The sequence below is a fragment of the Sinocyclocheilus grahami genome, unplaced genomic scaffold, assembly GCF_001515645.1.
Source record: "Sinocyclocheilus grahami isolate Dianchi unplaced genomic scaffold, SAMN03320097.WGS_v1.1 scaffold10.1, whole genome shotgun sequence".
NCBI classification, from domain to species: domain Eukaryota; kingdom Metazoa; phylum Chordata; class Actinopteri; order Cypriniformes; family Cyprinidae; genus Sinocyclocheilus; species Sinocyclocheilus grahami.
The window spans coordinates 1,412,559-1,480,368 of NW_015505189.1; the positions used below are offsets into that span (position 1 = coordinate 1,412,559).

The window sequence follows — 67,810 nt, forward strand, 5'->3', positions numbered from 1 at the left end:
TTTGTAAATGTTTCAGAGCCATTCAACGGAAGATGAACGTTTCAATGGATAGCATGCGAGAGTATTAATGGTAAAGGCCATTATTTGGTGTCCATGAGGCTGAATCAGCTTATGCACTTCATTCCCCCATTTGCATACAAAATGCTTTATTTTGGCAATCAATGAAAGTGCTCCACTGTATGTGTGGCTTATCACATGCTTGCAGGGAATGGATTCCTTCGCCATCTCGTTAAATTCTGTTGATGCAGAACAATTTGAAACATGGCACAGGCTGCAATGACATTTAAAGATGCCTCGGCTTAATTATATTTTGCAAACATTTGGGTTGTTTGTCCTCGGGGATAAAGTGTCTCCACTACAAAGTTAACTTGTTAATAATTGTGTGAAGAAGCGCTCTCTCCTTCTTACTCTCTCTTTTCTATCTGTTCTTCGTTTCTTTTTTTAATAGAGCACTAATCATTATCACCTATTAAAGCTGGTTAAGGCCATTCAAGGTGCCTGCTCTACACACAAAGCACACACCAATGATATTCTGTCCTGTTACTCATTTAAACTCAGAGTTCAGATGCCTAGGATCCATCAGGGGCACAGCTGAAGCAAATATTCAACTGAATCAACTCTCTCTATATAAAATGTTCCTCTTGTATGGTTTAAATACATATGCTTGTTTTAAATGTGAATCACATACTCATCTGACTCATGCAGCAATTCATTTTCTATATATATGTAAAGTTTTAATGCCAAAGCACTCATGTCCTATTCACTTTCCTTTTAGTTGTTTGGGATGTTGCGTTTACAGTGGAAATTACATTTCATAAACACTCAACTTTAAGGGAATAGTTTTTACAAAATGTACAATTTTAACACAACTGTTTACCTGTACAATAACAGTTAATATTGACCATGGCTCCTAAAGGACAAATGAAAAGACTAGTGCATTTTACTCCAAGACTGAAGCTATATGGCAGCTTTATCAGAAGACCAAACTTCAGTATTTCCATTTTTATTGGCTAGTTTAAAAAAACTATAAATTTTTTTTAAAATCTCTTAAATGTTAAAAACTTTGGCTGTGAATAGAATTAATTTGTGATTGATCCATTTCTTTAAGACGGATACTATATGCAATCAATTATTTTATTGGGTCCAGAATGACTGTCAGACTGCACATCCTGACCTTGACTTGGGTAGAGAGAGACGTTCATAATAAGTACATCGACAACGACAAATAATGGTAAGGACAAGAAAGCCAACAACAAAACAGAAACACGAACATCATAAGCATTAATTATAAAAACACAGCAACACATCTGCAGTCTCTTTATCTCCTTTAAGAGAGCGAGCAGCGAAGACTTCATCCATCTGCGGTAAAATGTGAATATCGCTAGATTCTCACGATTACCCCTGTTGAAAAAAACAGCATATGCTGGTTAGGTATGTTTTGATGCTGGGATGCTGGTTTAAGCTGGTCCTTTGCTGGTTTAAGCTTGTCCTTTGCTGGTCCTTTGCTGGTTTATGCTGGTCATGTGCTGGCAAAGGACCAGCATAAACCAGCAAAAGGACCAGCATAAACCAGCAAAGGACCAGCATAAACCAGCATCCCAGCATCAAAACATACCTAACCAGCATATGCTGTTTTTTTCAACAAGCAGCAACCAAGCTTTTTTGTTGACTAAAGTATCCCTCCACTCGTATTGTGCTACTTTAAATTCAGTTAACAGAAAGAGTGCCTTTGAACTTAGAAAAGAAATATGCGGTCATTTTATTCCTGTTTTACAATCACTGTTGAAATATTACTACGCTTACGTGCTGGTTTTAACTTTTATATTGTACCCATTTTTTGACCATTTGATGTTATCACGCCAATTTCTGTAATTTTATTTTAAGGATGTAACATGTAAGAGCAAGATAAACAAGCAAAAATATATAAAAAAAATCAATGCTAATACTTACTCATTTTGGCCTGTTGTATTCACACCAAAAATTATGTCACTTCCTACATGATGATGTCATCAAGGACCTGACTTGCTAGTTAAAGGCTATTCCAACAAAAATTATAAAATACGATCTTTATTTCTTAAGAATCTGATTTCTGTTCCACCTGTGATTTCCTTTTGGAATAATTTGTTTGTTAACCTTAATTGGAAAAAAAAAATCTGGTCTCTACAGCAAAAATTCTTTCTCACAAACAAAGTGAAAGAAATGTCTTTTAAGCTCATACACAGGTTCTACCCTGTATTTCCTTTTGGAAAAATTTGTTTGTTAACCTTTATTGGAAAAAAAATCTGGTCTCTACAGCAAAAATTCTTTCTCACAAACAAAGTGAAAGAAATGTCTTTTAAGCTCATACACAGGTTCTACCCTGTAAAGAGGTTTATACAAAGATTTAAATCTGACATTGAGCTAACATGCTCTTTTTGTTCGAATTCTGAAGAAACTGTGGTACACTTATTTTGGTCATGTCACTACACTCAGAAGTTTTGGGATGATATTGGTGTGTTTGTCAAGTGTAAGATTTTGCCAGGCTTCTCAGTACATATGAAAAACATTATATTTGGGTATTATGACTCAGACCCCACAAACGAAAATATCTGTTTTGTTATTAATTACATTTTTTTCCTAAGCAAATTTCACATCCACAAATGCGAATGTAGACCTGTTTTCCTAAAAGAAATGGAAAATTATTTTCAGTATCAACTAATAAGAAAGCTATAAGGACTGTTAGGATTTGCTCTGCCTTTGATCTCTTCATGATCTCTTATCTTTATTTTTATTTAAAAAAATGTAGTGCTTTGATTCCATTTTATTTTTGTGGTTTATATTATGTGATGTATGCTTATTCTTCTGTATGTTCCCGTTCTCTGCAATAAAAAAAATGCTATTCCTAAAAGAAAATACTGTGATCCTCTATGTATGTATGTTATGTTCTTGTTATGCAATAAAAAAAAGGCTATTCCTAAAATGCTTTTTTCTTTTAGGAAGGAAATAAAGCGTTATATTGACACAATATGATTTTCTATGAAACAAAAATCAATTAAAACTGTGAAAGTTTTAGAAAGAGTTTGAAAGAGCTTAACATTGTATGCATTATATTAAGAAACATTTATTATGGGATATGAAAATACCATTCCATGATCATTTGGTTTGTTTCAAGTTCATGGAGTCTTTCAAGAAAATTTTTGTTCATGCACCTCTGAAATAATGGGGTTGATTATTGTTATGTATATAGGTACTGTATGATTATATATGCTGATGTTATGCTTGTCATTATTATACAGTGTAAAAAAACATAAATATCTAATCTAAAGTTTATCTCAAGTCTGAATTCTATTTTGTCTATCCCAAACTAAATTCATGGCCAGACATCCACTCTGAGTCAACCCATGTAAAAACAAACAGCTTTCTGTCACACTTGAAGAGTCCACATGTATCTGAAGCATTTACATTACTGAGGCATGTGTGTGCTTGTGATGCCGACTCGCTTGTGGGTAGGTTTCTGCTAATATGCTTGTCTGTGTGTTTATGCACAAGTGTGTGTGTGTGTCTGGCATTTCAGCCATGTGCAACTGAACCTGCAATTTCACAGCACAGCGAGAGCAGTGTCGTGCTGGTGAGGCACCTTAAATAATGTCATTTCCCCCCTGCTGTTTGAGATCAAAGCTTCTATCAGCTGAACCTCTGCACCTTCTCCCCCCTCACAGCGGCCCTCTCCGTCTGCCCACACTCTCTCCACCACATACAGCGTCCACAACAAAGATGCAATGCACTGGCAAACAACTCTAGATGTCAAACAAAGCCAATCAATTGCTTGTTTCCTGTGTGAAAAGAAAACACAATCGGTTATGGCTTACCTTTAAAACGATAGGTCGGGCACATGTAATTACCTTGCTGGAAGGAATTTGCACCAGTTTTAATACACTGACATTTGTGCCATATAGTTTGTCACTGAGCAGTTTAATGAAAACTGGCATGGGCTTCATAAACAACCATTTCAATGCAAATGCAACACTAGCTGTGGTAATTATTTGTTTATAGTATTTTTATAGTGTATGCATGCACTTGCAATTATCTGAAATCCACAGGGGCAATATAGTGGAGACAGGGACTAGATGTCACAATTTTTACTCCAGTGAATGTTACTCAGGTTAGGTTTTGAAAATTAATTACTGTATAGGCATGTATTCTAATGTCATATATACCCTACAGTTCAAAAGTTTGGGGTGAGTTTTTTTTTTTTTAAGAAATTACTAATTTTATTTAGCAAGGACACATTAAATTAACCAAAAATGACAGTAAATATATTTATAATGTATTAATATTTATCATTTATAATATTTATAAAGGTTTCAGTATTTCATATATATATTTTTTCCTGTGATATTGAAGTTCAATTCACATATCTATCTATCTATCTATCTATCTGTCTATCTGTCTGTCTGTCTGTCTGTCTGTCTATCTATTTCAACCTTCCTGTAATTTAATAATATAGATAAAGCTGGCTTCATCTGTATGCCAGATTGGTTTTATTGTGTTGACTTGTTTAACTGAGGATAAACTGTTTGGAGGATAAAATTCACAAAACAATATTCTAATATAGTTTACATACTGTTCAAAACATTTGCCAAAAATCATTCATGCATTTTGACCTTTGACCCCTTAAACTCTGGCTGAGTCAGGGGCGCAGTAGCGAGTAATGTGACATCTTGTGCTGGACATCAGTGCTCTCTGGCCAAGGCCCAAGCTGCTTTCCCACACGCACGGCGCAGCTACAGATCAGATTACTATTTACACTGCTTTTCAGCCTTAATCAGGATGCCCATCTGCCGCTTCTCTTCACCGCATAATACATCATCAACACATTCACAACTGTCTGTCTGTCTGTCTATCTATTTCAACCTTCCTGTAATTTAATAATATAGATAAAGCTGGCTTCATCTGTATGCCAGATTGGTTTTATTGTGTTGACTTGTTTATCTGAGGATAAACTGTTTGGAGGATAAAATTCACAAAACAATATTCTAATATAGTTTACATACTGTTCAAAACATTTGCCAAAAATCATTCATGCATTTTGACCTTTGACCCCTTAAACTCTGGCTGAGTCAGGGGCGCAGTAGCGAGTAATGTGACATCTTGTGCTGGACATCAGTGCTCTCTGGCCAAGGCCCAAGCTGCTTTCCCACACGCACGGCGCAGCTACAGATCAGATTACTATTTACACTGCTTTTCAGCCTTAATCAGGATGCCCATCTGCCGCTTCTCTTCACCGCATAATACATCATCAACACATTCACAATACTGTCCAGTTATGCTTTATTCTTACACGCTCACACACATGTCCGACATCACTTCCCCATTCCACAGTATGACAACAGGTTGAAGGTCTGGCAAGCATTTGAACTCAGATTATGAATCTACTTTTGAGCATCCACCTGATAATATCTCAGTTCAAGATTATTCAAAGTCTCATATGTGCCGTCCTGCTCTCCTCATGTTAACAAATGGAGGATGACAACTGGCTGGTGTCTCAAGGCCTGGCTCACACAGCCAAGCTTCCACAGGTTGCATTATTCCAGCACATTCACTCACCATCTCTGTCTCTCCTCCATGAATATAAAGGCCCCAGGATTTGTAACAGTACGACACTCAAAGTCAGCTTCATTCCCATCAATATTAAATAAAAATTAAAGCCCACTCGATATATGGGAGTGTGCATTGATTTAATATTTCATCCCAGCAGTGAAAGAAGCCCTTGCTCCCACACTCAACTTGCAATTTGGAAATAAATTGACTGATTTAGACAGAGCCAGAAAGAGAGAGAGAGCGAAAAGGGGTCAGATGCGAACCTGGTCTGCCAGTACTGAGAAAGGTGACATTGCACAACAAATCATTTGTATGAATATAGAGAAAGAAAACGATTGCTATTTCTGAAAGCAATTTTGTTTGGTGAAAGTGTGTAGATTGCCATGTATGTGAATTTATCGCTCACACGACAGGAAGGGACACAAGCGTTTCATAAGAGTCAATGGCATATTTTGCTTTTAGCAGAAACGATATATGCAAGTTTCATAGAAAAGCAGAAAAAACTTTTTTTTTGGAGAACATAAAAACAGCTTTCTGCACACAGCACAGGCCTTGTGGGTTTCTATGAGGCGACTTTTGTAGCAGTGCAAACATTGTACTTAAATTGAGCCTAATGGAGAATAATTAGGCAGTTAAAACGTTGATAACAGAGCAGCTCAGTAGACAGATAAAAGATGAGCTGGCCTGGAGAAAGAGTTTGAGCTCTGCAGGAAATATCAGCACTCATGTACATTCACATTATATCACCATGCCGAACTTAAGGACCAATTCACTTTTCCAATTGCCTCCATTTCTTTGAAAACTGGAAATGTTTTTTTCCCACATGCTCATTAAATCTGCATTGCCGTCAGTCTAATCTCACCCAGAACCAGAAGGCGGATTAATGTTTCCAGTCATATCCGCTTCAGCGAATCAACAGGAAATTTCGTAAAAGTGATGTCGTGACGCTTGTCACCGTTTGTTCTACAGCATCGACTTTCTCTGTCGTATCGATATGGCTGTTTCAACAAGTCAGAAGATCACCTTGATTTCTTGCATCGTCCTCTGTATGTCTTTATTTCTACCCAAATTATTTTTACCCAGAGTGAAGAAAGAAACAGCGCAGTCGAAGGGTAAGATGAGACAAAAATGTAATCCTTCATCATCCCTTCATTTAGTGTTTCAGTAAGGTCAGTGCTGATTTGACCATCCCTGTGATCTCTGTGCTCAGGTCCCCTGTTAACCTCTACCAGCTCCCCGTGTGTGGATTCATAATGTGAGGATCACATTCATTTCCAAAACAAATCTATCCTTATTTATTCCTACATCTTAAAAAAAGCAAAACACAGTAACATCATTAAAACATTATAAGGAGCTTTCATTGTCATTTAGTTTAGTTCTGTTTATTTTTGTCATTAATATTTTTGATAACCACAGAAAAATTGACTAGAAATTGCTCTTTTTAGTGCAGTCTCTATAAAATAATTGTATTTATTTTTGAAGTTGGACCAGGACATTTTCCTCCCCCACGACACAGACATTCATTCTCTGAAGATCATGATCACTGGGATACAGAATCTCATTACATCAAGCATTACAGCCCAGAGGCCATTGCCAGAGCCAAAGGTGTTGGCAAGCCGAATCTCCTGGGCCAGGTCATCCCCGTCTATGGCTTTGGGATTTTCCTTTATATCATCTACTTGTTCTTTAAAGTGAGTCTTATCAGAAGCTATTTGGAAAACGGCTCCGTTCAGCAGCTCTCCTGTAAGAATTATTCTCCTAGAGAAAAGATCTAACAGGTGCTTTAATATATACAGAAATGTTCAAAAGTTTGGGGTCAGTGAGATTTTTAATGTTTTTGAAAGAAGTCTCTTATTCTTACAAGGTTGCATTTATTTGATAAAAAAACAACAACAAAAAAACAGTAATATTGTGAAATGTTTAAAAGAACTGTTTTGTATTTTAATGTATTTTAAAATGTAATTAATTCCTGTGATGGCAAAGCTGAATTTTCAGCAGCAATTGTTACAATCTTCAGGGTCACATGATCTTTCAGAAATCAGTCCAGAAATGTCTTTACTGTCGCCTCTGATCAATTTAAAATATCCTAGCTGAAGAAAATAATTAATTTCTTCAAAAAAAATTCTGACCCCAAACTTTTTAATGGTGGGGTTACATCTGCTGTAATAATAAAAAAAAAAAAAGTATTTTATTGCCATTGGTTTTTAATGTGGTTGTGTGTATAAGTACACACACACACACACACACACACACACACACATATATATATATATATATATATATATATATGCTATCAGTAGCTGAATCAGTTATGCTTACTCTGATCTTTCAACAGCTGACCTCTAAGGACAAACCTCATCGACAAGGGTGCAGATTCCCTATGCTGCAGTCAGAATACACATTTGAAGAGATGCGTGAGTTTGCATATACATCAACCCTAGTTGGACAACATTATGTACCTAATAATGATGCTCATCTTAGTGGCGTGATATTGTCAGATTGTGACCTTTTTTAAAATCACATTTCTGTTTTACTCTTATTGCATGCATTCTCAGCATTTCAGTAGCTAACCCACATGCAACTCCAGATAAGGTAGATTAAGATCCTGTCCAAGACCTGGCAAGCTTTGTTCTCTCCCTTTTGTTCAACCCGGATTAACAATCAGAAGTAATGGTTTATAAGCCTAGCTACTCCTAATACCAATTAACTGATCTTTTGGATCAGTAGTAAGAGGTTTAGCTCTATTCAACAAATGGATGCCAAAGGGTGGAGGAGGCAACTGACAGAGCATCAGTACCGCACTTACTCCCTGTACAGCATGTGTATGAAAAGCTCAAACTATTCTTACAATTTTGCTATTTAAATGAATTTATGATTTAAATGAAACTACAAAGTGTGGCGGCCACATGTTTGAGTGAATCTCTGTATATTATGTGATTCTAAACCTCATTCAATTGTCTCCCTGGCAGCTACTTGTCAGCTGGTGCAGATGCAGGCCAGAATGAGTGAAAAAGGCAGAGAAAAGAGACTATCTAAAGTTGTCCACCCATCTGCCAGGTAATCAGATCATATTTCTCTCCTTGCACCATCCAGTATCTTACTGATCAAAGAGCTGACAGAGCACTGACATGATCTGCATGCAACTTCGAATGGAATCCATTTTAAAAAGGAAATGTGCTAGTTCACAGCATTATGAATTCCAGGAAATGCATTAACTGCTAAAATGCATACCTAGAGCAGTGTAAGTCGCTTTGGATAAAAGGATCTGCCAAATACAATGTATATATATATTTTTTTACATTCACAGAACATAGATCCATATTCTTCTGAGGAAATGTATTTGTTTCCTTTTCTATTTTTAGTATGTAATTAGTTAAGACAAGTTTTAATTACTTTTTAAAATAATGAGCAACAGTGGTATATTTGTTTTGCAGCTTCATAATTATAGCAAGAAATGTGTATGTGGTTTTTGCAGTGATTGTGATATGTTACTTGTATTAAAGTAGTTTCTGACTCACCACTTGTTCTGACTTCAGGTCACGCAGAGGCACACGGAAGCGTGAGGAGAGAAAGCTCAAACAGTTGAAGGAGATCACCCAAATGATGCGGGAGAGACAGTTGCGAGAGGAAGCTTCACCAGAGGAGGAGGCCGAGGAGGCCCCCTACACTGCAGACTGGGAAGGTATACTTCAAGGCTTTGTATTGGGTCCGCTGTTGTTTTTTGTTTCTTGAATTAAATTTTATTCACTGCTTCCCAAGGCTATCCAGAGGAGACCTACCCAGAGTATGACATGACCTCCCGCAGACGCAGATTGCCTAGTGTTATACTTGAAGAACCAGACCAAGTCATACTCACAGCAGAGGAGCTTGCTGAGAGAATGGAGAAGGAAGAAGAGGAGGAAGAGGATGAGCCTGATGATGTGTGTACTAATGAGGAGGTGAAAGTGGAGAATAATGAAGGAGAAAATGAAGAGGACAAAGAAGAAGAGGAATATGAAGAGGAGGAGGAGGAGGAGGAGGAGGAGGAAGAGGAGGAGGAGGAAGAAGACGAGATTAGAGAAGACCAGCCCTGTCTTCCTAAAAGTATTGATGAGGATGATGAGAAACTCGAGTACCCAGGTGAAAACGAAGAGGAACAGAAACCAAGCAGAATAAAAAAAACTTTGATACCTTACACAGATTTCTTTGCAATTTTGCCAAAGAATTTAATATATGTTTTATAATTTTTCCTTAAAAAAATATTAAAAATACTTTTCTGGGGGAAAAGATATATTTCAAAATGTGATATCTGAAGCCACATTTCTATGACAAAAAGATTAGTAACAAAAATGGTATGACATTTGCAGCAAATATCTCTTTATCCTGGATTAACATTCTAAATATTAGTTGTTATTGTTTGTTTGTTTGTTTTTTACTTAAAATGCTATATGCATTGTTCTCAAGAAAAAAGGCAGAAGCTTAAAATTAACTGCATGATAAACAACACTGGCTTAAGAAAACAATGTAGCATCTCACCAACTTCGAGCATCACAAGTGTTTTGTCCAAAGGCACAATATTTACAGCTTTCAACCATTAATATCTGAATAAAGTGCCCAGTACATTACCCTACAAATGTAGTGGGTCAGTATGAGATGATAATGTACTTACCCTGATATTGACCCTCACATAAAATGACTTACTACACACTTCATCCACCATGTAGGACTTCAGGGGCTTTCACACTAGAGCTACTGGTGTGGACCTGGATTTGGTGAACCATTCATTTTGGTTTGTTCTAATAATATAAAAGTCATTTTTGAGTCTCATGTTCCCTTAAAAACTGTAGCTAAACTGTTTGCAGAAGTGATAATGATTATGTCTATTTTGTGCAAATGTCACACATTCATCAGTTGATTTTTAAGAAATCCACACCAAAAGCTCGAATGCGAAGGCACCTTGGTCAAGCTTTGTGCTTGAAGCATGAATTATGGGCACGGGGTAAGACACAAGCAGCAGATGGTATGGAAATCTATAAATACATAAATAGTGGATAAATATGTTAGTCTGTCATACTTCATACTGGCTTTGGAGTTCTTGTGAAGCATGAATTGATACATTACATATTTAAAAGACATGTATGAAACAAGTGACATGTATAACTGAAGAAATGTCACATATGAAAGTCATTTTACAAAAGTGCATTAAATCAAATATCCAAACTGTTATATCACAGCTACATGTTATATTTCTTGTGAAAAATCATAATTGATTGGTTAGTGAACATTAATTCTTTTAAAATTATGACCATGGAAAAATGATTTTTGTTTTTAATCTTAGGGACACAAGTACTACTGTAAAAGATCCTTATTTTAACATTAGCAAAAGGTTAGTTTTAGCTTGACGATTAAGTAAAGAAAGTGAGTAGGATATTTTTGACTGTCGATTCAAACGAATGCATCCTCTTCTGATAATCTCCCGCATTTGAGCTTTGAAGTCTTTGTGCTTTCCCCCAACTGTGATGCCCTTTTTGAAAAAGCAGAAATGTCACCTTGCTCACGCACATTCACACAAAGAAACATACTCGATACGCATTCATGCCTCCAAAGGAGGATCTTGAGAGAGGGACCCTGCTGCTTGGGAGTTCACCGCAGCCCTTTACTCAGTGATTGGGACTGTAAAGCAGTCTGGCTGGGTCCTGTCGTGCTTGTGGCTGGCAGAGAGAGATGGCTACTCACAGGCTAGCTTGCTGTCAAAACTGGACAGAGCAATAGCAAACGCCTGCAGGGCACACATGGGGTAGTTGTAGTCCATTGTAAAGACATCCTCTGCTACACGACCAAACTGCATCACAATGTAATCCGCTGCATTCACGAAAGAGAGAATACAGGGATGAGAATACAGACAAAACAAACAGGTACTTCTCTGTGTGGCTTCTAAAATAAATCCATCTCTGGAATATGTAGTGTTTGGACACTTTTGGACACTAAAAACACTATTTAAAATATCTGATTTTCATTGCATGAGATACAAAATATCAAACTGAGTGGCTTTGGCAAGCAAGTCATGCTAGAGCTTTTCTCAGAACTAACATCACTTTTCTGAAACACGTTTTCAATTATTTTTAAACAGGTAATTTTAGAAGGATGTATGAAGTCAATTTCCCTCACAATCACACTAGCAGAATAACCACCAGTTGTAGTTCATCAAATGAACATGTTCCGCAATGTTGGACAGTTAGACTTTGTATCTCTATTTTAAACTATATATTTACTGTCATATACTGAAACCTAACAAACTTAATTTTGTAAAATGTTTTTACTGAAACGTGTATTTGTGATATATTTCTTTCAAATAAATGACACGTTTTGATATTTTCTAAATAATGCAATTATGTTATACATTTCTAATTGTGGCTTACAAGTGTCCAAATACATTTTGAGGCCAGTGTATATCTCCAGATATAATATATAATTTACTATATGTACTTAACATTCTTTTACAAAAGAATTGTATTAAAAGTACAAATTAAATGTTCAATAAATTCTACTACAGATTTTAATTATACAACATTAATTACATTTTAAGGTTAATATTGTTCTAAAATTACTATTGTCCATTGGCTTGTAAACCAAGTAGCACACAAAGCTTAAAGATGATCATTTTTAATATCAAAAATGTATGTTTTTATATGTGCTGTAATGAGACTCAGACATTAGAATGCACACAGTTGCTTTCTCCTCATATGAATGGGGACACTCCTGCACACCAGCAATGAACCTAATTACAGTTTTAAATAGGTTCAGCAGTGCACACATGCACACAGACTCATTAAAGGTCCCTCTTGAATGTTTAGAAAGAGACACATGTCTCTTGTCTCTAAGAGCAGCATAGATTTAAGTTACGCTACCTTATGAATCACACAACACAATGAATCATCTTTAAATGTACCTCAGTTTGCCAATAAAGCTCTCGCCGCCTCGTGATAGGTCAGTAGGGTCGATGGAGATGAGGTAATTGGATGTTTTGCTCTTCTTTCTCTTCCTCCCAGCTAAAAGGAAAATCTAATGTATAACAGAATTTAATTGGACACCGAAACAGCAGCACAAAACTGACATCAAAAACATCTGATAGCGATTGAGACATAAACAATCAGAGACAGTATTTCCATATTTTGTTTTGAGAAATGGCATAAACAACTATGAAACCCATACAGATACATACAGGGAAGTTGGCTATATGTATTATTCTATTAGGTAAATAAGATGGCTATAACACATTGTTTTTAACATATGATTTATGATTTAGTCCTGATATTTTTAGGATAAGCATTTGCCAAGCGCAGCAATATTATGTTCAGTTGTCATTTAGCTAAATCTCCCTTCAGGTTAAAGTTGGTTCCTTTCATCAGCATCAATCATTTCAAGCCCTTTGGCAAATTGGAGGAATGGAGTGTCACTGATTGGGCTTGATTGCTGGTGCACAACAATGATGACTTCCAAATAAGGCAAAACTCTTTAGAAAAACATGGAAATAATCAGTTTTGATGTGTCTGACCTTCTTGCCATCCTCTCTCTCCAGATGGAGGTAGTAGGTGGGGTACATGCCCCTGTCCATGCCCTTCTTATCCCGTGTGATCCTGCATTTCACAGTCACTCCTTGGGGTGCGGGTCTGAGAATGAACTCCTCTAGGTCATCTAGGTCGATGGATGGTTCATTGGCCAATGGGGTGGAAGCTGAGGTCGCCTCCTGTCACATTGATTAGGCAGATACAGATTGATCCTAGTCAATTATAAATTTATGTTAAAAGAAGTGTACATTTTGATTATTACAAATTCACAACCACATTCATATATAAACATTCAACAAATAAACAAACAATAAATTAATTAATCCAAAAGCCAGAGACATTAGAAAAAAGCTGATTTTTGTAAGACATTTTGTAAATCAAAGATAAGTTACTGTACAATAAGAAAAATATGTAAACTTCTGGGTAAATAAATAGATAAATAAAGATCTTATTGTAAATGTAGGTTTTTTTAAACCTGAAAAAAGTAGAACACAATGTTACAATGTCACAGTTATAATGGAACACAGTTACAATGGAAAAAATGATAAATAAATAAATAAATCTGAGGTCCGAGACCTCATTTGCGATTTTTGTTTTATTTTTAATGTAAACCTAGGGGAGGAGGGGGTTAATGCTAAATGTGGTAAAACTGTATTCTAATAAATAAATAAACATCTGAACCCCCACTGAAAATGAAGACATTTGTTATATTTAAACCTGGAAAACAACAACAAATTTCACAAAATGTAAAATAAAGAGATAATGTAAAATGTGATATGAACTCCCAACTCCATTGTACAGACTGCATAATACAAGCATTTTCACTAGTGCACTCAGACATTTGGACCCCAGTGTAAATGAATCAAATGTCCCTGTGGTCTGAAATGCAAGCAGCTGGATTAAAACTGAAATGTTAAAGAGCAGCAAAGCAGCCCAGTGACGTTAGCAGGGTCAGGCCCAAGAGACATGGATGAGCCACTATACAACCAAATAAATAAATAAATTTGGACTCCATGACTTTAGTTTACTAGAATAACTTGGATAAAAGACAAATAACATGCACAATTGTTTTTTCCAACATCAATATTTTAGGTAAATATATATATATGATATATGTATATGCAAAAGAGAAAATTATGAGATAAGGATGCTGTAAGTGGTCACCATTTCTTTAAAGTTTACAGATTTTAGTTTAATGCATTTCTCTTTATAATTTTTTTCTGCAGTGTGACAAATAAATACATTTTTAAAATGTCCATGTAGTCTCTCAATTAATAAAAGCATAAAAATGTTCAGAATCTTCAGAATATATTACAGCCACACTGCATAACACTGCAGGTATTCTCCCTATTTGACTTATCTACTAATACATTTTTCTTAGTAATACATTTTTATTTTCTACAAAACACTGCACAATGTGATCACCAGTGACAGTGGTAAGAGCAGGGGCTTCAAACATGCACGGTTTCCATCAAGTTATTTTAAGAAAGTAATCATTTCACTGTTGCCATAGGAAACAACAGGACTCTGACCCTCCATTTCCAGCATTGCAGGGTTTGTGCCAAGATAGACACAAGAGAATACATCCTAGCATGACAATACAAAGACTGCTTGTGTCAGCATTGTACATGTAAAATAACTGGACACAGAGGAGTTCACATTTGGAGCTAACGCACATATACTGCTCAAAATAGCAGTCATGCTTCAGTTTAGACAGCAATGGACAAGGAATGACCTTCACTATGCAAAACTGCTAGTTGGGGAATCAACAAAAATTATATAAATTCAATCAACAATGCATTATATACTGTGGGTGTGGTGGTTAAGTCAGAATCTTTTTGGTGCTGAACTGCATCTAATCCACGGATCTTTAACCTTTTGCAGGCCAAGGACCCCTTGGTGTACAGAGTGACAGAACAGTGACCCTCTGGTACATACTGTAAAAAGAGTTTTACATATTAAGCATGACCTATCATAACTTGTATATAGTACCATAATAATGATGCTTTAAAAAAAATAAAAAAATAAATGACACCAAACTTTTAAATGGTATAATAAATATTTATCTTCAGTCTCCTCTTAGCAATGAATAGGTAGCTATGGTAACCATGATTTGTTTCCCTCCATGCTTCCATGCCGTCTGCATCTATTGCTCACATTGTGTAAAACTGAAAAATCAACTTAAAGTGTTAGTTCACCCAAAAATGAAAATTAGGCTGCGTTTTACTCACCCCGAGGCATCCTAGGTGTATATGACTTTCTTCTTTCAGACGAATCCAGTCGGAGTTATATTAAAAATTGTCTTTGATCTTTCAAGCTGTTTAATGCCACTCAGCAGGTGTTGCATTGCTTCAGTCCAAAAGAACTTAAATAAAAATCGCCTATCCATAAAAAAAAAGTGTCTCACATGGCTCCGGGGGGTGAGCAAAGGCCTTCTGTAGCGAATCGATGCGTTTTTGTAAGAAAAATATCCATATTCAAAACGTAATAATCACTTGAATCTAGCTTACACTCACTGTTGTAAACAGAAGCAGTTCTGGGGGAATGACGTATGAGGTCAGAAGTGACGCACGTGGAAACGCAGTGGAGAGATCAAAACAAAACAACGGTCAAGAATTAGAAGTACAAAACGAGGATTTGTAAAGAAGAATGTCAGAGGATTTCGATATAAGCCAAGAGGAGACTGGTTTTCCTTTGCTAAAGTAAGGAAACATTGCTTCCTTTGATCCTGTAAACAAACGTTGGTTTTCACGAGACTCACTGGCGCATGCGCAACACTGACCTCATACGTCATTCCCCCAGAACTGCTTCTGTTTACAACAGTGAGTGTAAGCTAGATTCAAGTGATTATTACGTTTTGAATATGGATACTTTTCTTACAAAAACGCATCGATTCGCTACAGAAGGCCAACTTGTGAGACACTTTTTTGTGAAAGTGACGTGACATGTGGCCCATACTTGGAATTAGTGCTCTGCATTTAACCCATCCAAAGTGCACACACACACAGCAGTGAACACACACACCAGCAGTGGGCAGCCATTTATGCTGCAGCACACGGGGAGCAGTTGGGTGTTCAGTGCCTTGCTCAAGGGCACCTCAGTCGTGGTATTGAAGGTGGAAGAGAGTGCTGTACATTCACTCCCCCACCTACAATCCCTGCCGGTACGAGACTCGAACCTGCAACCTTTGGGTTACGAGTCCGACTCTCTAACCATTAGGCCACGACTTCCCCCTCTTTTTATGGATGGGCGAACACCTGCTGAGTGGCATTAAACAGCTTGAAAGATCAAAGACAATTTTTAAAATAACTCAGACTGGATTCGTCTGAAAGAAGAAAGTCATATACACCTAGAATGCTTCGGGGGTGAGTAAAACGCAGCCTAATTTTAATTTTTGGGTGAACTAACCCTTTAATTTACTTAAATTAATTAACCACTTTTAAAAAAGCAGAGAAAACAGTCTACCTTGCTGGACTTTTTGCTGGTGGCAGATCCAGGTCTTGTGTTGCTGTTGAGCTGAGATGAACTTGAGCTGACCAAATCATCTTCATCCTCTTCTTCATCAAAGTTCATGCTACTGGAGATTCCTTTGAACAAGAAAAAATATTGAGGAGCTAATCAAATAGCGTGTCGATAGCAGAACATGAGGAGAGAACAGCAGCAGGCATAAAGCAAACATAGAGGCATTATGCAGTGCAAATAACACTGCAAATAACTGCACTCTGATGCCAAAAGGGCATCAGAGACATAACAAACATTTGGATTAAAAAAAACTCTTCACTCTTGGTAAGTTCTACAAATTAGCAGAAACAGAGATGCAAAGGACAAAATGATTGTCCATAGTCCAGATCGAATCATACTGGCTCTAATAATAAGTCATGCAGACAGTAAAGACATGATCTAATCCAAATATGTCGCAGAAGGAGGAGAGAGTGGCAGATACTGAATCTAAGTGCTATAGCATATAAATAGATCTCAAAGTGTTAGTCACCAGATGATGTTTTTATAGGAACATGATGTTGTGTTGCATGTTAGGCGATCAGTAATAATACTGAGGAACAATCTGCAAATCTGCATGTCTCAATCGTCATGATGGTAGCGTTCTCTCCATCTGTCTCTCTCTCCACTCTCGTTTGCGTCACCCTGAGGACTATCGCTGGTGTACCTTTCTTCAGCATGGTGACCCGTAGGTCCTGTTTGCCCTGTGACTGTGTGCTGCCCACTGCCTCACCCTGGCACTCTGCCTCGCTCTCCTGGGCAGGTGAGTGGCCCACTGTCAGGATCTGAATCTGGTTGCCCAGCTCCTGACCCTCATCCTGGAAGGCAGCGGGCCCATCAATTCCTGTGGTACCACCACAACACAGTAACACTGTTAACTCAACTATGTCAGCCATCCTGTATCCACTTTGGTATCACAAAAATAATGGCATTCATGGAAATATGGAGACAGACATTCAAATCTTAATGAGTGAATGAATTCCTCTGCAGTATTAGAGTCTAATTGATGGTCCTTTGTCTCACAAACACTACCGGATTATTTAGATTTTTTAAATGTTTTTTTAAAAGGTTCTTATGCTCATCAAGGCTGCAATTATTTGATCAAAAATACAGTAAAAACAGTAATATAGTGTAAATATTTAAAAATGTAATATATTCCTCTGATGACAAGTCATTACTCCAGTCTTCAGGGTCACATGATCCTTCAGAAATCATTCTAATATGCTGCTTTGTTTTGCTCAGTTATTATCAATGTTGAAAACAGCTTTTGCTGCTTAATATTTTTGTGGAAATGATAAAACATTTTCAGGATTCTTTGATGAATAGAACGATCAAAAGAAGAGCATTAATTTGAAATAGAAATCTTTTGTCTTTACATTCACTTTTGATCCATTTGATCTGAATAAAAGTTTTTTTTTTTAAAGAAATCAACATATTAGAAGGATTTTTAAAGTATCATGTGACACTAAAGAGTGGCGTAATGGCTGCTGATGACTCCGCTTTGCTACCACAGGAATAAATTACATTTTAAAATATATTCAAATTGAATATTTTTTAATTGTAAAAATATTTCACATTATTACTATTAATATAAATTATTAATATTACAATATTAATATGTATTTTGATCAATTAAATACAGCCTTGGTAAGTGTAAGAGACTTATTTTAAAAACACAAAAAATCTGAATTATTCCAAACTTGTGACTGGTAGTGTATGCAATATATAACCTTCTCAATTAACTTTGCATGTGCTGATGCTTTTAAGTGCCCTTGGGGTTTCAATAATTTGCTATTGTCTATTAATAGTTGCTCTTATGTCATCCTGGGTTTTGTATTTCATCCAATAGTCACTATTATTGAAAGAACATGTTGTCCCAGTCAAGCACAGCTACATGCAAACGTCCAGATTATAGCTACCATACATCCATGCATCCAACCAGGCCAAATCAAGCCATTATAGCTACTGAGACCCTTCTTTCCCCCTCCAGGAATTCATCTGCTGAACAATGTCAGAGAATTAGCTCTGACGAGATAATCAGTATTGCATTTAGACATTGGGGCTCCCTAACAAGGTAAGTAGTCATCAGAGAAAAAGCCAGAGAGACAGAGAATATTGATCAATCAAGAATAGTCTCCATAAAATGAACAATATGTTTGCATCAGCTTATTCTTTCACAGCTTTGGGTCCAGAAATAGCATCTCTGATTTGAAATCATAATTTGTGAGTCACAGATCTGTTTGTGTAGGTTATTTTGTGGATAAAGCACAATGACCTGTGTCGAGGGCTGCTACAAGAGTGTGGGGGAGATAATAATGGTTCTGTTGTCGCAGTCTCAGAAGACGACTAGCAGCACCATAATAAAAGAAGAATAGGTGACTAAATAGCTGTGTTCAGACATGCAGCAAAAAAAAAAGGTTTTCTTTTTTTAGGCATATCTGGCTCAAATCCTTTCAGTTTTTTTGCAGTATTTTTTTTCTTCCAAACCACATCCATAACCGTTTCCAGATAAATGTTGTGTATATAAAATCTAATTGGTAAAACTAAAGAAAGCAGCCTTCAAACCTAGCTTGGTAAAGTCAAAACTACCAAAAATTTGTATGTTTACAGGAAGTGCTTACAGTAGTTTCACTTCTCACATTATAGTGCTGCAGGAATAAGGCCTAGAACCCAGAAATATTTTTTTTTGCACTTCCAGTTCCATTGTCCTGAAGTCAATACATGAGGCTAACACAAGCTTTGCACATTTTATTCAAGATAACACCACTAGTGATTTAAAAAAAAAAGTTTTTTACTTGTCTCGAGAAAGGTGGTTGCAAACAAGTGGCTAATTGGGACTACAAAGGTTGGTGGGGACATTAATGTGATCACCCAGAACAGGAAAACTACTTACTTAGATCTTACTTAGAACTACCTACTTAGAAAATCAACTAACTAGTTTGCTTTTACAGACTCGTTGTGTTTATACTCTAGGTCGTGTGAGCTATTCTAACTCAAACTTGTAGATTTTAAATAAATATTGAAACTTTGTCATAGTGTAGTATAATAATTAAGCAATGTTAAAAATAATAAAAATGCTAACTGACATTGTTGTCTTGCATGGTAAGACACATATACTTTATGTGCATGGCAACAAGGCAGTTTTGAAATCAATGTGAAAACCATGAAAAAAAAAACTACTGTTTAAATACGTTGAAAGAAGTCTTTTATGCTCAACAAGGATGCATTTATTTGATCAAAAATAGAGTAAAAATTGTAATAAAAATTGTTAAAATGTAAAATATTTGTTTTCTATTTTATTACATTTTAAAATGCAATTTATTCCTGTAAGGACAATGCTTAATTTTCAGTAGTCATTATTCCAGTCTTCAGTGTCACAGACATTATTCGAATATACTGATTTGGTGTTCAGGAAACATTTCTTATTATCATAAATCATGAAATCAATCTTAATATTAATAATTCTGCTTAATATTTTAGTTGAAATCATGAAACCATGATTTTTTAAAGATTCTTTGATGAACAAAGTTCAAAAGAACAGCATTTACTTGAAATATATATTTTTTGTAACACTGTAGTCTTTACGTTTTACATGACGACAAAATGATTTTGCCAAATGAACAAATATTTTTGCATGTTGTTGTAATGCATGAGGACATCCTCAATCGTTTCTTCTGTACAGCACAGGTAACGCTGATCATGACACAAACTGAATCACTGGATGGCACAAATGTCCTATACACACACACACAGACACAAACATACACACACACAGCTTTTCGTGCACATGCTGAGCCTGATGGTTAACAGGCTGCTCAGCTGACCTTTGTGCTTGCCCTTTTTCTCCTTCTTGGCGCTGCCAGTCTGAGGAGTGGAGGTAGGCAGCTTGGTTTTTTTAGCCGAGCGAGGGGCCTGAACCTCTGCTACGGCTTTAACTTCTTCCTGTTCCGCTTCTTGTACTAAACGAGGAGGTTCAGGATGAGCCAGCAGGAGCAGAGAAGATAGTGTGAGAGAAAACAAAAAATAAATAAAACACAAAAAAGGGGGAAAAAGGAAAATAAAGAAATGGGTTAAAGTATATGAGGAGAAGAAAGAGAGTTAGCAAAGACACAAATCAGAAACAAAGCTTACACACAGAAGATGGCTACAAGCACAAAAAATAATAATAATGATAATAAATATTCCACTGCTCCCGTACACCCCTGGATGCAATTTTAATTGAAGGGGTTTCAGTGGCTGTCAGAACAACTGTGAAATCAAAGCTTTGAGGCACAATTCATTCCCTCTCACAGTCTGCTTCTTTTAACTGTCCTTCAAGGACGTGAACTGCTGAGCTTCCTTCAAGCAACAGATCTGGGAGGATACAGGAGTCTATGCACTCATGAAAGTGCATATCACTGTCAGTTAGAAGCTTGTCAATAGCTACAGTACATCACTACCACTGAAAGGCATAAAGAGACAAGCCTGTCAGAATGAGAGATAGGTGATCAATGGTTTAGTTATGGAAAGAAACCACAGAGACATTGACTTGCTATTTTTGAAAAGAGAGAGTGACGCAGAGTTAAACAATGAAGTTACTTTTTGTTACTCATGCTTTGAGAGACTGAAGGCGTCAATTCACAGGTGAGTAAAAGCTGCTCTGTTCAGGCTCTGTATCTGCCCCAAATTCTGCATAAAGATGCAATGAAACCCTTAAACGTTGTTGTTGTTGTCATTTAAATGATAGGGCCTAATCATTATTAAAGCTTAATAAGTGAAATAAAATCCACAATTAAGACACAATGATGTAAAGAAATGTTCAAGCAAACACTGAAGCAAGGCAGGGGTGCGGAAAGATGTTTTCGGTTGGGGGTGCTGTGTGTCCGTGTTGGGGGGGGTGGGGGGTAGCGTCACGTGTTCATGAGGATTAGGCTAATCATCCCATATAGAAAACATCACAGGTAAAATTAATCATGTTTATAAAGATAAACATGGGTTTATTATAGCCCACTTACAATTGACATTTCAGAGATCATTACAAATAAATTATTAAATGCTAAAACTGAATAAATTTAAATGAACAAACTTGGCGTTGCATTTGCAACCATGTGAAAACAGGGGGTGCTGCAGCCCCCTCAGCACCCCTACTTCCTGCATCCCTGAAGGAAGGTGTCGTTTTTTCCAAGATTATAACCATAAAGCGTGAGAAAGTTGATCAATAGTACTGCCCGGTTATTATATCATTAAATTAGAAATTATATTGTATCATTATTGTCTCATTCACACAAATTTCCAAACCTGATAATTACACAAAGGCCTGTAATTGAGCTTTCATAGAACTGGATATGACAAAATTATGACATTTTAATCCAGTTAATAATAATTTCAGATTTTTATTTATAATTTCATATTTCAATTATCATTTTATGCAATAACATTGCTTCTGCAATTCTGATTTGTGTGTAAATGCATTTACTGTACGTTGAGCAGCAAAATATTCTGTGCAAATGCACCTTATGAGGTATACATGCCACTTCTTATCATCCAATAGGGCTGACAAACACAAATGTACAAAGAAGGAAATAATATGCACAGCATAATCAACTACAGTTACAATTCACTAAAGCTCATGCAGGATGAGCGCCAAAGGTGCTCACTCTTTAATGAGACAGCACAACACTGAGGGAAACACTGTAAATTATTCATAATACTGTATACCGCTAGTATCAACAGACATTCCTATCTTTAATAATGACACAAGCCTGTGAGGAATATAACAGTCCCACAGCACAGGTGTCAAATGATCAGCATCAACTGAATGATAATTTACGGGAATGTTCTGGTTTCAATACCAGTTAAACTCTATCGACAGAATGTGTGGCATCGTGAAAACTGAAAAAATGTAACATCTGTAAAAAACTAAGGAAAAACTTCTACTGATTCTTCGGAGGTCGCAGGATCGGTCACACTGCAGGAATGTGACCCTACATTTCTTACACAGTCAGAACTTCATCAAATTAATCGGCATGTCATAATAAGCATTCAAAGACTGCTTACAGTATGCACAGCAGTGCTGTTACTGTTAACTAAAACAAAAAAAACTATTAAAAATTAAAATAAAAAGCCCTGACAGCTAACTGAAATAAAACAAAAGTTTTAGTTCTCATAAAAATTACAAAACTTAAATTAAAACTGATAATATAAAAAATAATATTAGAATTAGAAGTTAATTCAAAATATTAAACACTACATTAATATTATATAAATAATAGTAAAATAAGACTGGTGCAAAAGGCTTTAAACTAACAAGGTATGTAATACAAACAAGGTAGCCATAATGCCAAAATAAAGAAAAGGCTTCTCATAGCTCAGAGGAAAGACCCCTGACACTAGCAAATGTTTTAATATAGATGATTGAGGTCTGCACTGACATTGTAGGAAGAGTTTATCTAGCACTGAGCAGTCTGGGACAGAGATCAATAGTGTAACTCAAGCCAGTACTGCTGGCAGTGTGAAGAATGGCAGCATTGTTTGCCGAACAATCAGCAAACAAGCATTTCCATTTTCAATCACCAGCCTTTGTGAACCACTCTGTTTGAGCAGCTTGGGTCGATATTGGCATGTCAGCGTAATGACAGCTTGGAATAACGTCTCATGCCCTCAAGAGTGAACGTGACCCTTGAGTCTCTGTGGCATTATGGTTATTTGAAATATTATGAGAGAGTTTTTTTTTTTTTGTACCGTGGTAGATGGTGCTGCTGTTGCCGCTGAGGTAGCTCTCCACAAGGGGAGCCTGTTCTTCTGACTGCCGGGTCCTGCGCACTCGAGAGCGCCCGTCCAGATTAGACTGCACCATCAGGGGCTCCTGACGTTTCTTTTTCTGCTTCTGTTCCAATAAAGCTCGCTACAAACACACATTAACAGACACATACACGTGATCGTTAGTGTGGAGTCAGTGTACAGCCAAACATTACAGTATAGTATTGCAAAACAGCTTTGAGATTTACAGTACTTGTGCTACATGGCACAGTGTGAAGAGAAAATCAATCAATGACTACACGTAACTTCATCTGTTTTTTCTTTAAGCATACGTCTGACATGAAAGAAATACTAAAGTGAAATGTGGGAACAAGTAACTGGCACAAAATATATTTATTTCTGAGAGAACTGCCTCTAGTAGTTGCAGTTTAAATCCCATCTTCCCCGGCAAAAAAATAAATAAAAAAGCAGCCCCAAGACGTAACAAAACGCTGCCCAAAATTACTGTTGTATTACAGCAAGTATTTTTATTAATGAACATTCTTCATTGTACATGGCAAAGCTTCTGTACTTCTGTGCTTCTGCCACAGTTTATATGCATCTTCTAAAGAGATTATTTGCAAAAAAAATAGAGCTAGAGATGAGGACAGGATGCACTGCAAGTTTTAACCTCAGGGATGCATTCCTTTGTAATCTTTCTATATAAATAATACATTTCTTTCAATATCAAAAACGTAATCGCAGAAGGATACTGCTGTGCACGGATGTGAAAAGCATCTGCAGCATTTTCTGAAAGCCTAAACAACTGATAAGCTAAAGAAATCTTAATAATAATCATATACTGAATGCTTGTGTAATTAATTTTGCTATTCTCTATTACTCTTTATGTAAGTCATAATATTCTGCATTGCAGTAATTCATTTGAATATCCATTGTATAAAAAAAAATATGAATAAAAGATGGATTAGTTGCATATATATGACATAAAAACTTACACCACACACACGACCATTAAACTGATCAAAGATGACAGTAAAGACAGTTATAATGTGACAAAAGATTTCTATTTCAAATAAATGCTGTTCCTTTGAACTTTCTACTCAACACTGAATATTATGCAGCACAACGGGTTTTTAACAATGATAATTAGAAGAAATGTTTCAGCATATTAAAATGATTTCTGAAGGATCATGTGACTCTGAATACTGGAGAAATGGCTGCTGAAAACTTTGCTTTGCCATAACAGGAATAAATGTAACATATTTTAAAATAGAAAAGTTATTTCAAATTGTATTAATTCACAATATTACTGTTTAACTGTATTTTTGGTCAAATAAATGCAGCCTCAGTGAGCAGGAGACTTCTTTCAAAAACATTAACATATATCTAAAAAGGGCTAAGACGACTAAACAAGTTATCTTTCTCAACCGCTCAACCAAAGCTCTATGACTAACAGCACTGAAGAGATTTCCATTCTGTAATTTAACCTTAACAAATCTCTGATGAGGTCTAACTGACCTCAAGTAGTCTGACAAGTCACTCTTAGACATTTGCTCTAATGAAGACATGAAATTCTTCACAAAGTAAAAACATATTTTAAGCAGTGGTTCTCCTCTCCATCAATGAATGAGGTTCATCAATGAAAAGAATAAGTAACTAAGTCAGAAAAAAAGCACTGAAATAATGTTTAAACCTTGGAAACGTTTGCGTTTCAACAACAATGGAACGGAGCCACATAAAGAACCACTTGGAACGCACAGACTGTGTCGCTTCTTCATAAAACTTTCAATGTCCTAGAGCTAAAACCAGTCATACAACAATGCCTTCCCTTCACACATGACTGCATGTTCATCCCAGCATGGGCTTCCCCACACAACATTCTTCACTTTCGCAGCAACCTGACATTATGTACACACTGTAAACAAAATTCTGTAGTTTTTACTAAATAATTTTGGCAGCTGTGGTTGCCAGAATAATTTTGTAAAAAAATACAGAAAAACTGTAAACACATTTACGGCCAAAAGCTTTTTACAGTATAAAACTGTAATTTCCAAACAAGAAAATTTGAATGTAAACCAGTAAATTCAACAATGCACACTGCTATTAAAATCTGTTTTGTACCTTTAACATACTGACAACCACCATAATAATGCAGGTGGTAAAAGAGAAAACCACATGAAGAATCAAAGCTCATCACAAGTAGCTTCGCCACAAGCAGAAGTATATACTAATATATAGAAGGCGCACAGAGTCATTCATGCAAACACTAAACACCATCATGGTAACACACGATACTTAAATAATGCATTAAACTTTCATTAAACAACAGAAGATGTAACATAAAGCCCAAATATACATAATTAATATCAAAAACTATTAAAAAAACATGATTATTTAAACAAAATACTCAAATGTGGAGTGTCACGCAGGGAATTCTGGGAATATCAGTTTACCGTTTTTTTACTGTAAATTATACATTGATTTGTTATTTTTACTTTTTATTTTACTGTAAAATAACATGAAATATCTGGTTAGATATTTGACAGTTTTTCCCTGTATATAGTACGGGAACTTACTGTTAACCTATTAACATTTTTTTTGTTTTTAAAAAATTGTACAGTTAAAATTACACTTATTTTTTACAGTGCAGCTATAGCCAAGAGTTCTGGGGAGATCCCAGTGCTGGAGTCTATTAAACATTAAAGGAATCCTTGTGCGTATAGTGGGCTTGAGACCAGCAGCAGGTCTGTCCAGTCAGGCAGAAAAACACCCTCCCCTGTGCTAGCTGGTGGGTGTGCAAATAGAAAATCCTTAAGAGAGAAAGGAACCTATTACCACGGATTATGCAAGCAGAAACACACCAGCAGCTGCTATAAAAATCCATATATTAAGCCTTTTCTTAATTTTCATTAGTGCTGGGTTAACAATATCAATGAATCAATTTTAATCAATCTTCATTTTGATGAACCAATATACATTTTCTAAATTACAATAATGTTATTTTTGTCTGTGCTGTTTTCTGATGACGCATTAACACAACTTTACTAAACATTATTTGCAGCATGTCTCCCATCTAATAATCACACTAAGCTCAGTAGCATGTTTAGGCATCACGCAATTGCATGGGGCCCCTGCGGAATGCAATTTCTACCAAGGGGGACCCCCAGGTACCACTTGCTTAGGGCCCCCAAAACTCTAAACACACCCCTGACTATGCTTTGTGCTTTGTGTGTGATATTCAATAAATATCACCAAAACAATAAAAGGTTTTACCTTTAGGAAAGCCATTCAATTTCTAATGCTCATTAGTAAACTAGAAAAATCTAGAGAGAGGAGAGGTTTGATAAATAAAAACCCTATATTAAATATTCATTATATTTTTACTTGTTAGTGATGTCTTATTTATTGTATACTGGAAAAAAATCAGTGTAGAAACATTTCACTCAGAAATTGGCAGTAAATTTCACAAATAAATTGCAAATAATAATAAACGTGACTTAAACACGAAATTTTGAAGTAATAAGACTGAAATAGAATTTTCTTGTAAAATGTACCCCAATAATTGTTTTATTTGCAACTTTGGAAAATACTTTACAGTGTAGCTATGTTTGAATATAAATGAGTGAAAATGAGCTTAAATGTACATTGTAGAATGTTGAAACAATTATATCCTTAAAAAGTTTACATAAAACTGGATTATATGCAATTTAAACGATTGAACACAACTCTTGTTTTATTTGAGTGTAGATCATTATATCTAAAAAATAAATAAATAGCCATGAATTTGGTTAATCTTTACCTTTAACACTATAGTAATGCACAGTAATGAGAGATTGTTTTCATTAAAGGAGTCATATGACGTTGCTAAAAAGAACATTATCTTGTGTATTTGGTGTAATGCAATGTGTTTATGCGGTTTAAGGTTAAAAAAAACATTATTTTCCATATAATGTACATTATTGTTTCTCCTCTATGCCCCACCTTTCTGAAACGCGTCGATTTTTACAAAGCTCATCGTCTGAAAAGCAAGGTGTATGCTGATTGGCCAGCTATCCAGTGTGTTGTGATTGGCTGAATACCTCAAGCGTGTGACGGAAATGTTACGCCCCTTACCATATTGTGATGCCGTCTCCCAGCAGGACGAGACTCAGTCCAGCTGCTCTGCTCGTGGCCATCCCATCATTGGTTCTCTTTTAGCAGTTCAGTCAATGTACTGTTAGGAGTAACTGAATAACTCGGGGATATTGGTTTATTTCGCATCAGAGGGAGTGTCAGGCACGTTTATAAACTGAATAACTTAAGTAATTTGTGGATTAGTGCGTACTGGAGACGCAAACCGTTTCAAATGATTCAGTTCGATTTGGTGAACTGGTTTGACCGGTTAATTAGAACGACTCGTTCGCGATCCAGACATCACTAGACGAGACAAAACCAATAAAACCCATTACAAACGAGGCATTTGTTGCATCCAGTGGGGACATAATTGCGGATTATAATGACTTATACTGTGTTTTTACGTTGCATCATGCCGCGTAAACATAAAACCATGTCTGCATTAGTGATCGGAGAAACAACAAACAACAAGCCTAATCTACACTGCTCAAAACTCGCGTTTGAATCATCATTGCCAAATTATTTAAATATAAAAAACGTACTTACAGGCTGTGAGTCAAAAGCGCCAGACTGTCCTTGCAGACTGTCCATTGGAACTGCCCAATTTTATAGAAACAGCCTTTGTGCCACAGACGCATTAGGCTACTGGTTCAGGAAACAGTCCTCATCCATCCTCCATAAAATGCGCAGCACACATCTGAATATTTGGGTTGAACTGTTCTGGAATAGTGTTATAAATACAACGTAACCACTGATTTCTAGTCGTGTCCTCTTTTGGAAGGCCAAACAAAGTAGTTTTGCTTTCACAACGAAACACACAGCGACTCCACAACATGGCAGCGGCAGCAACAGCAAGAATAAAAGTTCCGCCTTCTTTCTTTGTGTGAACATTTGGGCGGCGTTATGCAAATCTTCCCACATCGTGACGTAGTCATGTGGGGGCGTGTTAGAATGAGACGTTTTAGGTAGGTGTGGTTGACTCTTAACTTTTATAAAGAATATCTCTTTGGATTTGAGACTTTAGTCTTTGTAACTTTACAGATCTTCTTTATGCACCAAGAGCTTGTAACACTCCAAAGAGAAAGGAAAAATTGAAATCGCATCATATGACCCCTTTAAAGAAAAATTGACATGCACTGTACCTTATATATATCCAAACAAATCAAAATCAGAATCAAATCAAATCAAGAGTTTGTGAATCGGAATCAAACCGATTTATGCAATATGTGTCAATACACAGTCTTCTTTTCATAATATCATAGAGATAGCATTAAAACAAAAGCGAAAATCCTTTGATTTGAATCCTATGATTTGGTTTGGCTCTAAAATGTGTCATCCTTAAGCAGAGACACTGAATTCCTGTGTTTTTAATAATGCTTCATGTTCCTACAAGATTGCATCTCCCGAGGGGCTTCTATACAAAGCTCGTTCTATTGGCGGAACCTTGTTGCTTGGGGAAACATGCCTTTGTGCAGTGCGCACATATCTCCATATTGATGTTCTAATAAAAAGTTGTTTATCTGCGAACACATTGCCTAAACATGTTCGCCGTCTGTGCTCTCCACTGTTCTCAGAGCTGATGCTAAACAGTGCTGCCAAATAAACCATAACATTTTCAGCATCATTAAAAGAGATTGCTCGGAATATGTGCTCATGCAGCACCTTAAAATTCATTGAAATGCAGTGGTCAAAGACTCCTGAGGCCATAGAGAGCACAAAGAGGCTGGTTAAGGTGATGCTCAACAATTTCAGGCTTGGCTCCTTCAAGGTTATTATGCAAAGCAGACAGGCAATAAAGATGGTAATTTGGTCTCATGGTCTTGTGAAGAGTGTGGGAGGTTCATTAAAGAACAGCCGAGTGCTGTGGGCTAAACCTATTGGCTTGAGTTGAGATTTGGAGCAAATTATGTGTGTCTCCCTATCCAGCTGCAGAAACCTCTGGTGTTTACAACACAACAGCAGACAAACAGATGCAAAGCACCCTCGAGGAGATATCCTCCAAACTCCCCCACTGCAGAGGCAAGGAACACGAAGGTTTGCGTTCCTAATGTTCGCAGCTCATTAAAATTCTATCTCCCATCTACAGCCCACCTCTAGACTTTTTGGACAGCTGAAGAGAGGAAGGACTTTGACAGACTAAAAATTCTGGGCTGTCAGTTTTCTCTGAAAAAAGGCTTCAAGACTGAGGCGGATGCTCTTTCTGTCTCCTCTAACACCCTAAATCTGTCCCAGCTTTGTAATTCTGATACTTTGAGAATACGTCACTAAATCTTTTTATATCTGTCTGAAATTTGAAAGCAAACCAACTAAATCTGTATGAATACCCCAGATACCCTGATCTTGATACTGCTACTTGCAATTATTTTACTGGCTGTCACTAGTATTTCAAGATTAATTTCTAATCACGTTGAATTATGAACTACATCTCATAATAATCATGTTAAATTATGAAATTCAATTTCTGAAAGAAAAAAATGGCTTACTCCTCAGTGTAGTAAAAATGACTTTTGCCATTTGTGTTAGGGTTTTGGCTTTGCCATTATAGAAACAAATGACATGTTAACATATATTAAAATATAAAAGTTATTTAAATTGTAAAAAATGTAACCATATTGTACTTTTGATATAAATAAAAAAGACGTCTTTCAAAAACATAAAAACAATCCTAACAACCCCAAACTTTTGAATTGTATTGTATGTGGTGAGTATAAAGCTAAGCAAAAAAACAACAACTATGGTTGGAAAAACAATAAACCAATGTGAGACACAAATAAAGAAGTCAGCACAGTGGAAGGCACAGCTAAATATGTTAGCTAACTAGTCTATACAAAGCAGCTTAATAATAATTCAGATCATTAATAAAATAAAATAATTTGTAGTATTGTTGCAGTGTTCATCTTGTTGCTAGGTTGACTGTTTAAAACTGTATGCTGTAATGGACTATTTTTCTTAGTTTAAGGTTCAAGCAAATCTACAAAAAATATATTTAAATACTTTCAACTTGTATGAAAATTGTATGTCCAAGTATTTATTTATTTGTAAAGAGCAGGATATTGTACAGTCAGCTAGTCACTGCAAAAAAAACAAACCAAAAAAACCTTCCTAAATTCCTACATTCCTTCAGTATTTTGCACTGCTCCTGGTCAGGGTTTAATTCAAACTGTCTGTACATTATGCCTAAAGCCACATTTTGTCTAAAAAGCCCTTCTAAAGAAATTTGAGGAAAATTATATGCTTGTGGCAAAGAATAACTAACTCACAGAGTAAATAAAAATGGACTGTCCAAAAACTTTGTGAAGTTTTCCAAGGAACCCATCTGCTGTTCTTAGAGTCTAGTGTGTTAAATAACAAAGGATTATCAGCATACCAAATGCAAACCACAAGGCTAATGAAGACCACAGAGGAACGAGTCTGGCTAACTGAATCAATCTTGGCATAAGTTTTCAAAGCTATCTGGGGCAAGTCTATTGAAGTAACAGCACATAACGTAAGGCAAAGGGACTGCTGGCATATGGACTCTTATCAAAGCCATTTTCTTTAAACTGTCTTGAGAATATGTTTCCGTGACGTGACTCCTCAATAAACGGTTTCTCTCTCATTGATCTGTTTCTACCTGTTTTCCTTTTGTTCATTCTTTTTCAATTTATCTCATTTCCTTTGAGCAGAGCCTTCTGTACACAGTGCTGAAAAGAAACCAAAGGAAGACTCACCTGTCTGTCCAGCTTCTGTTGTCGTAGGTTCGTGCCTTCATCATCCAAGGTGCTGCAGGAGGACAAAGACAAGATTAGTGGGGAAACCTCACAAAAAAGATGTGCCACAGTGAGAGTAGCGCCAACAGAGATGAAACTTACTAGAGGTCCTTTTGTGTATACAAAGATGGTCCAGTGTCAAGAGAAGCATACAGTAAAAGAAAAATGTAACCTATCAATGATTTAACAAAAGGTGCTCTTTACAGATGCAAGTCCTTACTGTTCATGTCTTCCACTAAAACCTCTGCTGCACAGGATATGACATCAGTATTCAGCATATCTTAGCTCATACATTATTGAAAAAGCAACTCCGGTATTATCATATAAACGAATCACACCAGTCGCTCTTTTTTACTAGTCATTAAACCTAAAATATAGGCAGAACAGTATATAAATAGTACGTATGAACATCATTTTTTACATGACACAGACAGCCCTGCTGTGTTGATCTTGCCTATGACTCATTGTGCTCTTTCAGGTCCTGTGAGGAGAGAGGTCTTTGGTGAGGCTTTTGTGCTCTGCCTGTCCCTCCTCTCATTCTCTTTAATCAGCTATAACACATTAACTCCAGACCTCCTTATGCATTTCTGCTGCCTGTTATTGCTGAACCAAAAGCTGTGTTAATTAAATGGCAATGGAGGGCTTCCTCTGTGGCTGTGGTGGGTCATGCGGAGAGAAGAAGTGTGACAGATCAAGGGTGGTGTGGAAAAGGATTTGTGCTGTATAATCTGTACAGCACAACCAGGGTGCTGGTTCTAACATTTGATAGGAACCCATGCCCAGTTACAAATACTGTAAAGAAATCAAGAATTCTGTTATCTTTGCTATCCGTGTTGATTTGGCTCCCCTCTGGATGTCATTAGACAATAAAGAAATCATTAAAAAAGATTTATAGCGGTTCAGAACACCACGGGCATTTACTAAACACAAACAAACATGCTAATAAGACGCTCTCATTTTTATAAGTATTTAGACAAATAAAATGGCAGACAGAACAATAGATAGAACGACTGATAGAACGATAAAAAGACAGACAGACAGATAGATAGATAGATAGATAGATAGATAGATAGATAGATAGATATATTAGGGGTGACCCCGAATAGTCGAAGATTCGATGCTTCGATAGGAGGAGTCTGATTCAACTACCAATCTCACAGTCGAATATTTGCAGGGTGTTATGATCATGCCATTTTGGCTATATGGGGGTGCTCAAATGTTTGATTTCACATAGAACTACTGGTTTTCTCCCAATAAGTTAATATACAGCCTATTAAAATAATGCTGTAAATAAGAATCTGAAAAGAAAGAAGCTTCAAATAAATATTTTAACGTGCATGAATAAATCCAACCACCCCTATAGATTTAATAATAATAATAATAATAATAATAATAATAATAATAATAATAATAATAATAATAATAATAATAATAATAATAATAATAATAATAATAATAATAATAATAATAATAATAATAATAATAATAATAATAATAATAATAATAATAATAATAATAATTAATTACATTTATATAGCGCTTCTCTAGGCACTCAAAGCGCTTTACATTGTCAGGGGGTATCTCCTCATCCAAAACCAGTGTGCAGCATACACCTGGATGATGCGACGGCAGCCATAGTGCGCCAGAACGCCCACCACACACCAGCTTATTAGTGGAGAGGAGACAGAGTGATGAAGCCAATCAGCAGATATGGGGATTGTTAGGAGGCCATGATGATCAGAGGCCAGTGGGCATCTTCAGTGCGCGCAGCTCAAACCAGAAATGCAGCACATTAATAACTACTGTCATATACATAACGTTATAATGAGAGTACTATTGTAAAAAATTTTGTGAATTCTTAGGGTTTCGCTGACATTTAATGTTAACTATCTTTTAATCAAAACATAAAACATTATTTACCCCGTTTGTATCTGCGAGGTGTCCGTTACACATTTTCCCTGTGTGTTAACGTAATTGTTAATTAGTTAACGTTAATTGATTAACAACTGTCGAATGTCTGACTTGACTCTTGGTGATGTATTTTGCCCCGCCCCCAAAACATATGATTCGACTCTCAGTCGAATATCGGCAAGATTCGAAAATTCTGATTCGACTATGAAAATCCTTAGTTGGGGACACCCCTAATATATATATATAAATTTGAACAAAAGAATTGAAAAAATTATTTGTATGCAGGAGTTACTAATGACGTGTCTCATTCATCAAGACTTGTTTCTTCTTTGCTGCTCTCTCCGGATCAGCGGTATGTGTGAATGCAAATTTGAATGTTGCATTGTGATGATCCAACTTTCAAAGGTATACTTACATTATCCCTACAGTTGATAGATAAGTCTTTGCCAGTTTCACAATCGCAAGTGACAACGGAGCGTGAGCAGTGCGTGTTGCTGCCCATATTAGTGAATGAGTGTTCACATCGGAAGTGTGACGGCCAACCCTCATTCATCAACATGAACAGCAACAAAATATGTTCACACTCTGTTGCTTGCCATGTGAAACAAGCGTAATAGACATAGCTGAATCATTATCATTTAGGAATAAGATTGCATGGTCAGTATCATGATCTTTTAACGATTAATCGTGCAGCACTAAAAGACACACAGAGAGAACGAGAGGCACACAGAGAGAAAGACAGACGTAGTTATAAAATGTTTCATAGCCAAACCAGTACTAACAACAAGTCTGGATCAACACGGAAATTCATGTTGCTCTAAGCTTGTCTTTTCAGGAGGATTATAGTAGTGTCTTTCTTCCTCTCTTGCTCGGATGGATATTCCAGTGCCTAGCTGCAAAGAACTTAGAGTCTCTACTTTTCTATTTAAACCTGAGAAATCTCACTCTCTATGGACTGCCAACACTGACACCATTTTTATCACACATGCACATGGGCACGAAGATACTTGCCCACGAACACACTCATTCAGAAATACTGACACCTATTCTGGTAACTGACACACTTACCTCAAACCTCGAGATACAGAAATAGTCATGCTTATTTGCACACATTCATGAACTCCCTTCTAAAGTTAAAATACATATATGCACACACGCACAAAGCATAGTGCCTAATGTTAGCAGTCAAGGGTGTCAGTTCCCATCAGATTGTCAGATAATGACATAAACAGAGCGGATTTAATAAGGTTCAACAAGGGATGAGAGATAAACTGATATGTTCTGACAGCTGCCTGCAATGTGCGGTAGAATTTCTCTCCCTCACCATCAAGCTTCACTGATGACAGTGACAATTCACTTTGTGTGTCATTGTGTGTGTGTGTGTGTGTGTGTGTGTGTGTGTGTATGCATGTGGGTGTTTAACTCTATGTGTGTGTAATAAAATTAGAAAATAACATTTCTGGATTTGCATGCAGTACATTTAACTGCAAATTCTCATAAAAACAAATACAATGCACTAAAGAAACAGAAAATGTTTTGTTTAAAAACAAAACAAAACAAGCTATGACCCACAAGAATGTTCAAGCATTGAAAGCATTCTCTAAAAAATAATACTAATTTTTGTTTTGTATTCCAGCAAAAATATCTTTAAAAAAAGATTCACTAAATTAACTCAAGAAGTAAAACTGCATAAGACATCAGACAAGGCCTGTTTTTAGAGAATAGATCTTAAATTAAGTTCACTTTTCTTTTGCTTCTTTTATATTGCATGGAGAAAAAATTTATTTTGAGAGTAAGTGATAACAGAATACTTTTTTCCCTTTAAGCAGTAGGGATGATTGTGTATTTCTTTACACTACTCTGCTGCACAGTTCAAGAATAAAGGTCAGTCACACTTTCGAGATAGCTTTAAAGAATTTCTATAGAGTTATGCATGTCTTTTCTTTCTTAGCGCCACATCTTTCTTTCTCAGCGCTTTCCGCCAGCAATGAGACTCTTATTTTGATTCGGTCTTTTCACAACTAGCTGCTGCAATTCACTGAGTGTGTCACAGGAAACAACAGCAAAACAGAAACTCTACATGGATCAAGACTCTGGAAAATTGCCTCAAACTGTTTTTTGAACATTTTTTCAGTGTATCCAAGGACATTTTTGACTGTGGAAAAAAAGTAAACTTGAAACTATCCATCTATCTATTATGGAAGCCAGTTTCCATCACAGAATAAAATTTTTTTTTTTAAAGATTCAAACACTGGATTCAAACTTTTTTCAGAATTTAACATCATAATTTACATATCTGCTTACTAATTTACCCTTTTATTTGGTCACACTTTATTTTAAGGTCTAATTCTCACAATTAACAAACTATTAACCATGATTTTTGACTCAATAAACTCCTAATTTGCTGCTTATTAATAGTTAGTAAGGTAGTTGTTAAGTTTAGGTATTGGATAGGAATAGGGATGTAGAATATGGTCATGCAGAATATGTGCTTTATAAGTACTAATAAACAGCCAATATGTTAATAATAGGCATGCTAATAAGCAGCTAGGTAATAGTGAGAATTGGTCCATATACTTAAATGTGTAACCTTTTTTTTTTTTTTTTTTTAGAGGACATTTGACTGATCAGGCCAAGATTCTGACAGACTGTGGCAGTATAAAAAACAACATGCGTTTATGTATGTGCACACTAGTACATAATGTTCAAATGGAAAGCAGGCAATGGTACTCATCTTTCCATGTTTGTGAATAACAAGGCCCTTAACCCCCAGCGAGCTCTGTGTATGTGTGTGTTTGTTTGTAGGTCTGTGACCTACCAGAGCACACTGGCTCTCTAATAAACTAGCCAAGGCTGTGAAATTAGTGTTTGTGATGCAGAAGGTCCAGCTAAGGCAACATCAGCTACACCAATGTGATCTCTAAGCTCAATACATTTTTCATAGCAAGCCCCATCTGCAGGGGAGGAGATGCTCATCACACCAAGAAAAAAAGCCATGAAGGGCCCAACGGCTCTGCTGACTGAGGGAGACATTAGAGAAGGACACATTCGCTGCCTGTGCTCACTGCCGTTTGTTTCCCTAGTCCTTAAGACTAAGTAATGTAGGGGGTGTCAAACATAAGAATATTGACTACCATCACAAAGGCAGAGATCCAGATCTTGCTGCATTACCAGTCTGCCTGAAAGCAAGGCACTTAATTGAAAATCACCCAACTGCTGCTTCTCTAATTATTGACCTACTTTCTTTTTGGATGGAAATCATTGCCTGAAATTCACATATGAGTAATTCAACTGTTCAACCACAGCTCTAGTGTACAATATGTAAGTGTTTTATCTATGAGATCAGCCTTTTGCAAGGCAAATCTCTGCCCAATTCCTAACTAAATACAAAAGATTGATCAGTGGTATTATAGAAAAACATCCATCAAAATACTTTTATAAACCTTAAGAAACACTAGTGACAAACAACAAAGAACATTCCAGAGAAAAAAAGCTATTGCTCATAGGTTGCTCTTTCATGCCCAAGGAAACTTGATGGAGTTATTGGATGATTAATTGCAGATTTCAGTATGTTAGCAAAGAACTATAGATGGATAGAACGGTTTGAGATGTTGAGATCTCTCAAGGAGGCACATATGTGATTACTATTGTCCTACTAGGCATATTCTCCCAAAAAATATACACACCCTCATGACATTCCAAAGCTGTATGAATTTCTATTTTCTGTGGGACACTGAAGATGATATTTGGATCCCAGTGATAACATTGGACTGCATTGCTTTCATTAAAAATATTATTTTCTGTTCTGCAGAAAAAGGTCTTACAGGTTTTGAACAACAGAAAATTATAGTAAATTATGGAAGAATTTTCTAAAGGTTCAAATCACCCTCCTTTCAATCCCACTACTGACTACAACAAACAAGTGAGAGATATAATTTATGATTTTCTTTTCTACAGGTTTATTTAAAACAAATGACTCATGTATGCTTCTCTTTCCATTACGGTTCCCTTGAGCTCCTCAAGTGCCAAAGCTCATTAGATTTCTACGATCCATTCAGGTCACAATCATGGACCTCACACACAAGAAACTGGGGTGTGGGAGAGGGCAGATCTTCACAATAAAAACACACTTCCATTAGAGACCGTCTTAGACCCTCCAGGGTAGGTCGAGCGGTACCTTTAGGCTCTTTGCAACAAGCAGCAAGTGCTCCCTGATGTAATCTTCCAACGAAAGAGTGGAGGAAAGTGGGCTTGTAACTTATAGCAACCAAGAGCCAATGAGAGAGCAGAGGCAGTGCAGTGAGGCAATGAGGCTCCTATAAGAAGCAGCAGCAGACATGCCTCCAACAGTAAACATAAATCAAAAGCATGGCTATATTACTATTTAAAAAGAGCAGCGTATAAGACGATGACGAGAGACACACAGTGAAGGTGAACTTGATAGTGATAGATAGATAGATAGATAGATAGATAGATAGATAGATAGATAGATAGATAGATAGATAGATAGATAGATAGATATTTTTGATCAAATAAATGCAGCAGCCTTAATTATTATTAAATAAATCAGAATAAATGTAGTGCAAAACATTACTGCAACATTACCCATTGTAACTCATGTTTTACATATGCATGATTGAAATGCTTTTTTATTGTGTATGGTATTTTTTTATTTTTTTAGTTAGGAAAGTTGTGAACTCACAAATTATAAATATATCTTTAAAAAATCGCATCTATGGTAGCCAGTTATAGTTCTAAAAGTTCTCAAAGCATAAAAACACAAACAGCATAAATAGAGCCATAACATTGACAGACAAGGTATAGTGACAATGCAGCAGTGACAGTTACGTCAACTGGCTCAGGAAGGGCCATATTTATTGTTGAGCCCTGCAATAGATTTAATTTTCAGACCAGCTGATATAAACAAAACCTCAGCAGCAACTACACAACCAGACACTCACAAACTAGCTCTGAGCGCTCAACTAGCAGCATGAGAAACATGAGAGTATACAACAGATTAAAGACAAGGATGAGAGAATCACTTTTGCAGCCCTGTCAGCGAGCCACTCATTATCCATTCATCATCCTATTTCCCCCATCAAAGACACCTATCCTCTCCAACCAAACATACATGCTCACTCTCTCACCAACAAACAGATGTACCTGTAAGGGATCCAGTCAGATGAGTGTTTGGAGCTCATATCTGTACGTGCTGAACTGGTTCAGCGCGCAGGGGGAAGGGTAGCAGCAGCAGAGTAGGACAGCAGCAACGATGCCAACAACAGAGCCCATGCAGCCCAACCATTCCCTGCACTTCTGTCTCCGCTATCTACAAATCTACAGTCTCTTCCATTCACACAGCTCCTGCCTGCAGTCCGCAATGGATCCTTTTCATTGTGAGCCAGACTCAGCTGCCTCGGTGTGACTCCAGTTCCCTCGACATGTGCTGTTTTTTTTTCTGTTTGTTCACAATCCCTCGTGTTTTATTCTTCCATTCACCTTCACTGTGTGTCTCTCTTCATCGTCTTATACGCTGCTCTTTGTACTGTGGCTCTCACTCACTGTGCTTTGTACCGACTGCCTCCTTCCCTCCCTTCTCTCTCTCACCCTTACGCTCGCTCTCTCTCTTTCAGACCACTGTCATTATAACGTTACACGCAGTCCTAAGAAGGGGAGAACATATAAGAGTGAATCCCTTTTGTCTAGCTGCTTTGATGTTCGTCGCGATGCTCTGCTGATCCATCAGCACACACACACAGATACACATGAGGCTCTGAAAAGCGGGAGCCTCAAATGCGTTTTCTGAGCCATGATTTATTCATCCCTTCATTCAGCACTGGGCTCATTAACATGGGACAGAGCAGCAGTTGTAGTTGTCTTTGATTTAACATGCTATATCCAAACTCAGCATATTATTTTTTCTTTGTTTATTGGCTTCCCTCTTTTTTTTTTTTGGTCCCTCTGGTACTTCCCTCAGCTAAATGAGGATCTGACTTCATATACATATTTTAATATCAGCATTATCACACCACCTTCATTTAGCTGCCATGAGAACAAAGGTCAATGAACTCATCACCATTGTGGTTGTTGTATTTTAATGCCAAAATCATATTCAGAATTCAAGACTGATGCATGACTTCTGCAGCAGTTTGTAATAATTTATGCTCATTTCAATTCATTTTAATTTTCATTCTAAATGAAAAACAATGTTATTCAGCTTCCTGTATGGTTTTAAATTATATGTCCTTCTGTATTTGTCTCAAACGCACTCCTGTACGCCATCGTGTTTCTCTGTAATATCCTCATGCAGCCTGAAGTGTATTCTGTTTTAATGTATATCAGCTTCCTCACCTATCCTCTGGACTCCCTCATCTTTCTTAGTGTCACACTTAGTCATGTTGATTTAGTGCATGGCTCAGGCCTTAACCAGTAAAATGCTCTTGGTGCTTTGTGTGTGTGCTGTTTTTGCCAGTTAAATTAATCATAATATAAGCAGAAAACAGCAAGAAAACAAGTAAAACTACAGCACATTACTTTAGGAAAGAACCATGCATTAAACAAGTCTCATGTAGTAGCACCTTTGACTAACTGGTAAAAGATCTGGGGCCTCATGTATAAAACTTAATGTAGATTTCATCCTAAATGTGTGCGTACTCACAAAAGCTAGATTTTGCGTACGTACAAAAGTTTTCAGATTTATAAAGCCATGCGTACGCCAGAACCTGCACAAAATTCCCTTTGTAATACCCAGTCAGCGGAAGATTGTGCGTACATGAATCTCCACCCCGTCTCCTCCCCGAAATAGCCATATATGGAGCTTACAACGCCTAGTTTTCATATGCATAACGTCATCTGCATATCATTTCCATGCATATTTCCATCCATGTGACACCATGTTTAACACAGTTTTAAGGGTAGCCTACAACACGTTAGGAAAATATGAGATACGGACTATAAATGCGTTTTGAGACATCACTATTCTAATCTATGCAATTTGCCTAAAAGATAAACATATATTTTAGAATGTTTATAGCCTATATTTTTATGGAAAGATTTTTTTGCAGTGTAAATAGCTTTCTGACTCACCGCGTCAATAACAAAACGTTTTGAAAATAAAATGTGCATATCTTACAGTTTCCTTCAAATTCTATCTTTTAAATATGGTGTTTGTCACAGTATTGGGAAGAGCACGAAAGGGGTTATCATTAGGCTGCAGTCTGTGCGCGACACCTGTGAACAGTTCTACTGTCATCGGACCTGTCAAACCAGCCAATGGACTGTGTGATCAACGAGCGCATCCTTATGTCTGTCGTTACCATCTGTGTTCCAAAGCCATCAGACGAATCAAGTTCACATCAATGATCATTATTCGTGCAAATAATGGATTTTGCTATTTAGAACACAATTTAAAGCGGAATTGTCATACGCTAAGCAATCCTCACTGTGATTAAAACATGAAATCACATACCACAGAAAATTGTTCGAAAGTAGCACATCCATTGCAAATATTTATGTTTAAATTCATATACAAATATACATATACAAATTATTTCTGGATAATAATTTCATGAAATTTCAGTGCTTAACTTAATTATTCAGAGTGTCATATTTAATCTAAATGTGTATGTCAAATGTAAAACAGACTTTAAAATCATTCTGTTTGCTTCCTTATTTCGCTCACTCCAGTAAAAGAGTGCGTACGCATGGTCTAGAGCAGGGGTGCCCAACCCTGTTCCTGGAGATCTACCTTCCTGCATAGTTCAGTTCCAACCCTGATCAAATACACCTGTCTGTAATTATCAAGTGCTCCTACAGATCCTAATTAGTTGGTTCAGTTGTGTTTGATCAGGGTTGGAGCTGAACTCTGCAGGAAGGTAGATCTCCAGGAACAGGGTTGGGCACCCCTGGCCTAGAGTGTCCGTATGGTGCGCACATATTTACGCCTAGTTTATTTTTTATAAATCCCGATATGTCCATGGAAAATTGCTTACGCACATTTCCATGCCCATTTTGTGCGTACACAACGTTTATACATCAGGCCCCTGGTCCACATCACAGCCTATTCTTGACTAGAACAGCCTGTTCAGACAGGAAGAGTCTGATGAATGACATGTAAACCGATCAATCAAAAAGCGTGGCAGTCTCTGTGTGTAACGTGTGCTGGCTGTATAATAAAGCACACAGCGAAGGAGTATAATCCAAACGGGAATTTTAATAATAAATCCACAGGAAAAATCAATCCAAACACAAATAATAGCAGACCATGAACTGAGGAACAGACAGGGCTTAAATACAAGGACAGGGCAATTAAGGAGAAACAGAACAGGTGTGTGGAACTAATTAACAAATCAAAAACCATAGAAACAAGCAAGGAAACACAGGCAAATGAACGCAGAGAAACCAAACCAAACCAAAACACAACAGAAACATGAACGGAACCCTCCTGGAACGGCGTGTCCTCACGCAGACAAAAGCAGTCCAACAGAGGAGGGAGGGTGGGGGATCAGGAGGCAGTTGTGGGGGCAGGTGAGGGGCAGGCAATGGGAAAGGGGCATAGTTCATAAGGCCAGGGCGGAGTAGATGGAGGGAGGAGCCCGGAGCAGGAGGAGCCAGGTGGGGAACCAGAGCCCAGCCAGGATAGTGGCCCACTGTGGAATCGATGGTGAGAGGAGTCATGGTGGAGATGGGGCCGACTGACAGAGACAGAGCCGATGGTAGAGGAGCCCAGGATGGAGACGGAGAGCCGCAGAGCCAGGGTGACACCAACCGAGGCAGAGGGGGGGAACCAGAAAACCGTGGTGGAGCCAGAGCGACAGAGGACCAAGATGGAGCTGCAGGGAAGGAGGAGCCAGATGGAGCCAGAGGGATGGAGGGACGAGGCGAAGCCAGAGGAGTGGAATCCTGAGGCGAAGAATGGTCGGCGACTGACCAAGGCGGAGCCAGAGAGATGAGGGAGCCCGGTGGAGCCAGTGGGATGATGGGCCACGGTGGAGACGAGGGAGCAATGAGCCAAGGTGGAGCCGATGGGTCGAAGGACCGTGGTGGAGTCCAGGACTCTGAAGCTGGAGGCAGAGACAGGGGATTCTCATGCCTAGGCGGAACTGGAGACTGGAAGTCCTGAGGCGGATCAGAGTGCCCAGATGGTGCTGACTGAGGGTGAGCTGAGGGACTGACAGGAACCAGCGGAGACAGGGCTGAGGAACTGGCTGGCATAAGAGGAGGCAGGAGAGGGAGGCTGGGTGGGATCTTAAGAGTCACAGGGAGCTTAGGAGACGCAGGAGAGCTGGACGGAACCAGCGGCTCTGGCGAGTGCTCCGTGCAACCATGTGGTGAAGGCTGGCTGGGCTTTGGATTGGAAGCACCCACTCCACAAAAGCAGCAAAATCCTCTCGGGGACCGTTTGCTGGCAGTCATGCCTTACACCGCTCACTCAAGCTGGTGATGTAAAATACACAGAGTGAGCAGTTGGGGTAGTGTGTAAGGCACGCCAGATCTAAAAAGTCCCTGGTGTGGTCCTCTAGCAAACGGTCCAACTGCTCCAGGCATAGGCGCTGTAAGGCTGGCAAGTCCATTTACAGGGAGAGGAGCGAAACAAAACAAATATCTACTCGTTTTGAGGGTCTGCTATTCTGTAACATGTGCTGGCTGTATAATAAAGCGCACGGCGAAGGAGTATAATCCAAAAGGCAATTTTAATAATAAATCCACAGGAAAAATCAATCCAAACACAAATAACAGCAGACCATGAACTGAGGAACAGACAGGGCTTAAATACAAGGCAGGGCAATTAAGGAGGAAAAGAACAGGTGTGTGGAACTAATTAACAAATCAAAAACCATAGAAACAAACAAGGGAACACAGGCAAACTGGAACGCAGAGAAACTAAACCAAAACACAACAGAAATGTGACACTGTGAATGATTCTACTGAAAACAGCTGAGTAGAGACGTTGGCATGAAATGAAGCTTCATCAATATCCTGTAAATGCATGTTATTGATCTTATTGTGAACGATATTTCCATGTATATACGTTTAATTTGACTTCCCTCTGGTGACATATGCTGCACTCCAATCATTTAGTCCACTTAAACCCAACCCCAGACTCTATCTTTACTAGGGCTGCCCCCTAATAGTCGACTAACCTTTCGCTGACAAGAATGTCAACCAAAATTGTATTAGTCGCAGAAAAAAATCCACAGGAAGTGGTGAGGTCACGCAGTACGTGATGGACAGATCGTTAACGGCTGGATTTTGTGGTAATACAGTACATCCAAACGCTCGCCTATCATTCATCGACCTCAAATATGGCTTATCATCTGAAATATGTAAGTAGTAGCAACTTTACATGGCCGCTCAATCTAATGTTAACCTAGAAAAGTATGCGCTATTCAAGTGTCTGTGCGGAGTGTGAAAGCGGAAGAGTAGTGCGCTCACAGCATGACAAATGGATATGTGGAGGAATTCCAGCAGTATTGTCATTTAACATTGTGGGATGACAGAATCCTGATGGATTTGTTTTGGAGTGGACTAGATAAGGCTCTCTACATGGATACCAGTGGGCGATTCTGGCGTCAGACTTGAATGGTATTTAGATATTGTGCTGTGGCTATGCAGCTCTCCATATACGGTCAGTGTGGTGGAGCAGGACAGCTCCAAGAAAGCAACCCCTGTGGATCTAATTTCTAAATTGAGGGATCTTCCTATCATGTCTGTTAGAAATGAAACTCAGTTCAGTCATTCCAGGTCTGTCCACTTCTAATAAGAATACTCTAACCAATTCCATGGCTTTTCATATGTCTGCTCCAGGCCACATATCTGTTTCGGAGCCCGTACAATCTCCCGAGCTCAGGCTAAGATGCCAGTTAACCTCAGCCCATATGAGGAGGCTGAGGAAGAAGAGGCTGTCCTCAGTGGTTCCAACCCCTGACCCTGAGTCCGCTCCAGTGTCAGCACCAGCCAAGGAACACAGTACAGAGATGGCTCCATTCATGGAGTTCAGTCACTATGTCCACTCCAGTCCTCAAATTCACTAAAGAGTCCGCTTCAGAATGCTCTCCAGAGTCTGCTCCAGTGTCGGCTCCAACCAATGAGCACAGTACAGAGATGGCTCCATTCCCAGAGTTCAGTAACGAGTCTGTTCCAGTCTCTGTGATCTGTATCGAGCCCGTTCCGGCCCCAGAATTCAGATTCAGACCCAATCAGATTGTTCCCAGCCTGGAGGATTCAGAGTCCCTTCTGTCACTGATTGTTTTCCCTGTTACAGCAGTAGCCATACTGCGTGCTTGGGCCGCACACTGCCCTACCACTCGTAGTGAAGTGGAGGTGTTTGCTCACAAATTGCCTGTTTGTCCTGTTACAACCATGGAGGTCATTCCTGAGTCTTCGGTCTATCATTCGGTGACCCAAGAAGGCAACCTCTGGTTACTTTGTTACCCAGAAGTGGCCACAGCTGCCGACAGAATCTCCTGTATCCCAGCCATGGCGGCCGATGGAATCTCCAGTTTGCCTGTCTTCTGTGTCCCAGGCACAGCAGCCAATGGAATCTCCTGTTCTTCAATCTCCTGTCTGTGGAGATGAGCTTTCCAGGCGCCCATCTCTCAGCCGGCCCTCCAGACGGTCCCAAGTCATTCAGCCATGCAGATGGTCTCAAGCCAGACATCCTGCCCGGACATGGCCCCAGAGGCCATTGCTAACCTCTCTGTACTTTATATTCCAGTCCTTCCAGATCTGCTCTGATGGTCTTTCCTGCTCTACCGTGGAGATCTTCAGTTCTATCTATGTTGCTCTGGTGGTCATCTGCTCTACCATGGGGATCCTTAGTCCTGTCTACACTGCTCTGGTGGGCATCTGCTTCACTGTGGGGATCTTAATTTCCTTCTGCTCCAACTTGTTGGCTTCCTGCTTCACCCTGGCTCATATCCCAGCATCCCTTCTGGTCAACCCCTGCACTCAGTCAGCCATCACCACCCCTGCCATAGATGATCTCATCAAGCCCTATATAAGAGCAGTTACTCTCCACTTCTTCCTTGTCTGGTCTCGTCTCTCCACGTATGAGGACTTACCTGGCTACTTCCTTGGATACTTAACTGTCTTCAGTTCCAGTCTTCACTAAGCCTTCCCCATACACCTGCCAGCACCTGCAACAAACAAAGAACTGTTTATGCTCAAGCTAAGTGCTATCTATCTTCGAATTGATATACTCGCCTGTTTAACACGCTGCTTCTCTGAAATAGCTGTGAATAAAGACTTTGACGTTACCTCTGAGTCCTTCTGTACTTGTGATGTAAATGTTTTATAAAATGTTTTATCCTGGTTAAGCATTAATGATAATAAAATAAAATCTAAATTATGGTGTCAGTTTAGAGCTGGATATCGCAAACTACCTAAACTACAATTCAGCATGTCAGAGTGATATAGAGTGAATCTGTGGTATCAGTTTCAATCTCTCTTGTGTGGTTTACTTTGGTTTACTTCTCTTAGGAGCTCTGACCACACAGAGAAACAATTTCCCAAAGACAGCTTTGTATTCCCTGTTATCAGATTGAGAGAAAATCAACACTTATACAAGTGTATCTAATTTCAGTCATTTAACTCCAATAAGGAACTCATATCAGAGCAATTATTTTAACTTGGGCCACATGACAGCATATTATAATATGACACTGAAAAGAGGAAAAAGCCGCTGCTAGTTTTGCTTTTAAACAAAAGAACGGAAGGCAAAGATAAGACAAACATCTGACCTGCTTTCATCTGGTGTTCAAAAAAGAAACTGATACTATCACGCCCAATTCGGTGGCCAAAACCGTTTGTCAGAGACCTGCAAACTGTCCCTGCAGGGGGGCAGAGGTCAACATTCGTCTTAGCAGCGGTCAGAAACAGCAAACACGTTGGGATGCTGCTGGATTATACGTGCTCCGCTATGCTCCAGTAGAGGGAGAGCAGGTGGAAAAGCAGCATGGCTGGTAAATATTTGATGGTGCTGCAAGCCGTTTGAAGTCACACTATACTGAGCTCATTGCCAGGGTAGATCCATTAGCCAAACCTACGGCCACCGTGCCTAAAATTATGTAGCCCATCATCAAGCTGTGCTAAACAGCACGTTTATGCTGCTAACTTGATTGGCCAAGTTTCAAAAAGAGTCAAAGTGTGACACTGGCATAAATACTAAGTAGATATTGGTTGTCTTGATGCACTGTAGTGCTTCAGTGCTGAGAAGAGCTATGACAGGGGGTCTCTGTGTAACATGGGGCTAGCTAACGTTGCCAAGGCCAGCATGCGGGCAGCTGCAGGGCCAGAGTATGAAGAGCTTTGTTAATATTGCAGAGACTCCATCAGCCATGCAGGACATGAGGTGCCAACAGTCGCTGATGAATGAACATAAACCTACACTGCTTTGTGTGTGGGCACGTATGTGCGTGTAAGATCTTTCTTTTTTTATTCTGATCAAATGACACTGTCATTGACAATTATGTGTGCATCACAGTGTTTTATGCTATCTTGACTGTATCAAATGGCAGGAAAAAAAATCACATTTCACTTGTTCTGGACTCTCAGAATTGGCTAAAAAACATTAATAGGATTGCTTTAAGCATGCTATATTTAAGTTTAAATTATATTATTTAAGTTTTATGAAAAACTTTTATACCACATTTAAAAGCAACAGAAAATTCAGTAAAATCTGTAAAACTGAATAATAAAAAAAAACAGGGCCTTAAACAAAAGACTTGTAAAATCAAATGAAAGGTCTGTGATTTTTCCCAATTGTGGTTCTACTAATAAAATACGTTCTTGGACCTGTGAACAAATGATTTAAAATGGGATGGTTACTGTGCAGAAGTACAGAATACATATATGGAGGTTAAAAGTCTTTCATGCTCATCTTGAGTGCTAGTGAAGTGACTCTGCAGGCAGCACATCTGACGACACATCCTGATGTCCCCTTTGATTACATTATATATTCCTGCTTCTGCCCGCTATTTTAAACCAATCCCAAGGTTTTCCATTTTCATTGGGGATCAATTGATGTTCCAGTTGTTCCAAGGCTGCTTTTTTTAATGAGCTCAGAGACGTAGGTTCACAAAATTACATTAAAATCACAAGAAACCAATACAAAAAGAAACTAAAACTCCATGATACTCTTCAAGGCTGTCTGTCTCCTCTTTTTATGTCAATAGATTAGAGATTCAGGCAAAAACTAGATCACAGAAGCATAAACCATTTCAACCCCATCAGTTCTAATTTAAAACAATCGTATGACCTCTTCATTAAAAGCCAGTCAAATGGCAGCGGTTCCCAATGAGATACAGACCTTTTGTGATTACGGCCACAATTGTGAAGATAAATATTTACTGACATCTAATTGAGGTTGCATTAGCAGTGGCTGGAAATCCCAGATGGCCAGCTGGGCAGTTTGTAGAGGAGGGTCTATACAAACAGAGGAGTCTTTATTCCAAACGGAGGAATAAATCTTCATGTGGTGAAGAAAAGAAAGAGAGGGGGAATGGCAAAGAGGAAGTACGAGAAATGTTGGCTGATGGTCTACATCGATTCCCAATGACGAAAATAACAGCTCATGTCTGAACAGACCCATCTATAGGGAGGCATTTAGATCTCATTCACAGATTAGTCACAATAAAAGAGACAGACAATGGAGGTGTAAGAGATGAAAAATACAAAACACATTAAAAAGACAGACAGTCTTTCACTCCAATTGTTCTGCATCCTGTCTAGTCCAGATGACTAATTCATGTCCACAGGGTCAAGGTTTGGTTAGCATGGCTGCATTAGCTTCTGCTGGTAGAAGGTGTAACTACACCATCTGGCAACAAAAGACATCTTTCTGCATTGATGACTATTCAAAAGTATCAATGTCAAAAGTATCAAACATTTAAATATTTCATTATATTATAGCCTAGTAGATATTTTGCCCAGGTCATGTTTCAAGTCCAAGACAAATCTCAAATTCCTTTTGTCAACAATTTTCTATATGCAATAGTTTAGTATTACAAAACCTTCTGCAGGGCAGTTCGTTTCATTAAAAATTTAATATTTAAAGGAATTGATCATTAAATTATACCTATCCAAAATAAAATATATGAGGTTTTGCTTGAACCAAAAGATTTTTTATCTTTAATATCATTTACTATTAAAATTAATAACAGCAACACAGCTGTCACGGAAATGAATGAGAATGCTAACAGATACTTTAAATAGATGATGCAATATATGAACTTAAGACAGAAATATCTTAAAAAGAAACATCACTTCATTTTCCTCACATTAAGAAAATATTAATTTGACTTCTTTTATAAGGCTTCTTAGCTTTGTTCTTACTTTCTTTACAACACACTGTCAGATATTTATGGACAAAAATGTAATATCAAATTTAATATCAAAAATGAAAATATTGAAAAATCTATTTAGTATCAAAAACAATTTAATATCAAAGGTCTACATTAGTTATCTTAATGAGGTCAATACTTTATCCCAAATCACCTGCTCCCTCATTCACTTCATTTAGTGGAGCAGAGCTTCAGGTTAATACGCCCAGATTAGAAACATGCTTCAGCTCTAGAGAGAGCTATGACATGATGGCTAATAAGCCAGAGATGTTCCTTAGGGAACTGAGTATGAACAGACTATTCACTACTGCATTTAAAACATTAATGTAAATATTGTCATCATTTGCTCACAGTCATGAGTGAATGATGACAAGCCTGTATGACCAATAAACTATTGAGATTAAACTACTGAGATCTGAAAGATGCAGCTGCCAACACGTGCTTGCTCTATCTTGGATCTCTCTGTATAGCCACAGTGCACAATTGCCTAGAGGCACAATGCTCTGAATGTTGGGAAGGGTTATTGGTACTATTTGTTCTGAACTAACTGAGCTTCAAAGAAGGTCAATGAGATTTTAGGTGATGTACATCCTGAAGACCAAATGAAATAGATTTATGCCAAGCTAAAGCAGTGCCAGGATCTTACAAGGCAAGTAACATGAAAATTCACAAATACTTCAGTGCAGTAGTTCAGACAAGGGGAAGAGAGACACATGGATGGCTGGAACCTCAGGATTAATGACTGCGTACAAGCACTCACCCAAGTTCTGCAACAGAACTTACATAACATGTATGAATGAGTGTTTACACTTGAAGGCAAGTATGATGCTGTGAACTCTCATGGCCAGATATTCATTCATGCTAATGGGGGTGACGCAGTAATGGGGCCTCTCACATGTGTGTCTGTACTGCAGAATGTTCTCACACTGGTGACTATATGCAGATCAGCTGCACAGATGATTCCAGATCTACATATCTCTACCATACTCCACCTAAGCACCAGTGGCATTCCATCCATATAAGCCGCGAATGCGCCGCATACCCAGGCCATCTCAGAGAATGAGTTCACGGCATAATTAATATAAACATGATTATAAGTTGATCCCTTGTCATTTGGGATGTGACTTAAAGCTTAATAAAGTGTTGGGAATAAGTATGTAAAATTATTTATTTGAAAACAATGGTAATTTTCTGTAAATCTACGTCAGTCACGGGAGCTTCCGGGCGAGCGGATTCTCCACAGCTTTCTCACCTCCGCTCTGACGCTATGACTCTTCAGGATTGTGGCACGTTCTCAGTGTTTTGCTGGTACGCGGCTGATTTCATGCGCGAGGTAAGCTGTCCACGAAGTGCTCGCCCAAGTGGAAAAATGCGCTAGCTGTTGCTGCCAGATCTCGATTGCTGAAAATTACATTGTGTTTGATGCCAAACTAATTTGACTAAATTATATGAAAAAAAAACATCATAACTTTATATGTTCATGCGTCCTCAAGCAAAGCAAATTTTGAAAGTCCACTAAAAACATCTGGTCATAGACAATGTTGAAGACATTATTGTCAACGTGATTAAGTGGTAAATAAAAAAAAAAGGTTTATAAACGTGTACATAAAATTTTAAATAATAACAAACATCAGGAAAAAATAGGAAACAATACCTTTGTTTTCCGTATACTTGTGTCGCTTACAGTTAAAGTCCTTCTCTGATTTTATTGTTGTTTGCAACGTTACTTGGCAATATTTTAAAGATTTTTTTTGGGGTATTTTGCACGGTCTATTATTGTCACTCGGGTGGGAGTTTTAACTCCTATTCACTGGGAATAAAAATAACAGAATAAATAAATAAAATAAAAAATCATTCAGTCGATGCAGAGACATATAGAGTGGGGCAATCCCCCCATCTCCCCACCCTCTGAATATTACGTATCATAACGTAACTATGTGTAAACGTTATTTGGCGGTTTTTACTTGGAAAAGCGGCTGTTTTCTAGCATTCGAATAACTATGGATAAACCTGAAACGATAGAAGAAGGACTGGAGATGAATTTCATTTACCACTAGGGTAGGAATGTGCATACTTTTAAATCGACACCTGTCATGGTGTTTTTCTCTTTGAGTGTGTCCTAAAAGCGATGAGGAGAGGAGAGGAGAGAAGAAGAAGGGGAGGTCTTAATTGTACTCAGCATACCCGGTTAAAAAAGTCACTGCTCGCCACTGCTAAGCACACATCGTATATGAACTAGGGCTGTCAAAATTGACGCGTTAATAATGCATTAATGCAAATTCATTTTAACGGCACTAATTTTATTAACGCGTGATTAATGCAGCGTACATTTTCTGTTTCAGGGATTCCGCAGATCCTTAAAAAGTCTTAAAAGGTCTTAAATTTAGTTGTATCATATTTAAGGCCATAAAAAGTCTTAATGGGATAAAGAGAAAGTCTTATTTATGATTTCAAGAGGTCTTAAATTTGCGGAGGGAAAGACAAGAATTGTGATATGGCTTAATGCAACGATTAAACTTCAAAAGGCAATGATTTCATTTAATAAATATGAGCGATGCAGGTTTCAAAGTCAGTCTTTGTTTGTTTACAGTCTGAGAAACCGCTATATTTCTGCCATTCCGACAGCGCCATCTGCTAGCAGAGAATGAATTTGCATTTTCACTAAGCCCGTCTGTTGTTTTTGTTCAGATCATTGGGGACATCCACCCATGTTTTTATGCAGCAAACACGCAGTTGTAAATGTGAACTGGTAGATCGATAAGATGATAATGCATTATAAAAATCTAACCAATTAAGCAAGTAAAATATAGTTATATGTTATTTAATTAATATCCTCCTGAGACCCAGCTATGGAGTTTTTGCCTCTGTAGTGGAAATTATATTTTAGTGAATTTCTCTGAGACCTCACAGTTTTAAGTCTAGATACAGGGCACATTCAGGGCTTTCCAGAGATACCAAATGATTGGATGTTTCACCATGGCCACTCCCTCTCCTTGATTTTTAAAAATGGCTGACATTAATTTAGTGATAAAATGTTACATCCTTATGGAAATATGATAATATTTTGTAATTATAATTTAAATCTGATTAATTTTCAAATTGTTTGTCATAAATCAACATCTCAGGAAAATGTTATGGGGTTTCAAATCAAAATATGACTTCCTGTTATGAAACAGGGCTATGGAGTTTTTGCCTCTGTAGTGGAAATTATATTTTAGTGAATTTCTCTGAGACCTCACAGTTTTAAGTCTAGATACAGGGCACATTCAGGGCTTTCCAGAGATACCAAATGATTGGATGTTTCACCATGGCCACTCCCTCTCCTTGATTTTTAAAAATGGCTGACATTAATTTAGTGATAAAATGTTACATCCTTATGGAAATATGATAATATTTTGTAATTATAATTTAAATCTGATTAATTTTCAAATTGTTTGTCATAAATCAACATCTCAGGAAAATGTTATGGGGTTTCAAATCAAAATATGACTTCCTGTTATGAAACAGGACATAATTTCAAACATGTCCACTGTAGAGGACACCAGGACTAAAAGCATGTTTATTATACATTTTGGGAGACAAAATAATTGAATAGGAAAACAAATTATTAAGATATTATGAAAATCTGCACAATTACTACTCCCATTATTACACTTATTTTTTCAACATGCTGTCCCAACAGCACTTTAATATGCAAATTTGATACAGTGTATAGATAACATTGTGCTTAGTGGGAAAACCAGATTATGGAATTTTAAAACATATATTGCATAAAGCAAAAATAACATAGTTGAGAACCATCCTTAAACATAGTTAGGTATAAAAAAATCCTGAAACCTAAAAATTGATTGAAACTTTTTGCTTCTGTGAAAATCTGTATCTGAATTCTTTATGCTCTATGTGGAGTATGGTTTCAATAATAATAAACATACATTTGCATAAATCATCCATATTTGTCCATGCCCTTGTTGATTAGAGTATTAAAAACTTGAAAATTATAAATGTAAGGTGCATTTAGAAAAGATAAAAATGTGCGATTAAGTTGCAATTAATCACAAGTTAATTCATGACCATCATGTGATTAATTGCGATTAAATATTTGAATCAATTGACAGCCCTAATATGAACAAAAAATATTTTTAATGTAATGTTTTTCCTTCTAGATAAAATTAGATTAAATTGAGAGGAAATTGAGACTTTGACTTAATTTTTGTTAAGTTTGATGATGCAGACCCCCAAATGATGATCTCCTGCAAACGACCCTCTTTCTAAAATATAAAAGCAGCTTTTAAACACACCAGTTTTCAGTATCAAATTATCTTTTTAGAAATCATTTGAATATGCTGATTTGGTGCTCAAAAAAACATCTTAATATCATCAATGTTGAAAATGGTTGTGCTGCTTAATATTTTTGCAGAAACCTAGATACATTGTTTCAGGATTTTTTAGCATTTTTTTTTACAGTAATCTTTTGTAACATTAGAAATATCTTTACTGTCAAAATAAATATTCAAAATAAATTGTATTGATCACAAACTTTTGAACAGTAGTGTATTTTTATGTACAGAGACCCAATTATACTATTAAAAAATCAGTTATTGCTTATTATTATAAAAATGTGTAAAATATTATCTGTAAAATATTTACTTTCTAGAGTGAATATACTTGAAGATGACAATGTGACTTAGATCTACAAACCTGAATCTCTGGAACTTTGAAAACTTCCGCTCAAGAGTTTCACAAGAATGTCACAAACTGTGCTCAGATTTTTCAAAGATTTTCAAAGATACCAAAAGGTTGCAATCTTACATGAAGTCTCATTCTCATTCAATGTGAACAACATTTCTCACCAAAATTTTCCAATACAAATATTTTCTATACAATCCACATTAATGCCGTTTGTCGTCTCATTGTTATCTCATTTGTGTCTATTTTTGTTTCTCCTAGGATCTTAACAAAAATATGAGACAAAGCTGATACTTACATTAAAAGAAACATAACCAAGAACTTAATTAAGTCTCCTGAGGCATGAAAGAGCAATTTCCGAGCAATAAAATGTTGCTCTGGGTAGAAGAGGGTAGTAGTCTGATTCAATTTATTTTAGTCACAGCTACCATCCTATTTCTAGTAGCTAAAAAAAAGCTAACCGAAACTGTAACAGTACTTGGCTTTCCTCTCTCCTACCAGTGTCCAGAACGCTCAGCATTTTAAATGAAAGTTCATTTTCATTTCATCAAAGGAGCAGCATAACACACAACACACAACAGCTGCAGCAGTCATGTAAAGCACAGGTGTGGAAACCAGAAGGCACAAAGTGATTCTTGTCTCCCAGTGCAACACTACTCTCTGCACTCATAAGCAATACAGCATCACTGCAGCCCACAATTCCCCAGCTTCACTCTAGCACCAGAGTGAAATATGCGCATGCATTGAAAATGATGTGGGGTTGAAAATGTCAGCACGGTCAAGCCACTCGTGCAGTAGACCTGGAGAGATCCCATCTGTCTTTCTGATAACTGTAGCTGCAGAAGACTAAACAATGTGGATCCAAATGTGTACTATATAAAAGATTTTTCCTTAAAGGTGACATTGGATGAAATTTTCACTTTTTTTCACTTTTTTGAATTCAGTTAGGTTTCTGGCGTGTCTGCCAGCTCAGAAAAGCTGAAAAGAAAACACACAGCACGTTTGTTATGTGCTATCTGAGTCTAACACTGTCATCCAGCGAGCTGTCTCAATTTGCAGTCGGTTTCTACGTAAATACTAGCTATTTGAATAAGACCACCTCCAAGCCATATACAGATTCACAGGCAGCGATTCAAGTGTCTTGTGTCAACATGCCCCATGGAAGAAAGGGGTGGGGTGAGCAGTAGCTCATTATCATTTAAAGAAACATGCAACAAAACAGGTCACTGTGAACAGAGCTGTTTTTGACAAGGTAAAAAGGGTGTTGTTTTACACAATCACAAGGAATTTTAACCAAAGTATGTTACAGACATTTCATGATGTAGGATCTGTCTCACAACAGACCCACCTACATGATGGAGACACACACATCAAACCAGCACATTCCATGGAAGGTTTTTGTTGTTCGTCTCCCCCAGCCATCCGCAGTCGTAAAACTCATGCTCTATCAAGTAAGGTGAAGCATTCCCTGGACTGTTTGGCTATATCTCAAGATAAGCTAAAAAGGACAGTACTTTAACGGTGCTTAAAATTGTTTTACGGGCTTGCAAAGAGCAGATAGAAATACCCTCATGACCAGTGGACGCATAAATTGCTAAACTCCGATCAACAAAAGAGACAATTTTATAGCTCCCTGTCCCGCAGGAGATTTTCCAGTAGATGCCCAGAGCTGACCTGTACGTGATCGAGGGACTCGCCCCTTTTCCCCCGCATTCCAAGGAAAGAGACAAGATGTTGTTTGACAATCGTTTGCTAATAATTGAAAGTATAAAATGATCAGAGCATAGAATTACAAATAGTAGGTTGTTTGTTGTATATATATATGTTTGACGTGTTTCATGTAATCGGTGCAACTTTAACCAGTGTTTAATTACCCCTTTTTAGGAAATAAGGATATTAAAACTGTGTAATATGTGAAGTTTAATCTTGAACGAATGAAAACCAGAAATGCAGAAGGTTGAAATGAAGTAGACTTTAATAGTATGTACAATATTTCCATTTAAGAGACTTTATAGACGTATCAATATATTATTATAGGTGACCTCATATAAATGAGAGTCTCTGGTTAATGTATGCACACTCCGCCCCTTAAGAAGTCGATTGGAAGCCAGCGTCAGGGGCCGGACTTATGCCACAGAGCAAAACCCGAATGCAGAACAGAATCCATGGGTTTTTGGTTAGCTAGCTGGCTTGCAACTTCTCCGGCTCTCGCTGGTCGCTGTGTTAGAGCACCTGCACGCGTGCTCACATTTACCATCAAAAGCGACCAGCAAACTAAAACTCAACACTTCAGTGATACTTCGTTGAAATCGTCAACAAACTTGAAAGTCTAAGACTCTCAGCAGATTGCTTGCGCCTCTGCGTCATCACAACTCACGAGGGGTTCCCCAAAGGACATCATACTGACGTCACCGACCCGTCAGTGAGGAGTTTCCCTCAAAGACCTCCAGGAAGCCCGCAGCACCATGGAGTCACCTCAGCTGTCAACCCGCGGAACGCAAGTAAACAACATTTTCTATGATCTGCTGAACGGGTGAATTTAGATGCGTTGCTCTGTGAATTCTTAAGGTGAATTCCCATCCCTCGTGAAAAGAGAGAGAACTATGAAACTCAGAACTCCGTTAACAGACTTTCCTTCCTCTGAACTGTATGTTTGTGTGTTTTAGCTTAAGTTTATGTGATCTAGAATAGCCAATAAATTTCATGTTTCATTTATAACTAATCAATTGTCTGGGTCATATAATTTCGTGTCAATTCTATTGCCAAAAGATCCTTGCTTGTTACCTTAGCTCGTAGCTTACGCATAATAATTACCTGTCTTTCAAGAGCTGACAAATCATCAAATTTTTGTATTTCACCCGTGGCCAGGGAGAATACAAAATTTACATATTCAATTGGTAATATACACTGACATCAGCTTCTCGCTGGCCGAGTAGCTGATAAAAGTATAAACTATTGAAAGTCAAAGTCAGTTTTGATCAGGTGGACCTCGAATTCTCAGATCGAGTTCTTTTAAAACCTGAGCTAGAAATAAACCTGAATGAATTAATAATGATTAATTCCCTTACAACTAAGTAAATTATTACAATGAATACCCTAAAGAATCATACCAACTTGTGGGAAATGGGCATATGATGTACCCTTTAAAGGAATAGTTCACCCAAAAATGAACATTTGCTAAACATTTACTCACCATCAGGTCATCCAAGATCTAGAATGAGAGTCAGAATGAGAGTCCAAAGAGATGAAAACTGATAAAGCTGATACAATAATCATCACAATAATCCACAAGTAATTCACACGACTCCAGTTGATCAATTAACGTCCTGTGAATTGAAAAGCTGCATGTTTGTAAGAAACTAACCTATCATTAAGGTGTTTACATTTGAACCGTTTATATCAATGGATTGATGAGTTGATGGACTGGGATTACTTGTGGATTATTTGTGAAGTTTTTATCAGCTCTTTGGACTCTGTATATTCTTATATATTCTCACGGCACCCATTCATTGCAGAAGATCCATTGGTGAGCAAGTGATGCAGTGCTAAATCTGGGAAGGCCTTAGAGTGAGTAAATTTAAATTTTTGAATAAAGTTATTTATCTTTTTGTGTTAATTTCTTTAGGGATCTGCAGGGACTCAGTGTCACACTGGTATTAAAAAGAAAAAAAAAGTAAAGCATGTTCAGAATTACAATAATCCAGGCTTCTAGATACACAGCTATAGGGAACGTGTTTCCAGGGGTGAGTGATGAGCATTGTGCCATGCATCACTCCTGACACTATCTTTAGTGTCAGAAAACTCTCACAAAATGCTTTGAATCTGAATCTACCTCAGTGATATCATCTGACAGTTCGAATGCAACCGCAGAGCTCTGCGAAATGGCACAGCTAAAATCACACAGACTGTGCACTACAGTGGGATTTAATTATAGGTCTTTTTAGATTATTTAAGACCTTAAACCTCATGAAGAGTCTCATTAATGACCAATACAGGGAGGTGATGACCACTGACCTAAATAACTTATGCTCAAAATTTCCAAGTCAAAATCTAAAAGAGGAAAAGGGATTTTAGTGCATTTGTTGTCTCTGGTAGTGCTTAAAAATGTATCATCCAAACATTTTGCTCACCACAAAGGACAAATATCAAGCTCAGTTCGTCAATATTAGAACATGTAATGAATGAAATGTTCTTATAATCAATAGCCCATTGAGACTAGGGATGCACGATATATCGGCCACCATATCGGTATCGGCCCATATCGGCTCATTTTTTCCGTTATCGGTATCGGCCTGATAAGAAAATTTGATATCTTAAAGCCGATAAATAATGCATTATTTCCTTCAGAGACACTTCAGATGCGCGCTGTTCGTTTGCAGCCTTTTGTGCAATTGTACATTGTAATATTGTGTTTATTTGATGTATATCTGATTTATCTCATATAGAATGCATTTGGTTAAGTTAAAAGAGCGCTTCAGTTTACCGGTGATCATCTTTAGCTCAGCACACGCAGCTAAAACAGCAGTGCACAACATTAATAACTATGATTGGGAATGTCGTGTATATAACATTCTAATGAGAACACGTTCATTCAAACAATTTGTTCAAACGGCAGATTCATCAGATGTTTATGCATGGGCTAATGAAACTTTGATTCAACCGATTCATTCAAAACACGGAATCAATCAGCAATGAATCGGTTGGTTGCTGTGTGATGCGCTGTTTCCGCCTAAAATGTAAGTGACCTAATATTATTGTATTTGCTTATTGAACTGTTTATAGAACTATTAAACAGTCGTAATGGTGAAAACGTTGTTGCCTAACTAACTGCATTTTAAATATAAAAACTTTCCATTTTGAATTTTTACCTCAGGATGCTGAGTTACTTAGTGTTGCGCATTTTGATTTCTCCTGGAGAGACTGTGTGAGCCTCGCCTCAGTAATAGATGCATAATATACAGTCTATCATATGTGCCGGGGTTCAGCTCCGGACGGCCCTGGTCAGATGCATTTACATTGTGACTAGATGCAATTAACAGAAACTGTCTGCAAAGGTGTTAACAAACAAGGGTTAAGATATCTTGAAGACTGACAAGCTAACATCACTTTTGAAGACCTGCTAAGACCGCAAGAACTCTGGTCAAGCTTACTTAATTTATGTATTAGAGATATCTAATACATTGGCGAGCCACCTAAATCACTGCTACAATTTGGGAACCAGCCAGGAGAGACTGACAAGAAGATAACTCACCAACTGCAACAAGAAGTAAACAAAAGAGTCTTGGAGATTCTACAGTGTTTATGTTAAAGATCAACAGACTGCATCCATGGACACAAGTTATTTGAATCAACTGGATCCTTTCTCAAAGATCCTAATTTGGTGAGTGAAACTTATCAGCTCTCTAAAAGAACAGTTAAAGAACACTCTTTCATAAGTAAGCAGATCAAGTGATGTAAGTAGTGTAGCCATAATAAACAGTGTAGCCCTATTTAAGAATTTTAGACTTTCTCTTGAGTCTGTAGGAACCTTTTAAATGATTTGGCTTCTCCTGAGACCTTAGGAGCTATAGAAATAGCATTTATAGCTTGGTCCTGTTCTCTTGAGTCTGTAAGAATCATTCAGAAAGAGGTTTAGTCCATTCTCATAAGGCTGTAGGAGTCATAGATATGTAATTCTAAAATTAATCCTGTTCTCTGGAGTCTATAGGAATTGTTAAAGAATCTATTTAGTCCGGTCATCAAAAGATTTATAGAAGCAAAGGCTTGGTCCTTTCTCTTTGTGTCTGTAGGAATTGTGTAAAAAATAAAATAAAATTTTAGTCTATTCATCCAGAGACTGTAGGAGCCGTAGAAAGCATTGGGACTGATGTTACTGCAAGAATTGGGAATTCTTGACTGGGTGCTAATTCAGTAGCCACTGTTTTAGTTTTGAAATAATTTTCTTTTTTTTTTGACTTGGCAAATTCAAAGAAGAGCCACTCCAAGGTGCAGCAAATTTTAGTTACCATGGGAACATCTATGGGTGCATAGTTGTCAAGGTAATGTCATTGAATCAAACAAAGTAGGTAATGATGAACAAAAAGATCAGTATGAACAGTATGATAATAAAACAAATGGCTATTAAATTATCATAATATTTTGAAAACAAAAAAAATTCTGCAACGCAGATTATTTTACTGAACTATTAAGTGTGCAGTTCATGATAAAGATGAATAGATATGATTTTAATTTTCACTATGATAACATTATCATTAGATAAAATTACAGTCAGCATTTTAAAGTTAAGTTTGTCATCTTCACAAACAGTACATCATATGACCTTGTGTCTTTCCTAAAGTGAGCTTATGTGAGAAGAATATTTCTAGCACCCCATGGTAGACAGTAAACTCTGTTACAGCCCAGCTTCACTGTAAAGACACTGTAAGAAAAATAGAAATACTGATATGCCACTGTTATTTTAGTATTATTTATATACTATTATAGTATTTAATAATGTTTTATATTAATTATATACTAAAACTGAAATGGAAATAAATTAAAGCTAGGAATAAATGATCAAAAAAAAAATGATGAAAGCACATAAAATTACTGAAGCTTAAACAAAAATGTAAATGAAAACTAAAAATATAAAAAAACATGAGCTAATATTATTATATTTTCCATTTTAATTTAAATTTTTGTTTAGGTTTTAGTAATTTTGTTATGTGCTTTTGACATTTTATTAGTTTTTGTTTTACTTCTATATAGCTTTGTTTTTAAATATAGCTTTATCATCTTAAACTTATTTTATATCAGTTAGTTACTAAGGCAACATTTATCATTTTCATATAGTTTTTTAAGTTTAATACATTTGACATCTTATATATATTTTTCAGCTTTATTTCAGATAGCAAAAGTATTATTAGTAATAGTAGTAGTATTTTTTTTGTATTGTTTGTTTTGTTTTAGCTTTATGTAACAACAAAACTGTGACAACCATTATAATACCATTATAACATTATAATAACCATCATAATAATAATTTTTTACAGGACATGTCACCCTTAATTTGCGAGATAATTAATATCAATGCCTAAATTCATAATTTTTCAAAACATGCCATTTCTGTGTTCCTGCTGATACATCATATTCTTTCATTACAGGACCAAAATACCACATCTAATTCTCCTTTCATACCACTGAATTAGAGCTTTAACCTAAAGAATCCCAACTATTACACAGCAGCATTATTACAGGTTACTTTTTGATATTTCTTAGCAGTGATTGTGCACGCTTGCCTGTGAGTTTGTCTGCATTTCAAACTGTCGCCGACTGCTACTAATGAGATGACGTCTTTGCCAAGTCTGGCTGCCTCATATAACACAAGCACTGCAACACTGTAGCCCACAACCATAGCAACAAGCCACTAATTACTGCCAAAAGAAAACCAGAACAAAATGGAACACAGTGTCAGCCTATGGAGCACATCATGTGCAACCATCAGCTCTGCTATTGTAGTCGTACTCGCATACGCCGATGAGCTATGAAAGGAGATGCCTTATCACTACACTGCAGAGAGGCAACATGAGAACAGAGAGAAGAACAATGCAGAGCAACGCGAGTTAACTGCACATACTGATATAAATGTTTGTATTTACTATCTATACACTATATTTCCATATAAAAAATATAATCGATCATAGATAAATATGCATAAACCTATTTTTGGAAAACATCCAGTTGATATTCCTTAATTAAACAAGCAACAGCCTGTGAAGTTCAAAGAAAGGATTTGCACTGACATCTAGTGGAAAATATAAAATGGCCTCATGCATGATCAGTTTTTTTCCTGTTTTCTGATAAATTATGGTGACCATACGTTCAGGTTTTGGCTAAAATGTCCATTTTATATTGCTTTACATTGGACATTTCAGGCAATTTAGAAATCCCGGCCAAGACGTGTCCAGGAAAAAAGGACATATGGTCACCCTTGCTAAATTATGACAAATCGAATCCAAGACACTGAAATATATATATATATATATATATATATATATATATATATATATATATATATATATATATATATATATATATATACATTACTCATTATTCTTTTATGTTTTTCATCATCATATAACTTAAATGTAATAATAATGTATTAATAATCAGTAGAAGCTATATCATAATATACCAATGAACTTAGAAGTAACCAGGTATTAATAAATCACATATTCATACCAATGTGTTTATGTCAAGATGGTTTGCGATACCTAGTGAAAGCTAGCAGTTAGCATTCCCATTCATCTCAAAGGTCTGTTGTCTCGCACGTATGTAATTCAAATTCTGCCATTTTTGTTTATACTATAGGCCGCAGGAAAAGAACGTCCTGACATGCTGATTCATTGATTTAATCACAAGTCCCAAGCGACAATGCTGAGCTGTGACGTGACAGGAGCAGCCTGGCTAAAAAATAAATAATTTTCCTGCTTCTAAGAGCCCTCCAAATAGAGTCACTCACTGAAAAAAAAAAGGTTTACTGCAAAATAATCATAAGAAAAAACGTTTAAAAAAACACTGGAAATTGAAATGTTGCTTTAAAAAAATAGCAACCATGCTAACCAACCAAACATTGGCCTATTGATTTAAGCTACCGTACGTAGCCACAAGATGGAGGACTAGTCTTAAATAAAGGTCTCAGCAGTAATGTGGCACTATGAAAACATGTATGACATTCTTGTTTTCATCTTCTCATTCTGATATACAGAAGAATAAGCAACATAAATAATATTTATTTTAGTACAATTTTATGCCTCAAAAGACAAAAGAGTAATAAGTAATCCGAATCCCTTCCACACAGCCACAAGCTTTAACTAAACACCATTTAAATACCTAATGTCATAACATCTTGACGGACAGAAAATATTACAATTTCAATGTATTTATATATATTGGGACAGTTTATTTATTCAGCAAGCCTACTGACCCATTACAGCCCATAGCTTTACTCCGTCAACATCCACTAATCGCTCGCTCCTCCATGCCTTCACACAACACATATGCACGCAGGAAGCCTTACACCATACCACACCTGTGGATTTGCTTCATTTATATTCATGGGGATGTGTGCCGGTCTATAAGCTGCTCTGCACTTAGCACAGAATGTAAAAGTAAGCTACGAGAAACTGCCCTCAGCTCTCTTCATTTCCTGTGAACATACACACGGTGGGTTTCTTTGTTGTAAATCTACTCTTAAATCTTCTAAAAGTGTGTGTAGTGTCATAATCAAAGCATACTCTCTAAACTCAGTATGGATCTCTGAATAAGGCAGAGGTCTCTGTGAGGGCCAGTGCTTCAAACTGTGGTGTTCAACACTACTGTGCCTGTTCAAAAAGCATGCAAATTCTGTCAGCATTAAATGGGCATCTACAACTAACAACTAACATACAGCTGAATGGATAGGAAAATAATAAGCATTCCTAATATAATAATTACATTTAATAATAATATTTAGAAATAAATGGTGCATACTGTACCTACTGTACCAGAGAGCAGATATTTGTGGATAAAGTAGGTTAATTGACCACGGATGCACGGAGTGTTCTTTAGAACTTCTGCATAAAGATAAGCCAGCTCATAAACTTCCGGTGAAGCGTCATTTGATGTTGTGGTATATATATCGGTAGAGACTCTTGAGACCCTCACAGAAACATCTCCTCTGCCTCGTTCTAGTTAAACTGAGAAACAAAATAATTGCAACACCATAAATAATGATAATGGCATTAACACACAGTTTCATGTTATTTAACAACATATGTAACAACTACATATAATTTTATATGCCGAGCCTGGTAATCCCAGGAGAGTACCTAGACACGTAATTGTACATTTAAATGCTTACAACTAAACACTATCTTAACTGTTTAGGCAAAAGTTAGCTAGCTAGCGATGCTATCTTGTAAACAACATCATAATGGTATTCTTGATAATCAATAACTTACCTTCATAGTCATGAACACATTTTTAAAACACATAATATTTTAAAGCCAACTCTACAGCTGTGCAGTAAAAGTCACTTTAAAAGTCACAGGGCGCATTCAAGACGCGAAAGAAATGCCCACTGCTATGATTGGCTAACAGTTTCGCTTATTAAAATAACAGATGGACGCTGCTTTGACGTACTCTGAAAACAACATGGGTAATTTGGGTTAAAAACTCATAAATGCTCAGTATATATCAAACGGTCTGGAAAAGACAATGCAGTAGTGGTAAAAGCATGTTTACTCACACTTATGTGTTGCGACATTACTGTTGGATCCACTCTAGGCAGACTCAGCACTGCATCATCCTTTACTTTCAGGCTCTCTGAAAAGCCTGCATCATACACTGTCTAGTTTAAAAAATGCATTCGTAGCAAAGCAAAGCAAACAAACAAACAAACAGTGTTTCACTGACACGATCTGGAGGTCTTTGCTAATTTTATCCCGTGTTTACACCGGACGCGAGCGGCGCAATGTGAATTCTTGATAATCAATAACTTACCTTCATAGTCATGAACACATTTTTAAAACACGTAATATTTTAAAGCCTTTATTGATTCTCAACTCTACAGCTGTGCAGTAAAATTTACTTTAAAGGTTTAGTTCAACCAAAAATGAAAATTCTGTCATTAATTACTCATGTCGTTTCAAACCCGTAAGACCTTTGTTCATCTTCGGAACACAAATTAAGATATTTTTGATGGAATCTGAGAGCTGTCTGACCCTACATAGACAGCAGCGCAACTGAAATGTTCCCAAGTCCAGAAATGTAGCAAGGAGATCGGTAAAATAATCCATGTGACATCAGGGCTTCAAACTTAATTTTATGAAGCTACGAGAATACTTTTTGTGCGAAAAAAAAAAACAAAAAAAAAACTTTATTCAAAAATTTGTCTCCTCCGCATCACCCTGTAGCGCCATTTTGGAGAGTATCAGCTGGACGAAAACATATGCTGTTCTGTGTCAGCTGCATCACACTGGATCTGTTTCCTACGTTGTTGTGATTTGATCTGAACGAAAACTGTTTACGTCCAGCGGATACTCTCCAAAATGGCAACAGGGGGATGCAGAGAAGACAAATTGTTAAATAAAGTCGTTTTTTTCCCCCTTTTGCATCATTTCATCAGAAATAAGTTTCTCAGTTATGAGGAGAATAAGAAACTGGCTCTGATCTAGCACACATAGAATGATTTGACTGAAAATTTATCAGAAGAGATGAAAGAAAAATAGTGGTCATCTAGCAATTCGGAAAAAGAGGCGGCTTTTCTGGATAGTTTTTTTTTACTCGTTGTACAGCTGTTGTTGTTTATTCTAAATGTATTTTTAGTGTAGATATTTTTGATGGAATCTGAGAGCTGTCTGACCCTACATAGACAGCAGCGCAACTGAAATGTTCCCAAGTCCAGAAATGTAGCAAGGAGATCGGTAAAATAATCCATGTGACATCAGGGCTTCAAACTTAATTTTATGAAGCTACGAGAATACTTTTTGTGCGCAAAAAAAAAAACTTAATTTTATGAAGCTACGAGAATACTTTTTGTGCGCAAAAAAAAAACAAAAAAAAAACTTTATTCAAAAATTTGTCTCCTCCGCATCACCCTGTAGCGCCATTTTGGAGAGTATCAGCTGGGCGAAAACATATGCTGTTCTGTGTCAGCTGCATCCCACTGGATCTGTTTCCTACGTTGTTGTGATTTGATCTGAACGAAAACTGTTTACGTCCAGCGGATACTCTCCAAAATGGCAACAGGGTGATGCAGAGAAGACAAATTGTTAAATAAAGTCGTTTTTTTCCCCCTTTTGCATCATTTCATCAGAAATAAGTTTCTCAGTTATGAGGAGAATAAGAAACTGGCTCTGATCTAGCACACATAGAATGATTTGACTGAAAATTTATCAGAAGAGATGAAAGAAAAATAGTGGTCATCTAGCAATTCGGAAAAAGAGGCGGCTTTTCTGGATAGTTTTTTTTTACTCGTTGTACAGCTGTTGTTGTTTATTCTAAATGTATTTTTAGTGTAGAATATGTTACATAAATACATGAAATGTAGAACATATAAAAAAAGTGCTTGTGGCTCGTCTGCCAGTGGGTGCCCCTGGGTGCCCCCCCATGCATTAAAGTGAAACTCCACCTATGCCCTACCTGATACTTTTCGATTATTTCCTTGATTTTTATTGAAAACAAAAGCCTTTCCGATGTGATATGAGATGTCAAAAGGGAGAAGAACGATTTCAGCAAAAGGCAGTCGCGAACTCGGGTCGCTCGCATCAAAAACACTACGCAACCCGCGTTACCACTTACACCACTTGAAATATTGCTCAGCAGCCGTCTTTTGTAAAATTGTCACATTAGTGGGCGGACGTGAAGTAAATAGCCACTGACAACCAGGCTAAATAGACACTGTTAATTAAAAGGCACCACACTACAGAAAATGGCATATACTCCAGTAAATTTTTTCCACGTTTATTTTGCTTCCGACGCCCATGTTTATTCACAATCTCCTCATCACAGGCAGGCACAGCACTCATTAAAGCATGTGTTCATGTTTGTGTGTGCTGTCTGCATCACTCATAGCACCTGCCTAAATCGTGCGCTATATCGAACATTTTTTCTATCGTTATCGATGAAGGTGTACCGTCGATAAATATCGATACCGTTTTATCACCCAGGCCTAATACAGCCTATCAAATTAAAATGACCTACTTACACATTATTGCACAGTCAAGCTCACATATAAAGTTGTAACAATCTGTCCTTTTACACACCTCACTACTGAGAGTGGATTCTAACTACTGAGGCAGTCTCATTGCCCACAGCCGTGCTTCCTCCTGTCAACTCCTATCTCCACCATGATTGTTCACCATAGCAACAAGCCACATGGGTTCCTCATGTGGGCCAGAGCTGGTGAGACCCAAGAATGCAGTTCTCCTTTAAACCATTACAATTGGCAACCTCTTCTTAGACCTCTCTGATTCATCATCAGAGCAGTGATGAAATGGCACTGCCACCTACACCACTCATTTCAGGAGTCCTGTCAAGACGTGGAGAGCAGTGAAAAGGGGGTGTTACTGCGGAGGTTTTGCAGACAAAAGACATCTAATCAGTGCCCAGGGAAGCAGATCGGCCAGGAAAATTTACCTTTGAAACAAGAGCTTTAGCATCTAATTAGCTCAGCCCTTCATGTACTGTCAAGCTACGTGCTGGTGCAATGTGCTTACTAAAATCCCAAATGCTACAACTGCTTTGTGCTTTGGCAAACAAATGGTGGGACGCATTTTTTAGAGTTGATGCAAATTGGTCTGTACAATTTATCTATTCTATTAATGCATTATCATGCTTTGAAGAGAAGATCGGAGGTAAAAAGCACCTTATAAAAATGTTCGGACATATAAAATGTGACATATCTCTACAGGAAGTCCTCATTTCAAAACAAAACAATAAAAAAAATACATTTTGTCTTTAGGAAGTTCTTATTTCAGTCTGAATAAAATAAAGTAAAAAATGTAATTAAATTAAATACATTTTTGTCTCTACATGTAGTCCTTTACTTCAGTCTGAATCAAATAAAATAATGAAATTTAAAGAAATTAAATTAAATTAAATGTCTCCGCAGGAAGTCCTCAAACATTAGCACACCTGAGAGGTAGCAAAATCCTACAAACACTGAAGGTCTATGGTCATAAATTCCCTGAGCTGCTATATTTGTTTAAGTGCTGTTTAGACTAAATTGTGGTTAATGTCAGATGACACAGAACATGAATGGCTCCACTGGAGATCATCAGTGACTGAGTGCACTTTAAAGGGGTCATATGACGTTGCTAAAAAGAACATTATTTTGTGTATTTGGTGTAATGCAATGTGTTTATGCAGTTTAACCCTTTGAAGCGTACGATCACACCGGTGTGATCATTCTTGGCTGGCCCCTGAAGCGTACGATCACACCGGTGTGATCAGTCTTGGCTGGCCCCTGAAGCGTACGATCACACCGGTGTGATCAGTCTTGGCTGGCCCCTGAAGCGTACGATCACACCGGTGTGATTAGAACTTTCAGTGCGTCACGTCATCAACTGCTGAATTTAAATCCGCTTTCGCGCTTTGCCTGGCACAGAGCCAGATCGGACGCGCTTAGCGCTTGTCATATTATCACAAATATTCATTGTTTTCAACCATATAATACTTATTTTAGGTTTCAGATATTTAAATACACATAAGTACTAGCAAAACCATACATTTACAGTTTGTAAAATGCACGCTGATGTCTATCGAAACAGCAATAATGATCCTTACAAATATAATCTGACGACATGTTTTTATTGATATCATATACAGACTGTGTGGATAACTATAAAGTTTACTCTGCTCTTCTCCCAGTTTACCGGAGACCTATTTTAATGTGTTTCGGGAGGAGAGGATGAATTTGCGTGTTGTAAATCCCAGCGCGAACTAACATGGCGGCGCCCATCAGCCGCCATGTTAAACCGCATAAACACATAGATCAACTAACACGGTCGATATAAAAGTGTTTAAACTACCAAACAGATTTAATTGCACATATTTCAGAATCGGAATATCAGATATTTCATAATATAGTGAGCATGTTTGTGAATATTTTGAATAAAACAGGAAA

The 67,810-nt window shown here is 37.4% G+C and overlaps 2 protein-coding genes across 2 annotated transcripts; one reads left to right on the forward strand and one right to left on the reverse strand.

Moving 5' to 3' along the window:
• The first annotated feature begins 6,471 nt into the window (after positions 1-6,471).
• LOC107594263 (protein RIC-3-like) lies at positions 6,472-10,917 on the forward strand. Its single transcript, XM_016284242.1, has 7 exons — positions 6,472-6,692; positions 7,063-7,271; positions 7,916-7,994; positions 8,550-8,637; positions 9,117-9,262; positions 9,340-9,726; positions 10,898-10,917. Exons 1-7 carry the CDS (start codon positions 6,575-6,577, stop codon positions 10,915-10,917), a joined length of 1,047 nt encoding a protein of 348 aa, XP_016139728.1. The 5' UTR covers positions 6,472-6,574.
• Positions 10,918-11,287: 370 nt separating this feature from the next.
• On the reverse strand, positions 11,288-38,682 carry LOC107594267 (tubby protein homolog). The gene is made up of 10 exons (XM_016284252.1): positions 38,300-38,682; positions 31,187-31,238; positions 23,346-23,508; positions 20,450-20,584; positions 17,293-17,469; positions 16,593-16,714; positions 13,115-13,306; positions 12,509-12,621; positions 12,168-12,205; positions 11,288-11,421 (listed from the first exon to the last, which is right to left on the reverse strand). Exons 1-10 carry the CDS (start codon positions 38,335-38,337, stop codon positions 11,288-11,290), a joined length of 1,164 nt encoding a protein of 387 aa, XP_016139738.1. The 5' UTR covers positions 38,338-38,682.
• Positions 38,683-67,810: the final 29,128 nt, after the last annotated feature.

Coding starts and splice junctions, on each gene's coding strand:
- LOC107594263 (XM_016284242.1), top strand. CDS start 6,575: ATGGCTGTTTCAACAAGTCAGAAGATCACCTTGATTTCTTGCATCGTC. Junction 7,995..8,549: donor ATACACATTTGAAGAGATGC/GTGAGTTTGCAT, acceptor TCTCCCTGGCAG/CTACTTGTCAGCTGGTGCAG. Junction 9,263..9,339: donor CTACACTGCAGACTGGGAAG/GTATACTTCAAG, acceptor CTGCTTCCCAAG/GCTATCCAGAGGAGACCTAC.
- LOC107594267 (XM_016284252.1), bottom strand. CDS start 38,337: ATGAGCTCCAAACACTCATCTGACTGGATCCCTTACAG. Junction 23,509..31,186: donor AACAGAAGCTGGACAGACAG/GTGAGTCTTCCT, acceptor GTGTGTTTGTAG/CGAGCTTTATTGGAACAGAA. Junction 12,206..12,508: donor AGCTTTATTGGCAAACTGAG/GTACATTTAAAG, acceptor ATCATCTTTAAG/CTTTGTGTGCTACTTGGTTT.